Consider the following 72,089-nt stretch of genomic DNA (forward strand, 5'->3'; position numbering starts at 1 on the left):
GCTTTAACCATCAGCATATGGACCTACAGAATACTTTGTCCCATCCTGAGTGCAAATTTTCAATGGTTAATTAGCATAATCAACACGCAATCCCCTGTTCTGGAACTTAAAATCCCCTGACTTCTTCCTTTGAATGAAGTGCTCAGTGAATTTATTCACTGGTATGTGTTACATTGCCAGACATGCTAATAAATGTAGCTTTGTAATTTTTTAAATTGCAAAAGTAGTATCATTTATCTGCAGAAAGTATAACCATTTATCTCCTGGAATTAAACAATTTCTCTATTAAAATTCTAATATTTCTGGGTCCATGTATGGGGTACCCCATACCAGTTAGTATATGACTTGTAACTGTAGACTTCTGCTCATCCATCTTTTTTATTTTTGGATTATGGGAAGGGTAATTCACATATGTACATGTTTGGGAAGAGTTAGGATGGGAGAAGAGAGGAAGAGCAAGAGTTGAATGAGTGAGGAACATAATTTGAGGACTGTAACCATACATATTTTTTGAAAATACATAACAAATATAATTACATTCTTTTATATTTTATCTCTTGGTAGCAACATGTTGTTTCTATCCTAAGGTGTTTCCAAGTGGGTGAGTCTCTTATTTTAAGATCCTTTCTTTCTTTTATATATTAAAAAAGGGGCCAATGATTGTATGTGCTTATTTTATATCCCATATTGACATTAAATTTATAAGTTAATTAGAAGACATAATATTTAAATTATAATATCCAGTGTTTCAAGATTTAATTCATTTAAAAAATATCTTTTTATGAGTGATGATGAAAATACATATGTGACTAAAAGTAGAACACTGATAAGTTTTAGAAAAAAATCTTAAAGTTACTCAGAAAAGAGAAATTGAAGCAAGACATGGTTTTAATATGCATATAATTAACTGTTGAACTTTATATTGTGAAATTTAATTAAACATGTTGTAGCCATTTGGGTTTTGACATGCTAGGTAAAATACTAAGTGAAAGTTGTGAGGAATCAATATTATCCTTCTGGCATTATTGTTTCAGCTATATAATAGCTTTTTTAATAGGTGTGTAAGACAGCTACTGATATTTTTGCCTTGATCTACAGGAAAATGGACATTCTATAAAGGGTAAATCTATTAATTAGAGGCCCACACAGCTTTCTTTTTTGCTAGTGTAATCGTTAAATTGATTTTTCCAGTCCATCATGTAATTGCTCCAGCGATGAAATCCTGCTTTCCACTCTCGTTCTGCTTCATCAATATTTCCTGTAAAACATGGAATAAGTTGTATTAATCAAAATTTTAATCTGTTTACATTAATTGAAAAATAATTTTGATTATAGATGTCAGTTTCTCCAAGTATACTGCACAGCAAATTTTTCCTTTTTTATTTAGTCTTCATTATTCATTAACAATTTCCCCCTCTGCTTGAAAAGCTTTTAATAAATTTTTATATATTATATTTAAATGCAAATAATATACATGTGTAAAATGTATATGAAGTGTACAAACACATAAAATGAAAAATTAGTTTATATATTATAGTATGGAAAATTACATTACACATATTTTCTTTAGTTTCCAAGGAGATACATAGATATTACTCTCTTTTCTTGACCCCTTTTAACACAACAAAAACCTTATTAAATGTATCTCATTCATATATAGAATTATATAGCAGGGTATTATTTGTGATGAAAACTTTACGTGAATACCATGGAACCTTGGTACCCATGGGGAGTTGGTTCCAGAACCTCTCAGGAATACCAAAATCCATGGATGCTCAAGTTCCTAATACAAAATGACATAATATTTGCATATAATCTATGCACATCTTTCTCTATACTTTAAAACATCTCTAAATCATTGATATCTAATATGATGTAAATGCTATGTAAACAGTTGTTACATTGTGTAGGGAATGATGACAAGGGAAAAAAGTCTGCATATGTCCAGCATAGATGCAATTTTTAATCAAATATTTTCAGTCTGTGGTTGGTTGAATCTATGGATGTGGAACTCACAAATACAAAGGGCCCTCTGTATTTATTAATGCATAAGGATAACTTTATAATTGTCATTCCATATAGATTCTACCCTAATTACAATATATCTTAATTCCAAATAATGTTTAGTCTTTGTTTCAGTCACATACTGTGTGAAAGCAGTTTATTGATTGCTTTGTAAAATAGAAAGATGACTAAAACAATATCTGTTTCAAGTAGTTTGCAAAGTGTATGTATGTGTCTGGATGAAAGAGTGTTTAGCCAGAAATAATGTGAGGTAGTGAACCAAAAAAGGTGTACAAACTTTAAGAACCTTGAAAGGCTGATTTACTTAAAAGTGTATTATATTAGAGAATAAAGTTTGTGAGTAATAGAAACTATTAAATTACAAAGTTTTAAAACATATATTTCTGGTCCTGATATAAATATATATGATAAGGCTAGAAAATGATTTAAATCACTTAAATCTATAAGCATTTTATACATTTGTGGTTCTCTTATTTTTAAAACTTTTAGAATACTAAGCTATGGTCACTAAACTAAAATCAAAATTTTAAGTAATTTCAAGTATCCTGAAAATAGGGAATGGCAACTTTTTTTAAGATATATTTTCAGTTAGAAATCGTTGAAATTAATTATAACTTTGTAAGATATTAATTTGGAGGATCAGTGATTCATTTTAAGTTTATATGGAATAAAAATATTTAAAACATTTGTATAGCCATTAAAATATCCTTTATAATTTAGGATATATTTAGGTTTGAAATGTTCAGAAGGCTTGGACATTGAACAAATATTTGAATGTGCATAAAAGTCCTACTTTTATATAAAAATGTGTTTTACAAAGGTCAATGACTATAATATTTTTGGGAGTAATAGAACTTTTCTAAAGGGTCAAAAAACATTAGATGTGGAATAAAAATGTTAAATATCATGCCAAATTATTCACTTTTATACTCTTTTCAAATGATAATTAAATATTATCTTAAATGATATACAAAATAAGAACTCTAAAGTTCAGAAAAAGTATTTTTGAAATAACAAATAAATTATTGGTAATTTAGCACTTAGACCATGAATTTTAATACTTATAGAAAAGAGCTGATGTTCTTTTCTTGTTGGAAAATGAGATGCTATCAAATTCATTTATTCATATGAATGTAGACTCATTATCTATGTGTCATAATCAAATGCCTGTACAATTTAGTGTTTGAAATACTCTTTAGTACACAAATGCTCTTTAAATCTGAGTTCTTTTCTCCTTTACAAGTAATGGACAATGATTGAGACAATAAAATATAAAACATTTAATTGTTTTTAACAAAATCTGGAGGAAGCAAATACACCATGATAAGAAAATAAAAGTTTTGAATCCCATTAAATAAATCAAATCCAAAGCTAGAAGTTTTTTCCCTTTCCCCTCCTTCTCCTCTTCATCCTCTTCACTTTCTTTTTTACTCTCATTTTATATTGGCTTCTTTATTGTTAATAATACAAAAGTTAGTCACTAGTCCATGTTTGCATTACTATTAACATTAGCAATGGTAGTGAACAAAAATCATGTAACTTAAATGGCTGGTATATCATAAACAAAAACATTAGGGGTGGAACATTACAAACAAGTATTAAACTTGATTAAAAATTTTAATTTATTTAAAATTTGAGGAAGAAAAGACCATTATAGTAGACAATTCATCTACTCTATAGTTGAATAATTAAAACATAATTATATCTTAGAACAGAATCATAATGCTCAGAAAACGTGGGTTTCCTAGATTGTAATCTTAAACAAAACGCACAATTTTAACTAAATGTGTTCATTGTTGAGGGCATCAACATATGTTTTGTATAAATTTAGAGACACCAAGGAATGATAACCCTGCCATAAAATATCTGTCTTCATGCCCAGTGGTATCTCAAAATCCACAGATATGGTGATAATAAGAGTGATCATCATTCCCTAAGTGTAGATATTTCTTGTGGGAATGGAAAAAAAGAATAAAATGCTGAATGACTGAGAGAGAAAAAGAAAATGTGTAGAAATGAGAAAAAGAAAGTGGAGGGTTGACACTAAATTCAAACCTCAAATATGGATCAATCTCATCAAATATTGAGGCGACATTTTCTTCAAATAGGTTAACACTTGATACCTTGCAATTTGTTTTGGAAAGAACTTTAACTTGTAGAAAGAGTTTTATTATGATCATTTTATCTTCTTTCTAGTTGGTAATATCTTGTGTTTTGGACACTGTGAACATAATGGAATGATTAGCAAAATATACTATGATTTTAATTAATTTTTACGAAGAAAAATTGTGAATCAATTGACATTTCCTATGTAAAGAATATATAAAAGGTCCTCTTTATGCATATTCTATAATGGCCAGACTATATATGTGTGAAAAAGTTTCTTCTCTTTATTTATAATATTAACAATGGAGCACATGCTATGTATCCATTGTCCTCAGCTTATGGCTTTTAAATACTGTATGTAACGCACAGTAATACAGGAAAGTGAAAAGTAAAAGAACAAGTGCAAATATGTAGCACAAACATACATAAAAGTAACTCATCTCTATTATTTCTGGAAGGAAAATAGAGTAGAAATAAATAGGAATATTAAGAACCTTATTCACATAGCTATGTAGTAAGAACTTAGTTGATTTAAAAAATATTTAACCTTAGAGAGAGGTAATTTAACTTTTGCCAAAAAAATGTGTTTTAAAAAGTGCTGTATTATCTTCCACCCCCCCCAAAATTCATTATATTTGTATTTTTGTAATAGGAATCTGTATAATCTATTTTTATAACATATAATTTATGTCAAAATTGCAAATGATCACATAGATATATAAGCTAAAAGTTTCTCTAATAGTTAAGAAAGTGTGTGAATATTTATAACATATGTACATAAATATATAGGAATATTAAAAAACAACAAATTTCTCCAAAGCAAATCTCTGTGTATAAGGGAAAAGCAAACTTACAATCTCAGATATTTTAGAAGAAAATGTAAAAATTATATACACAGTTGGCCCTTGAACAATGAGGATTTGCACTGTGCAGGTACACTTTATGCAGATTATCTTCTGCATCTGCCACCCCCGAGACAGCAAGACCAACCCCTACTTTTCCTCCTCTTCCTCAGCCTATTCCCCATGAAAACAACAAGGATGAAGACCTTTATGATGATCCACTTCCATTTAATGAATAGTAAATATATTTTCTATTCCTTATGATTTCTTGATAACTTTTCTCTAACGTACTTTATTGTAAGAATAGAGTATATAATACATATAACATATCAAATATATGTTAATCACCTATTATATATCAGTAAGGCTTCTGGTCAAGAGTAAGCTATTAGTAGTTAAGTTTTGGGGGATTCAAATGTTATATGCAGGTTTTCAACTGTGTAGGGCCTGGTGTCTGTAACTTCTTTGTTGTTAAAGACTAACTGTATATGCAAACTTATGAGATATTTCCAAATTTACATTCAGAGGCAAATTTATTGTTAAATACTTTCATAGTGAAAAAAGATAAAGCAATCTTAGAATAATTTTAAAAGAAAAAATAAAATATAAAATATGAATAAAATAAGAGAAGCTAGCATATTCCTAATACAAACAAATCAGTAAACAAAAGCAGCTATTTGGATGAATGGTGCTACCTCAGAAATGAAATTATTATGTTCATGGCATGTACTACTCTTAAAAACTCTAAAGAGACTAGGTAGAAAAACTCTTGTTTCCAGTGAAAGCTAATGCGTTTATGAATCAATAACCAGAACATGTCAGTTTCCCATTTAAAATTACTAAGTGGCTTTGCTTAAGGTAGAAATTACAATCCTTAGCATGACACACAAGACACTCCATTTCTGATTCCTGCTTATCTGGCTTCTCTCCATTTTGTCTTCATATTAAGATTCAGTGCAAGTACTTCTCTTATAAGCTTTCCATTGTCCCGTGCCCTGACTCCACCACCTCTCTGTGTGTGAGCAGAGAGCAGACCCTGTCATTTTCATCTGAGTAGCTTTAGCTGCTAGTACAGTTTCTAGGCATAGTCACAGAGTATAGATTCTGTAAAGGTTTATCAAATTAATTGATGAAAAAAATTTCTAAAAAGATAAATTATATTTCTACTCGGTATCTTGCTTATTTGTGTAGCTTTAGCTGCTAGTACAGTTCCTACTGCACAATAGCAGAGTATAGGCTCTATAAAGGTTTATCAAATTAATTGATGAAAAAATCTTATAAAAAGATAAATTATATTTCTACTAGGTATCTTGCTGTACATCTGATAACATGTCCTAAAAATGTTGAGAAATTAGTTAACTGTTAATACTAGGAAAGATAATCCACTGAAAACCACCACAAATGCCTAGTTGTCTACAAATTATTTTCCTCTTCTCATTTCCTAATTGAAATTAGGAAAATTTTACTTTTATTTACATAAATAACATTTTTATGTTTTGTGTTATTTAATTTCTTTTAAAAATGACTAAATAAAATTGAAATAAAAATAAATAAAAAAAATATTAATAATTTCAAGACAATGACACCAGAACATTAAGCCAACAGTGGGACCCTTTTGAGCATAGGGCCCCATTTGACAACACAGGATTCCCATGAAGTAGGTTCTTGTGGAAGATACGGGTTTTTAAAGGAGAAGCCTCTGAACAGTCAATGTGTCAGCTCTGTATTTTTCCATACATAGATCATCTGTTCGCAATGAAATACAAAGGCTGAGAAAAGGAGCAAGCTATGAAGAAAATAAAACATTGAGTTGCTGTCAAAAAAATTTTAAATAAAAATTGAAAATGTGATTTCAAAAGCAATACCTTCCCCCAACCCAGCCATTCTCCTCCCAGAAAATACTTAATGTTAGCTTTAAGAAGAGTGTTAAGTGATATTTTGGAGAGAGGGTTATATCAGCATTCCTTATACTCAAGTAATTTTAACAGTATATTAATCTTATACTATAATACAAGTATATTTTGTACTCTGCAGAAAAAGAAACTGTTTAAAATTCTTTAAAGAATCAATAGCTAGGTATGCATAAATAAAGTTCAATTCTGGAAGATTATAAATCATATGTGACATGAAAAATTATAAATAATACAATTTTTATTTTCTAAAATAATTCCTAATGGTAGAGTGGCACATACACATAGAATATATGAATATTTATTATATAATATGCATAAATAAATTTAACTTAACTCATATTTTGACCTGAGTATTCCTTGGGAAAAGGATAGTCCTTTTACTTAGGCTAGCAATATCAGTATAAATTTTTAAGGCATATATATAGGACATAAATCTAATAAGAGGTTAGAGGTGCTATCTATAAATATGAATAAATTAAAATAGATATATATGTACCTTGATACATATATTACATATATTAATAACCTATTAATTTATTATTATTATTATTTAGTTTCTTATGCCTAGTATTAAATCAATGAGTTTAAACTTAATTTGTAACCATCTCAGTTATATGAGGGATTTAACTACTTTAAAATTAGTTAAAATGGTACAAAGCCTTTTTCTGAATTTAAGACTGAGACAACCTGTTTTGTGCATGTGGGTTTTGGGGAAATATAAAATAAGGGAATCGATTTTTTTTTAGATTTGATGATTCACAGGGTAAAGAGAAGGAAATAGTTATGGGAAGCAATAGATGAAATAGTAAGTTCATAAACATATTGACTTAAGCTTTTTACTTCACTTTTTTCTGATTTTTGTTTTGGCCACATTGTTGTCTCATGTGGAAAGAAAAAAGTAAGGTTTTCATCGCTATGAGAAAAAAAAAACTAAAATTATTTTTTTCTCTTGCCAATAAATAAGTAAGCAAATTTTCACAAGAAAGTTAGTCAAATCTGAGGAATTAGACATTTTAGTCTGTTCAGGCTACTATAACAAAATACCACACACTAGGTGGCTTTAAACCACAGAAATTTATTTTTCACAGTTGTAAAGGCAGGAAGTCCAAGATCAAGGCACTAGCATATTTGGTGTCTGGTGAGGGCCTGCTGTCTGGCTCATAGATGGCAGATTCATTGCCAAGTCCTCACATGGAGGAATGGGGGAGTTCTCTCAGTTCTTTCTAATAAGAGCATTAATCTCATTTGTGAGGACTCTGTCCTCATGCCTCATGACCTCACAAAGGCTCCACCTTCTAATATCATTACCTTGGGGGTTAGGATTTCAACATATGAATTTTGGTGAAATACAAATGTTCAGACCATAGCAGGAGAGAATACAAGAGGTGAATCAACCCAAATTTGCTAATGGAAGTGAAGTTAAAAAAGATTAAACTGATTCTTTACTGTGCTGAATATCATAATATAAAAAACACCATAATTTTTATATTTGAGAGTTCACTGAAAATCTCTTCTGTCTCTATAACGTGCTTATTCTGTTTTTAGACCAGCTATGAAAATTATCTGGAATGTATAATTCTTTATGCAATAAATACCAAATTTTTAATTGTCCTGTTATAATTTTGAGTAGGTGGTGAAATAGTAGAGTGGACTAGAATAAACTCAGGCTAGGTTTTCAGAAGAACTTCATGTAATTTTAAAATGAAGCAAATAATAATAAAATCATAATTACATTAGTAATAAATAATAAATTTAAAAGGAAAGTTACCCAAAGCTGCCTGTTTATTTGTTTTATTTTGCCTTTAACAAGGAATGGAGAATTCAGACATATGAAAACATCAAAACTAGTCTCATTATTTTCCCGTCTTTGGTTGCCAGTCTTGTTAACTGATTAGTAAATATTGGTAAATGATTCACTAAAGTGACCAATCCAAAGGGTGTCTGAGCTCTTAAATTTATATGTGATCTTGTTTAGTTTTGACAAACAGTAATGTTCCATAATTTGTTCCAAGGCCAGTGAAGGAACTACCAGATCTAATTTTTTTCTTTATTGGGGTGATATGAAGGTCAAGGACTTTTATCCTTTAAATAAATTTATTCTTTCACTTTTTGTGAAAATATATTGATATCTTTGACAATGAATAAGTCATTTCTTTAACTTCCTTTCTTTCTTTTTTCACATAAGTATGAGATACTGTACGGATATATTGTTAATGAAAATTTGAGTTAGATAACATTTGAAGCAGGTACATGCACTAACAGCATAAGCATGTGCTGTAGTCTGAAAGTAAAGTGCTAGAAATGTGTGTGTTTAAACAAGTCTTAAGAATCATTTTAGGCCGGGCGCGGTGGCTCACGCCTGTAATCCTAGCACTCTGGGAGGCCGAGGCAGGTGGATCGCTCGAGGTCAGGAGTTCGAGACCAGCCTGAGCGAGACCCCGTCTCTACTAAAAATAGAAATAAATTATCTGGACAACTAAACATAAATATAGAAAAAATTAGCCGGGCATGGTGGCGCATGCCTGCAGTCCCAGCTACTCGGGAGGCTGAGGTAGGAGGATTGCTTGAGCCCAGGAGTCTGAGGTTGCTGTGAGCTAGGCAGACGCCATGGCACTCACTCTAGCCCGGGCAACAAAGCGAGACTCTGTATCAAAAAAAAAAAAAAAAGAATCATTTTATTTGAGAACATTTATTGTTTAAATGTAAACTACTGAATAAGTGGTTCCTATAAAGCTTATTGGGCCTCCATCTTGAGTGAAGTAGACTTTTCTCTTTTTAAGAAAGTCAGCCAGTAGTTATTCTTCGAAATTTTCCTTTACTTTTGGAGCCACCATAAAATTAAAAAAAAAAAATTCAAATGATCTTGCTTAGTCCAAGTGATCTGAATAACCTCTATTTTTAAAACGCTAAAGATTGAAATATCTGAAGTTTTGGGACTTGAAAAATATAAGGTATGGTAAGAACATCTGTTCTTAATCTTTTTAATCCTCCAACATCTTTTACTTGTAAAGCCTAAAAACTGTATCTTTAAACTGATTTGGTTTGTTTAAATGTAACAATGTTTGGTTATTGATGAATACATTGTTGCTGTTATAATTATATCACACGTTTATTTTAAAATTAGAAAATATATCTAATATAAAGACTTTTGTGGGAGAATTATTCAAGAAATAATATGTTTTCAAGACACACTGGAACTAAGCCTAAGCATGGTAATATCCCAGAGCTAGGTATGCTATTTCCATAGAGCTCAGTGTTGCTCAAGCTAGAAAGTTGTTTAGCATTGTATAAGAAAGAGCAGAAGCTGGCCAAAAACTTTGGAGTTTATTTTTTAACTTGCTTTATGGCAGGTAAATAATTAGAAATGGAGATTTTTTTAAGTAGATTTTCAAAAAATGCTGGTATTCAAATTTTATTTTATCAACAAATAAATAGCAATATATCACATGTGCTTGAACCAGAAGGACTCAGTTTGGCTTATAATAAAAGAGTCATTTAAAAACACCTACTATTTTCCCTTCAATTATGACTCTCTCATTTAAAAATATTTTAAATAAAGATTAAGAGTATATAATGTGTAATATGTTAAATGGTACCTCTTTGGGTCTCTCAGCAGATTAAATGAGTTACTTCATTGTTATTCACATCTAGAGGACACACAAACTGCACTGTTGCTCTGCCAAAGGATGCAGAAGCCCATCTCTGGATATATTTCATGTCACAGAACATTTGGTAATACACCGAGCACAATATATCAGAAACATTTCCCAAACAGATGGAGTATATAATTATAATTTTGGTGAGTACTGTCTGATAATCAAAAGACATATTAAACAATCAAATACATCTCTGAGATGTCCATATTTACCTGAAACTAACTCCCAACTTCTCTGAACAAGAAATTAAAGCATTTACTATGTTGTATTATAAAATCTAACATATAAAATGAAAATTACAGACTGCCAGAGTGCCATGGTGAACAGAACGGGAAACTCTAGAGGAACTAGCCAGCAATATGTCTGATGGTTGAAAGTCAATTACTTTTATTTGAAAAATAAAAGTAGTAAACAGACTTGAGAAACCACATATGTTATAAAAAGCTGGACTTTTTAAAACTAGGCAGTCAGTTGGATACGTATGTCATTTTTGTCAGTTTAAGATAATATACGTTTGATCACTCAAGTTGATTACAATGTTTTTAATGAGTATAAAATATAATTTGCTTAGTATTTCCTTACATAATTATAAGCAGTCACTTCCTGAAAATCAGTCAACTAAATTACTATTTGTTTACGATGTCATGTAATTTATATATAAATATGTGTGTGTTTATGTGTTCTTAGATAAATATTTCCACGCTCAGAATATTTAGAAGTATCTCGATTGTATTTTTACATATTCAGTTTTGGAGATTTTTCCTGTCTAGAAATCAAGGGTTCTATTGTTTATCAATAAATTTGTTTTTACCTATTTTTCAGTATTTGTTTTAATTCTATATATTATGTTTATTTTGTACATTATTTATTTATCCTTTAATTCCACAAAGATTGTCTGAATAATAAGTAAGGCCTCCTTTTAATTCCCCTTCTATGTCTTATCCTCCTCCAGGGGGAAATTTATATTTTAGTTCTTTATTTAGTTTCTAAAGTGCTGCTCATAGAGTAAGCTCGAAGAACATTACTGTATTCATTGGAATCAAGTAACTGTAAAATCAAAGATACATATATCACCACTATCACAGGCCTTGGATAGTCTGCCTTTTTCCTCTTATACATAACCCACAATCTATTAAATAACCAAACACTAGAAAACACACACCTGTAATTTCCAAGACTTTGGGGAAAAAAAGTATCCAGAATCGGCATTGTTGAGCACGTAGTTTAGTGTATATTCTTGGTGACTCCGTATTCAAGGTTAGAAATTTTTCTTCAGGACTTTTGAAGACTGGCCATCTTGTGCTATTGCTCTGAGTCCCATTTGGATTTCTAAATAATTAAATAAGAGACATTATAGTTATATTGAAATTATTGTTAGATAAAAAAGAATATTATTCTCTAAAACTGTTAACAAGATCTTTTAAACAGTCAGGGGAAAAAAAGGAGATATATGTCGATGATGTAAAATATAAGTGAACTGGGTTCAGTGGTTTTAGTATCTTGAAGCACTATGTTAGTTAAAATTGTAGCAATCAAAATTTAAAGATGAATTTATTACACATGTTTCTATTTAACATTTAGAAAGGAAATATATTTTTATTTCAATAAAATGTTTCTTCATTCACACTTAAATAAGGGGAAGTGTTGCCTTTGTTTTCTTCTTTTCCCTTGTCCTAGGCCCAGTTTTTCATAATAAACAAAAATATCACCTACTCAATATCTCTTGCATATATTTTATTCTATATGTTCTTATCAATACTGCTTGTGTTTAGGAATGATTACACATCTCCATATCGTGTAATAACCTCATCCCTCTAGGAAACTGCTTTCAGTCTCACTTTTAAGTTCATCTTACATTCTTATAGCTCTGTATACTCATTAAAAATATTTTAATAATTCCCCAGTGAGTTCAGATTAAGGTTAATGAACATGACGTCACCCCATTTATAAGTTTATTTTCAGATATTCTCTTTTTTATTTGTTTATTTATTTTGAGACAGGATCATGCTCTGTTGTCCAGGCTGGAGTGCAGTGATGTCATCACAGCGCACTGCAACCTCAAACTCCTGAGCTCAAGCAGTCTTTTTGCCTGAGCCTCCCAAAGTGCTACTATTACAGGCCTGAGCCACCGGTCCTGGATTCAGATATTCTCTTTATTAGCCAGCCAATAGGAATGACCTCCTACTAATTACCTATTCTGTTTCATTTCCTTTCCTTTGCTCCAACTATTACTTCTGCTTGGAATTAATTCCTTTATTCTCCAATCTCATGGGTCTAAGACCAGTCAGAACCTTCATATTATTTTTGATGATATTTCCCATATTTATAATTGTGCTTTTAAAGCCAATAAGAATTGACTCTATTTTTTAGACATTATGGTTTTGGGTTCCTTTATATCTTTGTAGCACTCAATAATATATTATTACCAAAATCACAGAAACTTAGAGTTTTTTAAAGTTGTTCTAAGTAGTCAGTCACTGACAAGTCTATAGATTTTCCTATATCTTCATGTTATTATTATGAGTTAGACACTGATCTAGGTTCTTGAAATACAAAAAAATAAACAAATTAAATTAAATTTAAAAAAAGCATATGGGACACAGTCTCCCTCAGGGAATATATAACCAAGAACACTCACTCATGAAAACAAAGAACCAACAATATAAGATAGCCTAAACTAAGTTTAAACAAAGGACCACAAATTGTCAGAAAAGAGAGCAATCACTACATACTTGAAAGAAAATTACCTGAAGGGATGGGATTCTGGCTGAAGGAGAGTAAATAAGGAACTGAACCAGAAAGGAAAGTTGAGAAAACTAGGAAAAGAGGATAGAGTTAACACAGACATTAATAATGAGTCTGCTTCTTAGTTCAAATAATGATGAAGAATCTACTTTTCTTGGAGTCTAGGACAGAGGGAGATAGTATTAGAATTATAGGTTTAGGATATTAGTGTTATCACATTAAGATCTGACAGGCTAATAAATTGGTTTGGACTCGAACTTGTAGGACTTTACTATTCTTGAGGAACTTTTTAAAATGGTTATTAAGAACATCATATTTTAGAAATACTGATATGAAGGTTGTATTTAGAATAATCAAGAAACTATAAAGTATTCACAAGTACTTCTAACATAAATGACTAACGTGATAGGATAAGTTAATTCATTCCTTTTTCTTAGATTCATTCTACCTTAAGAAAACCATAGAAGAAAAACTCTAGCTGAACTTTTCTAAAAATTCAGCACATAAAATTCTTCATCATTCAAATAGTTTTTATAGAGTATTAATAACTAGAAATTTGGGATAGTGTTAGTAGACATAAGGGCTTTTTTTTTTTGTCAAAGTCTTTAAATTCAGTGGTACTTGGAAAGAGAAAAGAGAAGCAGATATTCATCCAGCATGATTATCTAGAGGCAGATTTTGTCATCAAGAACTTGTATTGAATAAGCACCATAAATTCATATTTTATCATAGATGCAGACATGCTCAATCATGAATTCAGAAGCTTTATAGATAAATAGCTTCCTGATGGACTAGTTGATTTTATGTAGGAATTGGATGGTTTAGTAACCAAAGCTATTCAAGCTAAACCAATATCTTAGCAGGCTTGAAACCTCCTGCTTTAGGTATTATTTGAGAGAGGTCAAGAAGAAAATTTCCTGAGATCACAGATGGCACACTTGTCTAGGCGAATTATGTTGCCTTTTTCCTTTCTTTTAAAGCTTTAGAAACTAACAAGTACAGCTGCTGGAGGCTGGATATTAAACCAGGAGAACCTTTGGTCTGATTCGGTACAGCAGTTCTTATGTTCCTAAATTGCCCACTTTTCTTCTAATTCTACTCTAATTTACTTATGACACCGCTTTATCTGCACATTCATTTCTGGCTTCTACAGATGGTGACTTAAACAGAGCTGACTTGTACTGGAATCCAAGAGCAAAGCACTAATGACACTGCCAGTGTTCATTTAACAAACTTTGTCCTATGAAATAACTTATGACATTCCAGATTATAATTTAGAGATAATAAAATTCCTTTGCCTATAGATGCAGATATAGTTTTCAAAAAATGATTGAAATAGCTATTGAAGTGAAGGAGCATTTTACTCTATAATTTGAAGAAATCTCCAAAGACTTTAAAATACAACACGAAATATAATTCTCTTCCTGTCTGTATCAATTAAAAACTTTGTGAAATACAACATATTTCCCAGATACACTATTCCAAAACACTATATGATTCTGGTCTCAAAATTATAAGATAAATACAAACATCGTGACTTTGCTATTTCTCAAAAACATTTTCTGTTCTTGTCACAAAATAAAGATTTTAAAGTGGTAATACCTAAAATTTTCTATGAAATATGTTAGGTAGATAGTGAGGGATTCGGCGTCTCCTAGGGATGAAAGTGGGTGCCGTTGCCCACATCTCGGTCCTGCCCCACCCTAATTCTCCATACCTGAGGGAGGAGGGAATACCCTATGAATCTGCCAGTCATAATTTGGCACGCCAGCTACAAAAGAATGCAGAGGACTCTCTAGCCCACAGGCCAAGCCAAGCCACATGGGCACCATACAGTCCAGAAAATGACCTAGAACCCACATGCGTAGTTAAGGCTCAGGTCATGTGACTCCCAACTGTCTAATCAAAGTGGTTCCATGGTGAAATCAAAGTGGCTCCATGGTGAAATCAAAGTGGCTCCATGGTGACCTTTGAACCACAAGGGAGGTCTCTATCTGGACACTATAAATTAAGATGCAGACCATAGACAAGCTCTCTCTCTTTGCCCTTCCTTTTGTCTGCCCTGCTGTGACAATGGGTCTGGTCATCCATGGCGTATGTACCATGCTCTGTAAACCTATTATCTTGCTCTTGCCCTTTGCTTCTATCTTTCTCTCCTCAATAAACCTCATTTTCGTACTTGCCTAACTTTGGTGTGTCTAGTCATTCTTCTACCATGGGTGCGCCAAGAACTGACAGTCTCAGACCAAAACCCTAACAAATAGAGAAGTCTATGCTTTATTTTTACGATCAGGTTCTTTTTCTACTTTTTGATATGCCAAAATGGCCTAAAAATCATTCACTAAAATTTTCCTCTTACATAGAGTAGAGAGGTTTTCAGACATGGCTTATTTAACCAAAAAAGTCATAGAGTATCTTTCTCTAACATCGGTGTTACAGAAAATAACTTGCTTATCATTGATATTTGAGCACATATTTGATAACTCATTTTATGAACATATTAAAGAAAAACATTAATTGATTCAGTATGCCTTTCTATGAAGAAAAATATGCATTAACTTCACAAATACATTTGAGCACATATTTGATAACTCATTTTATGAACATATTAAAGAAAAACATTAATTGATTCAGTATGCCTTTCTATGAAGAAAAATATGTATTAACTTCACAAATAAAGTTTTCTTGGGATCATAGGATCCCAGTCTTGCCTACCCAATCCTAACATAGGAATTAAGATTCTCTGATTAAGAATTCAAAGGCATTTTTTTCTAAAGTAAACTATCTAGTAATTTTAAAGTGAATATATTTCAATGTGCTTTAAAAGCTAGTAAAATTAAGCCATGGTTAGTAGTCATAAACTGAAAGTCCAGCAGAAATATTTCACTGGCATACGAGGGTTCAGGGGAAACAGTTTATATTGGGTAATTTTTAAAATATGCAAATATTCATAGATTCATATTCATGTTATGTCTCACTTAAATAAAATTCTATTTTAATTTAAGAAATAGAGAGGCTATAAAAGAACTTGAATTTAGAAAATAAATTCATTTATTTTTTCAACCAATACTATGACAGAGTGTACTTGAGTGACAGGAGATTCAACAAAGTAGAAATTTCTGTATCTTGCAATTTTTATATGATAAGAAAAATAGCCAATAGACAATATCAATAAAGATAATATGTAATATGTTAGAAAGTCACAGGTGTTAGAGATAACAAAGTGAGGAATGGGCATAAGGGGAAATGGCAAGCGAGTATTAGTGCATAGGGAGAGGTAGTGGCGAGGGAGCACATAATAAAGAATTCGATTGGCCTTTTGTTCCAGGTTTCTGCCAAGTAACGTCTAAACCTTTGGAGTCTCACACTGTACCTGATAATTTATGCTACAAGGTACCTTATGGTGAGCATCTGATAGTTTAGGTTAATAAGAAGACTCAGGATGGAGCTGGCCATGCCAATAATCTTAGAGTGGGAACTGGCACTGCCAGAAAGAACAACTATGTGACTAGAGGGTTGGGACTTTTAGCCATGTGATACCAACCTGATCTCTAGGCAGGGAGAGGTCTTCAGATTGAGTTCAACCCCATGAGCAATGATTCAATCAATCACGCCTATATAGAAAATCCCAAGAAAAATTTCAGACACAAAGATCAGGTGAGCCTCTTGGGTTGGCAAGAATGTGTACATTGCCACAATTGATACCATGAGGGTAATGGATCTCTGAGAACAGAGAAGTTTAGCATTTGGAAGCCTCTCAGTCTGAGATCCTGATCTATGTGTCTCTGTCCTTGGCTGGTTCTGATTTGTATCCTTTTGCTATAACATAACTATTATTGTAATTTTAGAGTTTTCCTGAGTTCTATGAGTGGTTCTAGTGAATTATCAAACCTACAGGAGTCCACTGGGACTCTGAATTTGTAGCCAATTTGTCTGAAGTGAGGGTAACCATGCAGACCCTAAACTTGTGACCGGTGTCAGAAATCTTGAACTGACTTGGCAGCCAGGAGGACCATGCTCTTAAACTCAGCTTTGGCTAACTCTCGGGAGGGGAGCTTTGCAATACTTAATATGAAAAGAAATTTTAAATGAGGACTTGAAGAAGAGGGGTGACCCATGCAGTTGTTTGGGGGAAAAGTATTTTTGCAGAAGGAATAGGTAAAAAAAAGGCCTTGCGACAACATGTGTCTGGAGTTTCCAAAAAACACAATTGGGGTTTTATGGCCAAAGTGAAACTATCAAGGGAGGGAGGAGTAGAAGACGAGGTTAGTGAGGGGAGAGTAAGGCCACGTTATTTAGTTCCCTGTAGGTATTTGAAAGCTTTTGTGTCTGCTCTGAGTAAGAAAGGAAGGAATTGGAGGTTTTGCATAGAGAAAGGATAAGATCTCAAATTATGTAAAAGATCATCTGGCTGCAGTGCTAGGAATAGACTACAGAGGGTTCAAGGCCAGAAGCATAGAGATCAATTAGGAGGCTACTGAAATAATTTAGGTGAGAAATGATGGTTGCTTGGACTAGGGGAGCAGTAGTAGAAATTGAGAGAAGTGGTAGATATTACATGTATGTTATAGGTAGAGCCCTTAATTGGACATTAGATATTAGATTTGGATACAAAGAGAGCAGTCAAGGATAACTCCAAGGATTTTGGCTTTGGAAACTGGATCAATGAAGTTGCCACTGTTAAATAGAAAAGACTGTAAGGAGCACATTTGGAGGGCAATATCAAATGTTCACATTTTAAATTCACATGTTAAATTTTAGATCCAAATGGAGATGGTAAGTAGGCAGTTGTAATTTAGCAGTTGATTTTTATTTTACTAAGGGAGTCTCTATTTCAATTAGTTTCACGAGCTCTTTTTAATTTTCTTAATGGATACATAATTTGTGTACATATTTATGGGGTATGTATGATATTTGGTTACATACATAAACTGTGTAATGATTGAGTCAGGGTGTTTGGGCATCTATCACCTTAAGTATTTATCATTTCTATGTGTTGGGAACATTTCAAGTCCTCTCTTCTATCTATTTTGAAATATACGATACAACTATAGTCACCCTACTTTGCTATTAAACATTAGAATTTATTCCTTCTTTCTTTATGTTTGTACCCATGAACCAACCTCTCTTTATCCCTGCAACTACTGACATATACTTCCCAGCCTCCTAATATTTGTCATTCTACTCACTATCTCCATGGGATCAACTTTTTTAACTCCCACATGTGAATGAGAACATGGGATATTTGTCTTTTTGTTCCTGGCTTATTTCATTTAGTATAATGCATTCTAGTTCCACCCAGGTTGCTACAAATGGCATGAGTTCATTCCTTGTTATGGCCAGATATTAATAGATTGTGTATATATACATATTTTCTTAATGTATTTGTCTGCTGATGGACATTTAAGTTGACTCCATGCCTTTGCTATTATGAATAGTGCTTTAATAAACATGACAGTGCAGGTATCCTTTTGATATAATTTTTTTTCCTTGGATAAATGCCTAGTGGTATTGCTAGATTATATGATAGTTGTATTTTTAATTTTTTGAGACATCTCCAACTATTTTCCATAGTGATTGTACTAATTTACATTCCCACCAAGAGTGTATAAGAGCTCCCTTTTCTCTTCATCCTTGCCAGCATCTCTTAGTTTTGTCTTTTTTAATAATAGCTATTAACTGGGGTAAGATGATATCTCACTGTGGATTTGATTCATATTTTCCTGATAATTAGTACTGTTGAGCAATTTTTTCATATACCTGTTAGTCTTTTGCATGTCTTCTTTTGAAAAATGTCTATTCATGTTCTTTGCCCACTTTTTAGATCTACTTTTTAGATGGAATTATTTGTTTTTTTACTGTTGAGTTGTTGGAGTTCCATTTATTTATTTATTTATTTATTTATTTATTTATTTATTTATTGAAACAGAGTCTTGTTCTGTTGCCCTGGCTAGAGTGAGTGCCGTGGTGTCAGCCTAGCTCACAGCAACCTCAAACTCCTGGGCTTAAGCGATTCTACTGCCTCAGCCTCCCGAGTAGCTGGGACTACAGGCATGCGCCACCATGCCCGGCTAATTTTTTCTATATATATTTTTAGTTGTCCAGATAATTTATTTCTATTTTTAGTAGAGACGGGGTCTCACTCTTGCTCAGGCTGGTCTCGAACTCCTGACCTCGAGCGATCCACCCGCCTCAGCCTCCCAGAGTGCTAGGATTACAGGCGTGAGCCACCGCACCCAGCCTGGAGTTCCTTTTATATTCTGGATATTAGTCCCTTGTAGGATACAGTTTGCAAATATTTTCTCCTATTCAACATATTGCTTCTTCACTCTGTTGATTGTTTCCTTTGTTGTGCAGAATTTATTTTAGTTTAATATAGTCCCATTTGTCTATTTTTGTTGTTGTTGTTGCCTGTGCTTTTGAGGTCTTAGCCATACATTTTTGCCTAGATTAATGTCCTAAAGTGTTTCCCTTGTGTTTTCTTATGGTAGTTTTATAGCTTTGGATCTTAAGCTCTTTAATGTAATGTTCTTCCAAGAGCACTAATAATGTGACTCAATTTACAAATTTCAATACAGATATAATATTTCATATATACATATTGCAATATATTAATTCATAGGATTAATACAGTGCCTATCTTTTCCCAGAGCATAGCTCCTTATCCTATTCTTACCCAACCATCTCTTCAGATAGCCCTTCTTGATAATCCAACTGAAGCAGCCAATCTTTATGTTTTCATATTGTTTTATGTACTTTAGCTGCTGTTTTCCTCTTTGCTAATTAGAGGGTAAGTTCTATGCAAATTATCATTTGGTTGCTTTGTTGACAACCTGAAACTGTGCCTGACACATAGTATGCAGGCAAGAAATATGACTAGAATAAGAAACATGACAACTTATATTTATTAAGCTTTTTTTGTCCTTTATAGTAAATATTCACATTTAAAACCACCACCACACAGAAAACATTAAATACTTCACAGACAATACTTTCTCTATTTTCAGGAAAATCAAAATTCTCAGCCAAATAATGTTAAATTTTGCTTCAAACAACTATTTACTGGGGCCATCAGACATCCTGGGACAACTTTAATGTGTGCCTCACATGTAAGCTAATTTTTACTATGAAAGTTTAACATTTAAATAAAAATAATAGATAACACAACATATAATCTGTGCCTAAAGGACCAACACTTTAAAAGTGAGATGTGAAGATTTATCATAGTACCATTAGAAAAAATTAGGAACCAACTGAGCAAAATTGAACAAAAAGAAAATAAAAAAGATATATTCAATTGTTACCATGATTAGTAGTGGTGGCAGGAAATGAAAATATTCACAAGTTACTTCTCTTATTTTGATTTATTTATTTAGTTAGTTTATTTTTGATACAGAATTTCACTCTATTGCACAGTCAAGAATGCAGTGGAGTTGTAATAACTCATTGCAACTTCAAACTCCTGGGCTCAAGAGATCCTCCTGCCTCAGACTCCTCAGTGGCTGGGACTACAGGCATGTGCCCTCATGCCTGACTAATTTTTTAATTTTTTATAGTGATGAGATTTTACTCAGCCTGGTCTCCAACTCCTGACTTCAAATGATCCTCCTGCCTCTGCCTCCCAAAGTGCTAGGATTATAGGTATAAATACCCACCTCACACAGCCCCATCTTGACATATTTATATAAAGACAGACAAAACAATTTTCACATGTAAATAAATTTAATCTTTATATTTAAGCATATGAAGAACATGGATTCATAGCAAAATATGTTTTAGAAAAAGTATTGTTTTATTTCTTCTAGAGGCATTTTTCTGTGATTGTAATATATTTTTAAATATGACCAAGTTCCATTATTGATTTTATTTAATTAAGTGTTCTAAAAATATTCTGTGATCTTTAAAACTTACCAAAGATAGCTTTTTTAGATTAAATAAATTAATTATAACATTTATTCTTAATCAGATAGCCAAATAAAATGAGTTTAATATCTACTGAATTCTATTAAAGCAACTTAGTATTAATTCATGAATACATTACCAATAATTTAATCATACTGGCTCCATTTTAATCTACAAGGCAATGATCTAAGTTGATTGAGTAGTTTTATGAAATGTCTCATATTGAAATTCATGGTTTTCTACAAGCTTCCATAATAAATTTTTAAAGATAAAGGAATAATTCAAATAATTTTTTACATATGTACATGCATACACACAGTTTTAGTGTGTTTGAGATGCTATTATATTCTGCTAATATGACAGAATACCATAAACTGGGTGGCTTATGAACAACACAAATTGATTTCTCACAATTCTGGAAGCTAGGAAGTTCCAGATCAAGGCACTGGCAGATTAGGTATCTGGTGAGGGTCCTCTTCTTGATTTATAGACAGCTATGTTCTAGCTGTGTCCTCACATAGTGGGAAAGGGAAGGGAGCTGTTTGAGATCTCTTATATAAGAACACTAATTCCATTCAGGAGGGCTCTGTCCTCATGACCTAATTACCTCCTAATGACCCTGCCTCCTAAAAGCATCACATTGAGAATTAGGATTTTGAGTTTTAGAAGAACACAGACCTTTTGTCTATAGAACACACAAACAAAAACAGAAACAGGTATATGTGTGTGTATATTCTGAAACTTGAAAATTAGCAATACCAAGAACAGTTAAATATTATTTATACAAAAATATATTTTACATCATGATATATTAATACAATTCAGTGTAAGTGCCAAATTATATACATAAAAATTATATTTTGAGCTTTAGAGCAAATCACATCTTATGTATTTTTTTAATGCTCAGACATAAAGCATATGCTCAAGAAATGCTTGTTGAAATGAGAACTAAGTGAATAACCTTCAGAACTTTGGATATATGTTGTTATCAATTCAGTATCAGTTATAAAACATAAATTTTCACAGTATTAGAAGAGAGAAATTAACTATATTCTCATGTGTTAAATTGAAAAACATTCTAGCAAATATTATTCTTCTAAGATTAAAAACCTGAAAAATCACATTGATTCTTTGAGTGCCCTGAAGTAGTAATGTATTTGATTTCAATCATCTACATCAACAGATGAGGAATCCTCATACGCATGAGTTTCTCTTAAAACTGTTCAAAAACCAAAACTTAGATTTTCCAAGACCTACTTATGTCCTCATTCTTGACTTACTACAGTTTGTGAGGAAGGTTTTTATAATTATATCTTTACTTTCTGAAAGATGTAATGAGGGCAAAAAAATTAGTTACTAAAGCAATATGGACTTTATAATAATGCAGTTGTGCACAGAGAATTTTTAGAGGTGGACTGTTTGCAATTTAGATTATGTTTAATGCATATATCTAAATCTAGTTCACTTTTACTAGCTGCTTCCTCCTACCTCCTGATATTTCTATGACAAACTGTGGAGATGAGAAAAATAATTATTGAAGAAGAATTACCTAGATTCATTAGTTTGTTAATTTTTTTTCTTAGTTAAATAATAATGTTTGTTTTACTAGGCAGGAACCTAAGTACTCAGAGGGACAGGATTGTAATAGCATACCTTAGAAATCTGTGAAAATTCAGAAATTCACTAATGATGATTACTTTGATCTAACTGCATTGCTTGATTAGAATCCATGGTCAAGTGGGTTATTAAATATTTACTGTTTCGTCATTCCTAGCTAGTGGACTAAAATACATTCTCAATGTATTTCATTGAGAATATAGGGATAAGGCTTTTATGAGAGAAACAGAGGAGAATCCCAAAGGAAATCTATCACCTGCATGATCCCATTAATAAATTTGTTCAAAAGGCAAAACACACCAATGTGCTAAACTTTCTAGGAAATTAAAAAAAAAGATTTATTTTCCCTAAGCACTAATAAAGAGGAACAAATTATATTTCAGTTAAATAACTACTAGATGACATATATTTAGTGCACATCATCTTCAAACATTAAGGATAATTAGCAGCTATAGTAAATGGAGGCATGCAAAATATGGGATGAGGTTTCACCACTAGCAATAAGCAAAGGCCAATTATGATATAACATAGCTAGATATGTGCTATGAAAGTAAATGCCTTGTAAGTAAGAAGAAGAACAACAACAAAAAAAACATAAAACTAAAACATGTAGGTGTATAGGATGAGACTTCTTGAGTGATTCTGGTGTTAAAGCTTATTTTACTCTAATCATTTTTTTAATTACTAGATCCCAACAAAGAGCCTTGTATATATTGTCAATCATTATTGTCAAACTCTATTCAAGAAATAAAAGGGTACAAAAGTGCCTTAAGCACACAAAAATGTGTTCTCTTTTTAATTTAGATTGAAATCTTCTAATACATTTTCACCATTGCTTAGATGTAGTGTTTTTTCTTTTAAATCCTAAATTTATAACTGGGAATTGAGTGCCCACTTTAAAGCACATTTTCTACATTTTGTGAAAACATTTAAATCTTAATAAGTATTTAAAAGAGGTTTGTATACTTAATCCACTCTCCTAAATACTTCACTAAAGTAGTTGGATAGAGTCATGAAAACAAATTGATTCCCAGTGCACAGTTCTCTTTTAGTAATTAGTTTGTATTGCACATTTTCAGTTGTTCATCAGCTGAAAGGGCAAAGTATTGCCAGACAAAAGGTCTCTAAGATCTTTAGTATACTGTTGGTATGATGGATGAACAAAGCCTTCACGGTCTGGAAGATTATTGTTTCTTCTTTCCTCTACATTGTTTGGACAGAAGGGTTTGCATAATTAGCTGGTGAGTTAGAGAGGAATACCAGGCAATGTTTGGCCTTCTGCAACTCTATAAAATGAACTGCACTGAATACTAGATCAATTTAAAGAAAATCAGAAGCTTTTCCTTCCATTGTCTTCCCTTCCTCACTTTCTCCTTCCCTCCTTGTCTTCCCTCCTTCCTTCTTTTCCTTCCATCATCTTCCCTTCCTTCCTCCCTCCCTCCCTCCCTTCCTTGCTTTCTTACATCCATCTCCCTTCTTCCCTTCCTCTTAGTCTCTCCCTCCCTCACTTACTTTGTTCCTTCTGTCTCTACTTCCTTTCTATTTTCTTTTCTTCTTTTCTATTAGCTTGGCAAGTGCATCCAGATGTCTTGCCTAATTTCTAAATCAAAAGATGTTTTATTTTGGACCCATTTTTGTTTTCTAGTGACAGAAATGCAACTGCTATCATTGGATGCAATCATATGAATCCCAGAGGATCTACAGTTCAATGATCTGGAGAAAGTTCAAATATCCTTTTACATGTCACTAGTGTACTTATTTTAATAAGGGGGTAGACTTGCATTAATTGTGCATAAGAAAATAATCCTAAACTTGAAACAAATTGGCTTCTCTTTTAAGTCTTCTAAATTCTATCAGTTTTGCTCTTATTCAAGTCTATTTGCTCTAGTCTGTGCCATAAGGTTGATGGCAGCAGGCCCACAGTTACAGAAATGAACCTAGAAAATGCCAAGAAAAAGTCCTAGAGACTTAATTTTGTAGTGACATATACAAATCTTAAAATAGATTGATTTTATGGGAATCCTTAAACATTAGAAAAGACTTGGGAAATCAAGTGCTTGAAGAAAATTATATAAAACCTTAATTATTATGATTTTTTTCTTTAATGTGTAATTTCAGAACATCAGATCATTCTTTATGAATTCAAAGTTATTTTTCTTATATCACTATTCACTGGAGGTCCCTAAAATTGACTAATCACTTCCATTACACTGTGAGGCTCCATGACAGCAGATAGCATGTCTGATTTGTTCATTCTTGTAGCCAAGCACAAAGTCAGTACTCAATAAAAGGCTGCTGGGTAAAGGTTTTACCTACGAGAGGACTTGTTTAAGTAAGTAGACTAATTGTATTAGAATGAACTTTTATAGTTATTGAAATTATACTGCATACAAATTACAGCCTGTCTTTTAAAATAAAACACAAAGCTTGTGGGTTTTTTTTCTCTCCTAAACAACTGGTGTGGATGCTGACTAACATATTTTGAGATTATTCAAGACCTGTTTCAGAGAGAATTCATTTATTCTGTGAATAAATAAGATTAATGGAACTAAGGGAGCCATGATGGCAGATTAGAAGCAGCTTGTACAAGCTGCTCTTGCAGAGATGATTGAAAGTGGTGAGTAAATATTTACCTTTGGATCAATCATCTAAGAGAGACCATTGGGAATCAACAGACAGGCAATGGAAGGCTCCCAAAGGGAAGAAGAGGGAAGTGGGGTGACCCCCTTGGCAGAATTAGAGGTACTCAGGGAAGGTACCTGCAAATGAGGAAGGGAAAGAGGAGAGAACTCAGGGCTCCCTGCTTACCCCATGGACATTGCAATTGGAACTGTGAAAGGACCCCTCCATACAAGCAGGCTGTTGGACTGACACAGGGAGGTGACTGGAGACTGCATAGTGGCACCGCTCCAGAGAGAAAGCACAGGAGGAGCCCACTGATTCACAAACCCTGGGCACTACAGCTGGTACCATTTTGAGGTCCCAGCCCCAGAGTTCTGCATACACCCAGGGGTCAGATACCTTGCTGCCAACTCTGCATCAGCCTTGCTGGAATGGAGAGCGGTGGAGAGGCCGGGTGCTTTTATGAGCTTCATGGTTAGGTGACATGCCTCTCCACTGCCACCAGGGGATCCAGGCAGAACAGGTGCCCATGCGCTCAGCACTGTCCAGCCGCAGCTATTATGGCACTGGGACAGAGAGATCACCCATAGCCCTTGGTGCCTGCTGCTACTGTATGAGTGGTGCAGTTGCCACCACTGTCTCCTGAGTAACACCACCACTGACAGATCTGGGTGGGAAAACCCTCAGGCTTCCATGTGCTAAAGAATGCTGCCACCACTGGACCTGGCCAGGGCAAACGCTCAAACCACTGGTGTTCCAATCCCCCCATTGCCTATGGACCTAGACAGGGCAGGCACTCATGCTGTGTGTGCTGACCACTGTGACACCCAGAGGGGAAAGGGGAAATACAGGAGAGCAATAGGGTTAAAGGCTGACAGTGCCTCCACCCCTCTCCTGCATGGTCCATCTTCTGGAGTAGGACTCAAGCACTCCATCCAGGGACCTCTCCCTCTCTTCACTAAGCAACAGAGTTCCCAGCAGAGGAGATCAGCTGTACCACAAAGCTATCTATCTTGAGCTGAGAGAAGAGGTTCCAGATGAGAAGGAGCCAGCATAAGAACTCTGGCAACATGAAAAAACAGGCTGTACTGCCACTCCTAAAGGATCACAAGAGTTCTCCAACAATGGACTCCAACCAAAAGGAAATTGTTGAAATGTCAGCTATGGAATTCAGAATACAGAATGACAAGTACTGTCAATGGAATTGACTAGAAAGTTGAAAATCAACACAAAGAAATGGGAAGAAAACTAATTTGGGACAGGAATGAAATATTCATTAAAGAGACAGATAATATAACAGAACTTAAGGGAATGAAAGAGTCATTTAAGGAATTTCAAAATGCAGTAGAAGGTTTTAAAAACAGACTAGCCTTGTAGTATAATTTTACCCAGAGATTCTCTACTTTGACCCCACACAGAATGTAATTAAATTATCTCTCATGGCATAATCTTAGTTGTATTTGTAACCAGATATATTCACCACCATTCCTCTCCCTCCTCACTACACATACACTAGTTTTTGTCCTCAGACTAAAGATTATCCCTACATTTGTGAAAAAAATGAGATTACTCACACCTGAAGATATACCATAAAATGCTCAGTATTCCCTTGATTTTTTAAAAATCCACAATAAAAAACTGAATTAATTTTTTTCAGGAAGCTGTTTGTTATTCATTAATTTTATTTTATTTCCTACCGTGTGCCAGGAACTGGTCTGTGAGCAATGGATACAACAGTGAACAGAATTTATAAAGTCATTTATCTTAGAAATCCGTCAATTTAATGAGTGGACAAAAACAGTAAATAAACAAATTAATAGATACTATAAATTCAGGTAGTAGTATCATCTATAAAAAACTAGACAAGCAGGATAGCCAATTATCTTTAAAGAGCATTTGGTAATTTGGAACTGCCTATTGAGTCACAGGAGAGAGTTGTGAGCTGAACTGAAGATGGGTATTGAAAGCAAATCTTCCTTCCGGCCCTTCTTGGCTACAGCTTTCTGGCTTTTACTTACAAACAGAAACGTGAGAAAGATGAACAGAATGGACTTTGCAGTTCTCATAGATGCTAAATATAGCTTATGCAATTCCTTCCAGACTCTTCTTTAGTGACAGTGATGAATGTGATTTCTGAATGACTTGCTAATTGCAGCTAAGTCAGTCACGGGATTTTACTTCTTATATCCTAGGCAGATATGCCATAATGAAAACTGCAAGGATAATTATTTTACACTGAAAAGTATTACTTAATAACTTGTGAATTTAAAGGCTGTATATCCTGGAAACTATCTCATGAATTTTGTGTAAAAATATCTATCTGAGGGAATACTGAAGAATCAGAAACATCTTGTCTTATTAAATTTTATACTGTTTGATGACTAGGGCTACAGAAATGTTATGTTTTAACATTTTACATGAATACATAATTATGAAATATGGAATAAATTATAAAATATAAAATAAATAAATATAAAAATGTTTGAAATTAGAAATCTTAAAACGTCTTTAATCTGAGGAGTGGGATAAAAGTAATTTACCACATTCAGTACAGCAACTCTATAAATAGGCAGAGAAGTATTCCTGCTGACAATATATTCGTCTTATGTTTTAAAGTTTTTTTTCCTGATCAGAGGAGTTTTAAAGTGTTATTTTAGGTACTATAATTTTATAACAATTTTAAAATCAAGAAACTGCAGTGGAAAGTATTTATTAAAAATGTTATTAATTATGTGACCATGGGCAATTTACCTAAACTTTCCAATAGTCAGTGGCTTTATTTTTAAAATAGGAATATTAATGAATTTTACATGGAGTGGTTATAAAGAATATATTCAAAATCTATGTTAAATGCTTAGAACCCTGCTTGAATACTAATGAAACATTTAATCAATGGAAACTATAATAATGAAGAGGAAGAAGATGAAGAAGGAGAAAATGACATTAGTGAAGACAGTAATAACACTATCCTATAACCACCATAGCCAGTATAGTTGTTGCTTGCATACTTTTCCATAGGTACATCCATATCTATGTATTTATCTATCTATATATGTGTGTGTGTGTATGTATATATATATATATATATATATATATATATATATATATATATATACACAATAGGACACATACTACCCACTGGGCAAGTTTTCACAATAAACATGTAAGGTAGGTTTTATTAGAAAAATAGAGACAGAGAGGGAATAACTAACCTAGCAAGTATGTGGTAAATATGGCCTTCAAAATCAAACTTATTTTCTTCTAATGCCATGCTCTTTGTGATGCATCATGATATGTTGGGAATTCAATAAAAAAAGCAAGGTTTGAAATAAAAAAAAAAAAACAAAAACTCAGGAAATCCATAGTGAAGTATATGTTTAAATTTTCAACTTCCAACCTGAATAATTTCAATATATTAGGATTAAATGTATTAATAATTAAAATACAATAGTATTGCATCTCTTCAAAATGTTTATAATTTTAAAAAAATCATCAGCCGGGCACAGTGGCTTAGACCTATAATCCTAGGACTCTGGGAGGCCAAGGCGGGAGGATTTCTTGAGGTTAGGAGTTTGAGACCAGCCTGAGCAAAAGTGAGACCCTGTCTCTACTTGAAATAGAAAAAATAAGCTGGGTGTGGTGGCATGCACATGTGGTCCCAGCTACTGGGGAGGCTGAGGCAGGAGGATCACTTGAGCCCAGGAGTCTGGGGCTGCTGTGAGGCAGGTTGAGGCCACAGCACTCTAGCCCAGGCAAAAGAGAGACTCTGTCTCACAAAAAAAAAAAAAAAAAAATCTGGTAGATTTTGCTAATGGGGAATGAGAAAGATTTCAAAAATAGCAAAACTTGGGTTTTCAGCAACTTATAAATGGAGACATTTACAGAGTTATAAATTCATGAGCATATACATATTGTTTAATGTAATGGAAATAGATGACATTACTTATGGAAGGGTATAGGGAAAAAGAAGAAAGGAGATCTAAGAACTGAGCTCTAGGGATATTTAGAGGTTAGGAAGGTAAAAACAAATCTATTCAATTATTTGATTACTCATTTATTCAACAATTATTCACTGACTATCTATCATGTACCCAACAATGTTGTAGGTAATGGGAATATAGTTGTGAGCAACATAAACAAAAAAATCCTGTTTTTCTGGAGCTTATATATTAGTGGGAGAGAGACGATAAGGATTAATCAGTTAAATAATACATGCTAAGCAGTCAAAAAAGCAGAGAAAGGAGATGTTAAAGTGTGTATGAAGTTGTAGTGACTTGCTAATTCATTCTTATTCATTTTTTTATGCTGTAGTATAGACACCAGGACATTGTACAGGCAAGCAATTCAGTATACATTTCTCAAAAAAGGACATATTCCTACTTAGCTAAAAAAAAGTGCTGTTACACCTAATAAATTTAATAATAATCTCTTAATATCATATAATACCCAGACTATATTTATGACTATTCTAGATTACAAAATATGTAATGGTCATAACAATTATAAACAATGTGAACTCTTGAAGAGAATTCTGGCTTGGTTACTTTTTTTAAAGGTTAAGTTGACAGGATTTACTGATAAACTAGCTGTGGGGAATGATAAAAAGGGAGGCAGCAATGTGGATCCTGAGTTTTTTGGCATAACCAAGTGAAGGAATGATGTTTTTAACTAAAATGGGGAAGGTTGTGAGGAGAATATTAAAAGTAAATTATGGATAGATAAAGTTTGAGATACTTATTTAAGTGGATATGTACACAAGGCCCAGGGATTCAGGGAGAGATCTGGGCTACAGATAGAACTTTTGAAGTCGTCAGTTTGTAGATGGTAGTTAAAGAAGTGAAACTAAATGATACCACCTACGGAACAAGTATGTACAGAGATGTTCAAGGCTGAGCTTTGAAACACTACAATATTTAGAGAGGAGGAGAAGAAAATCTGCAAAGGAGACAAAAATGGTAAATTCAAGTTTGTTGGATAGCTTGCAGTACAGCTTGAGGAAAAGAATCCCTATTCAATAAATGGTGCTGGGAAAATTGGATAGCCACATGTAGAAGACTGAAACACGATCCGCGCCTCTCACCACTCTCAAATTAATACACAATGGATAAGAGGCTTAAAACTAAGGCATGAAACTATAAGAATTCTAGAAGAAAGTGTTGGAAAACTCTTATAGATAATGGCCTAGCCAAAGAATTTATGAAGAAGACCCCAAAAGCAATCACAGCAACAACAAAAATAAATAAATGGGACCTGATCAAATTAAAAAGCTGCACAGCCATGGAAACAATCAATAGAGCAAATAGACAACCTACAGAATAGGAGAAAATATTTTCATGCTATACGTGCAATAAATGGCTGAAAACCAGAATCTATAAAGAACTCAGCAAATCAACAATAAAAAAATCAAACAACCCCATTAAAGAGTGTTCTGATTGTTTTAATGACCAAATTTAGAACTTTTCACGTAGTGTTGACTGATTATGGAAAACTTAGCTGTTAAATTAGAGAAAATCACATGACTAGAACTCTGTAATCTTGGAAATGACTATTAATATAAATAATGATGGCATGTTTTTAGGAAGATATGTTAAATAAATTGAATCAAAACACGTACTTTTAAAACTATTATGATCCATCATATTTTCGTTAAGAAATTATCACCTTTTTTTGGTGGCTTGGAGAAAGAAATAAATAATACATAATTTTTGTTACTTTTTATTTTTTGAGCTAAAGGATTATAGAACCAAAGGAAAATACTTTATTAGGTTTCTCATATTAATTTATTAAACTTTTCCAGCATCTGATATTTTTTATAAGTTTAGAACAAAACCCCTGCAGATTGAGGCAAATTATAGTTGAATTATAATGTTTGTCTACCTTTCTGACATCACACAAAAATCATATTTTTCTTCAAAAAAGGCCATTTTTTAAACAAAATAATATTTTCCAGAACCTTATTTGTCCAATAATTTTCCTTAGGAAATATAGTTGAAGTTCTTCCTATCTAGAACACAATAATATTTTAATATACTTAAAACAGTGATAGCTGTTTTTAAAAACCAGTTATCATCAGCTGGATAGCACACCTTAGCAATAGTTGAGATCAAAATAGAGAAATTTTGTCATTAGATATTTTATTAATGATATAAAAAGTATTTACTCATAGTAAAATTTTTATGCTTAATATTTTACTTAGTTGAATTTCTTTGAGACAAACTGACAACCTTGTGTATTCTTGCCTATTTTAAATAATGTTCAGTATTCTAACTACAGTTATAGAAAAAGGAGTTAGAGATATGACAGATGGTGTTTATGAGTTTATACATGCCAATGAAAAACAGATTTCAGGATTTCTTTTAACTTGTCAAATACATACATAATCTTTGTATGCCAATGACATATACCATAAAGAAACAATGAGAAAAGCTTATACATTACTTTTAGAAATTTTGATGTTTAATGTGTAATAAATACTCAAGTGATATTTTATGAACACTATGTAATCCACAATGTTATAAGAATGCCTATAGAAAATATCTTCTATTTTAATTCAATAGCAATTTTGTCTTCTTCAATAAATAAATAAAATTTTCATTTTAAAGGCTATTTTTATATTGTGGCTACTTTATTTCTGCTACATATCAACAAGGCTAATTTTGAATAGCATTTAGACTGCCATAAATATACTTCTGAAGTGCCATTCCCATCAACAAAACACAGGCATATCCTATAGAAAAATACTGAATGTAATTTTACCTCTGGATAAGAAAGTCATGTAAGAAAAAAAGAGAAGTATCATCAATTATGGAATGATATACTCATAGCTATTTATTCCTTTTCACTTCTGTATAATATTAAGTTTAAACACTAAGAAATCTAAAGACCATTTTACTTAATTTATTTAAAAAATAAATGATCTGCACATATTTCTCAATATATTATAAAATTCATTCCTTTTATTTTAAATGGGTGTTCATAATGGTATTTAGTATTTAGCTCATGGAAGACAAAACTTTTATGAATTTTCATGTTTCTACATTGCAAAATGTTTAATCTTTATTTTAGGTGGGGTTTTTTGAGTATTGGATAGACAGCATTAGGCCAATACAAGCAAAAATCATAAAATCCCAGTAAAAGACCATAGTTAAACCCAATATCCATGTGGTTTTAATTTTAAAAATTTATTAGAGTTTTTCAACTTTTATGTCAAGATATCACATTATTGCCAAATTTGAGATTCATGGGTTTCTTGTATTACATACTAAATATAACTTAAAAATGTATAGGATACTTTTCATTTTTTATTGTTATGCAATAAAAATTTAGAGTGCATGAATAGATTTTAAAGATTTATTTTGCATCCAATATGTTTTAAAATATTTTATTTCCAATTATGTATATACATCTATATAATCCCACGTGCATAACTGTTTAGAACCATTGCTCATATTTAGCACAAATTTATCAGAGATATATTAAGGCAAATGTTACATATATCTTATTTATATTATAATAACAAATTGTTTTAATAATTCACCTACATTACTATGCATTTTTATAATAAAAAGGTTGTATCCTTTCGTATTATAGTATCTCTCAAAGAAAAGTGCATAATATGATAATGTTATAAGGTCTCCAACAGAAGTGACATTGGTTTTATGATTAAACTTACAGCAGTAGCAGTAGCTGACTTTAAGCATATCTAGTATAGCATTGTCCTTAAATTTCTTTAACTGTCAGACTTTTTAAAAAAGTATTATTAAAAAAGAATTATTTTATCATAATTTATTGGAAAATTTATTTAGTATTTTATAGTAGTCAGAGTTTTACATATTCCTAGGAGGTTTTTATATTAATGTGTTTATGATTATTAGTGACATAAGTTATTTAAAATTACCATTTTTAGTCATGCTTACTATGTGATAGAAGTTGAATTAGGTAATTTAAATAATTTTCTATTTTCACACCAATTACAAAGTTGAGATTTATTTTGGAGACAAAAAAGAAATTTCAGGTAGGCTATATTTTTACTTACTGAATTTTTAAAAATAGATACCTAATGGTAAGAATTGACTGTGTTATCTATAGTTGTACTCAATGCGAGCTAAGGATAATATTTTTCTATTCAAGTTGTGATTTTCTAGCAGATATTATTAATAATTCAGAGAAAATGTCTGTGAGAGTTAGCCATATTATTCCTACTGGGGAGATTATTCCCATTCAAAATATCTCAATAGATGCCATATACAGTGTCCAAGCAGAGCGCAAATACCTAGCACATGCATTTTCTTCCTGTGTGTGCTGGTAGTTATATTTAAGAGTTTCACTGAACACTTTGCCTAACTTTATCACTTTATAATATTTGTTCCAATTTTGTCCTTCAGTGTGCTGTTTTGTTGCCAGTTTTCTATGTTGAAGCTAGGCTAGGATGGTGGGCTATTCAAATCATATACTAAAGACATGACAAATAAGATAGGAAATAGGAAAAACAGCAAAAAAACCACCACTAGTCAAATTGCTGGTAGGAATGAGAACACATTGTGTTCATCAGCTCTGTTTTTGTGGCCATCTGGAGAATCAAATTCTTTCATTTGAAATTAATAGTTAACTTATTAACATTGGTTTCCTTAGCAGTATTGAGACAAATTGTTATTCTTTTCTTATCTTTTTAAAATTTTGTTATTGAGTATATCATTAAGTGAAGAACCGGTGTGGTGCTTTTATCTCAAAGGACACACTGTGACAAGACTAGCAGATAGGACTGAGGGGGAACTTCTGGAAGAACAGAAGCATCTGGCTCAAAACTAATATATTAAAACTCTGATTAAAATATGCTGCTGAGTGAAGTATCCTGTTTTTCCTTTTTGCATTTTCTTGAGTTATAAATTAAATTGACTAAAATTTATTGCATAGTGATGATAAAAATGAAGCTGCATTACCTAATTGATATTTAAGATACAATAAATCTTTGTGTTTTAAAAATCAGCCATGAAAACAGTAGTATCAAATTTTAATTAGCAAGATATAACAACCTGAGATTTGCAGCTACCTTCCTGAAAAGTAGAAGAGTCAAATTGCCAATTAATCTAAAGTTGATGGATTTAGATCTCTCCACTTAGTAAGCAGTTATACCCCAACAGAAGGTTGAAATTAGAAATGATTTTGCACATGCAGGTGCAGTCTAAGGCTTCTTTCTTCTATTTAAATTTCCATTTAATACTAAAGGGCACCAGTCTGAAATAAAAGTGAAAACATACCTACTTATATAGTCATGAACAGATATTTCATCTGTATGCAAATGTGCCTAATAGAGGGGTGTAAATGTGTGTGTGTGGTATGTAAGAATGTGGGATAAATGGGGAAATAATATAACAATATTAAACATGAGGGAGGTCTGGCATGAACATACAAGGGTAATGTTCCAGGAATTACTGAATTCTCTGCATCTACCAGAAAACATTAAAATAACAGCAAAATTAATTTGGTTTCCTCTTTGTAAATTTTATTTTGGATTTATGTTCTCAACACTAAATTTTTAATTTGTATACTTGAAATAAAAAAAATTTAACCTGATAATTTAGATTTAGTATTTCCTCAGCAAGATGGTGGGGTACACGAATAATCATTGTTTTACCTCCCTAATGTATAGAGTTACAGCCTAATCACAGAAATGTGAATAAGTACTGAACACAGTGGGGATTAAAAAATAATTGGAAGAACAGTAAAATCTAGAGTGACAAGGTGGCTAGATGATCTAGTGAAAAGAAATGGGCTTGGGTGTAAGAAAGACTTGAGTTCAGAAGCCCATTTCAAAGTATGTCTAGCTGTGTAACTTTTGTTTTTATTTGTTTATTTATTTATTTTTATTTCAGCATATTATGAGAGTACAAATGCTTAGGTTACATATATTGCCTTTGCCCCACCCGAGTCAGAGCTTCAAGCATGTCCATCCCCCAGACGGTGCACACTGCATCTATTAGGTGTGAATATACCCATCTCCTCCTGCCCCGTCCCACCTGCCTGACACCCAATGAATGTTACTACTATATGTGCACATAGGTGTTGATCAGTTAATACCAATTTGATGGTACATGTGGTGCTTGTTTTTCCATTCTTGTGATACTTCACTTAGTGGAATGGACTCCAGCTCTATCCAGGATAATACAAGAGGTACTAGATCACCATCATTTTCTGAGTAGAACTCCATGGTATACACATACCACATTCTATAAAAGGCTGATAACTAGAATCTATATAGAACTCAGGAAAATCAGCAAGAAAAAAATCAAACCACCCTCTCAAAAACTAGGCAAAGTAGATGAACAGAAACTTTTCAAAAGAAGATAGGCTAGTGGCCAATAAACATATGAAAAAATGCTCAATATCTCTAATCATTAGGGAAATGCAAATCAAAACCACAATGAGATATCACTTGACTCCAGTGAGAATGGCCTTTATCAAAAAGTCCCAAAACAATAAATGTTGGCGTGGATGCAGTGTACCACTCATACACTGCTGGTGGTACTGCAAACCAGTACAACCACTACGGAAAGTAATATGGAGATACCTCAGAAAGCTACAAGTAGAACTACCATTTGATCCAGCAATCCCATTACTGGGCATCTACCCAAAGGGAAAAAAAGACATTCTATAAAAAAGACATCTGTACTCGAATGTGTATAGCAGCACAACTCACAATTGCAAGGATCTAGCCATTTAACTTTGCCCAAATTAACTTGACCTATATTTTTATCTAACTAATAAAAATAATACCTTTTGAGCAATTTCATTATGAAAATTAAAAGGGGTAATATATGTAATTGCACTTATTCTAACACTAAAAACTTAGCAAATTTAAGTTTTCTCCTTTTTTTCGCTTTTTTCTTTCATTTCTTTCGTTTTCATTCTTCGATCTCCAGAGATTCCTTCTAGTGTAGATCGATTCAAGAGTTCAGAATATCTGCAGGCTGGATCCAAAAAACTGTGAATACTGAGTTTCAAGAACAGATAAAGACTACTTGAATTATATCAAGAACAAACAGCAGTTTATATAAATAAATAGTTTTGGTCTTTTTCCATTCTTAACACTCTAGTACCAAGTCTGAGATATACAATTTTATCAAGAGTTGGAAAGATTAAACAAATACTATAATATTCTTATTCAAAGATTTCTTAGATATGAATCCACAGCTACAGAAAAACTGGATCTCATAAGTTTTTTTTAGTTTTCTTTTTACTGTCCCATTGCAAGACTTAAAAAAAGTATTTATTACCATCTATACTTCATGTTTGAGTATAAGGCTTTATCTTGTTCTTGTTGGCATGGTAATCTAATCATTTATTTCACATGTTAGACATAAAGAAATTATAAAACTATCATAGGATACTTTCAAATAAATAGTTCAATTTTTAAACTGAGTTTAGATTAGCATTTTCAATTTTCTTTATTATCTTTATTTCATTTGAAATTCCATCTTTTCCTTGTATTTAGAACTCAACTATTCTAGCACTCCAGAGAAATAAAAAGAAAATTAAATATATTACATAAAAATGTCCATTTTTGCCAATTACCAGAGTATAATTGTTATTTATTTGGGCAGCTTTTGAATATGGTAGTTTCCCATAATGAAAAATGTTTGACCAATATTCTATAGAAAGAAGCATTATGCTATGAGTAGTTGTATATCCTAATAGTGTGGGAGAGGTATTTTCTTAAATATGTCTTTGTAAATATAGAAGTATCATCTAGTCATTTAGAGACTGCACTCCAGAGCATTTTACATAGGCATTAGTTCTTCCAAATTTTTTTTCTAGACCATTATCCTTATTTATCACTGCAAGCTACTAGAAATGTTCAGATGACTTTCATAATGTAATAGGATTGCCACAATTCTCTAATTGCTCCATCATCTTTTCTGTAAAGATTATAGTGCAAAATTTTTTGCCAGAAAAAAATGTGGTAGAGAGACTACTTAAGGGAAAAAAAAAAATGAGAGAGACTACTGTGGATCAAACAACATAAGTTGTAAAATTTTAATAAATCATTGCTCTGTGGCACCACCACTTTTCAATAAAATGTAAACAACACTTTATTATGTAGGTAGAATCATTCTGATGTTGAACTTATTTATATATTCTTTTTTAGTTATTAAATAATTAAATAATTATGTTCATTATTTTACCACAATCATAACTTTTATTCTCTATTCTCTTTTTCTTCCCTATTCAATGAATAGTTTAAATCACTAAAGATTGAAGATGAGTTTTGATCTTTCATCATCTTATTATTTTCCATTTGTAGATATAACATGTTTCTATCTAGAATAGGCTCACAAAAATGGGAAAACTTATCTATGGTATACCACTACTTTGTAATGTCAATACTACTTTGGAAAATAATAGTTATTGATTCTTCTTTTAACCACATCAAAAAGTAAGTTTAAACCATAATCGGTCCTACCAAAATCTTATACCTAAATATTTCTATGGTCTAAAACATGAAGAAGAAGAAAGTTAAAACAATAAAAATAAATGTATGAGTTTAAAGCAATTTTTCTGTAAAAGTTTCAAGCATAAGAAAGGGCAATTGCAAAGATAAAATTTAATTTTATATTAAAAGTTAATCACATTTCTCCTTTTAATATTATTAATATATTCATTACATATAAGTGATCTTCATTGTACTAAAGGAAGAACAAGAATGTAATTCAAATAAAGATAGAAAACAACTGATCTAAGGTAGAGATTTAAAAAATCTTAAATTTACACATAGTCTAATATAAGCCTCACTAAATAATAGAAAGTCTGAACCCAAAATTCATGGAGAAGATAAGACTGGGATTTATACAACCTTGAAACTTTGTTTTTTATAATTGTTAGGTTTCTTTGTATTAACACAATGACTGCCACACTAGAAAAAAAAAACTTTTTTTCCCTGGGGTCATGGCGTTTTATTATGAAAATACAATAAAAACGTCAAAACAAAGTGATCCTTTCTAATTTAATCAAAAATTTGTTATATTTTATTGTTTTCTGTGTTTTTTAAATAAAAAAGTCATGTAAGAAGTTGAAAATTAGTAATGTAAAAAGTAATATGAAAACTTGAAAAATAGTTCATAAGGGTAAAATGTTTGTCTTGACTTGTCAGGCTTACGTGTAACTTAAAGGTAAACATAAACAGAAAAACAAAATTTATTAACTTCTATTCATTTAACTCACATTTTTAGAATTAAATTGTCAATATTAATTGTAACAATATGAACATCAACAAGATTTTCATGAACCAACTGCAGGGTTTTGCCTACGTTTTGCTTCACGAGGCCCCAGGATCAAAACTAGTGTGAGTTAAATACATCTTGCATGGCAGTTAATGTGTTAAATATAGGTAGTCCCCCTTATATTACAAGATCTGAATAAATTGTTTTCTAAGTAATTAAGAGCATTGTAAATAGTTATTTATAGTAAAAGATCATTTAAAAATGAAATCTGAGATTGCAAAGTGTAGTGGTATAAATAGAATTAGTTTGAAGATGCTGCAAATAACCTATTTTCTGGTTTATGTTATTCTTCCCTCATTTTTTATTCCACAGTTCATTAATATGAGTCAAAGTCTTTACGAATACATTTTATGAAACATTTATTTCTCAGAGGTTATTTTTTTAAGTAGAAAAGAAAATAGTAAAATCCAAATATAAACAATAAAATAAATCCAAATACATATTCAGAACTTTAGACTTTTAAGCTAAGGGAGAAGGAAATCTAATTTTTATCATGTTAATACTTTAGATTAGTTTTTGCCCTTATGATGTTAATCCTTACTTTTCTCATCTCACTAATCCTTAGCGAAACCTGAAATGGGTATGCTGAGCCCTGCCTAGCCCCACAGCCAATTTTCAGGAATGTAGCCAATACCTTACAAATGCAGCCTGTTCCTTTAGACTGCCCATTGTCCAATCCCTGCTGGCCTGGTCCAGTTGTCAAAACTAGCATTCACTTCAGTGTCCTGATTTTTACTTCTGTTATGCCTACCAACCCGTGGGACCTTTCCTGAACTTCCCTTAATTTCCCTCTGACATATTTCTCAGCTATTACCAAACCCCTGCTCCTTGGGGATACTTCCTGTTCTCTGTAGGCTGTTAAACTGCAGTAAGGGTTAGTAGGTTTAGCAAAACCAAAGCAAAACAGAACACCTAGTTTAATGTGAATTTCAGCTAAACAACAAATATATTTTAGTGTAAGTATGCCCCATGCAGACTTATGGGACATAGTTATACTAAGAAAAAAACATATTCCCTATTTAGCTGAAATTCACATTTAACTGAGTGTCCTGTATTTTATCTGGCAACCCTACTTATAGTACATATCTGGAATAATGTCAGGTATTTTACATATAGTTTCTCAAATTTCCATAACGACCTGGGAAATAGGTATTAGCACTTTAATTTTAGAGATAAAGAAACTAAATACAAAGGAAATATAATTCTTATTCTTTTCTTTCCCGAGTGATATGCAAAAATTCTAATAGAGACGGAGCAAAGTTTAGGGAAGATATTCCTGGGTTTCTCCATCAGACCACAAAAGTCAATGTAGAACTCTGGTTTTTACTAACAGCTGTGGAATTTCGAACAGTTTCAGTCTTTAAGCCTCAATATCTTTATCATCACCTGTTGATGATGATAATACATCCTTAGAGTGTTGCTGTGATAATGCAAGTGAAGTCCTGAGCAGGGAGCTAGCACATGTTAGCAGTTAATAAATTTAATTGATGCTATTATTAATACTAACAACATTATAGGTTTAAAATTATGAGTCCAAAAATGACTTGTTCAGTACTTTCTTAATAATATTCTGATCTCATGAGAGATTAAATTATTATTGTTTATATTTATTTATATTTATATTGTTTACATGAGAAGTGTATATTCCTTAAGGGTTCAATTATATTTATTATAATAATATTCATTTTATTTTAACAAATTAGTTTTCTATTAGACATTACAGAATACTTCCCTGAATATTCAAGGATACATAGAGGGCAGTACATGACATATTTTGTCACTATGTGAACCAGCTTGCATATGAAAAGTTATTTCGCCAGCCCCACCCCAGCTTCTTGTCTTGCTGTTAGTCTGTGACCTGTCAGTTCTATTGTAAAGTTGCTTGCCTCCTGCCTATGCCTCCTTAGAAAACTGGTGTTTCTGATTTGTCTCTCATCTTAAAAAATAAAGAAGTAATTCTCTTAGAATTTAGAGCACACTGTAAGTCAATAGGTTCCAATATGATCTTTTCTGTGAAATAAATATCAAAGAAATATTTCTGTGATAGCTATTTTTGATGTTCAGAATATCTAGGGTGTTGTCATGTTTATTTTGCCTTTGCTTCTTGTCTCCTGAATCCCCTTATTTGAGCTCCACACAGTCCAAGTTATTAATGGCCTAAGTTCTAGCCAAGTGGCTTGTATTATATTTATGAGCATTGTTCTCTAAAAAGAAAATAAATAAACAAAATTAGGTAGATAGTTATGATGCTTACACAAAACCAAATTAATCACATTAATCACTATACCATTCCCATAAGCACACAAATATATTGCAATATTTCTCACAAAAAAGCAAAATGATCAAAAACCTCCAACCTCTCTTGTTCCAACATCCCCTGACTTGAGTTCCCTGTTTCACTTCAGAGTAAAACACTTTGGAAGAATTCCCTCAAATTGCAATTTCTAATTGCTCTACTTCCATTCTCATTTGAATGTCCATTAAGTTTTAGTTCCCACCATCCCATAAAAATATCACTTCTTTGCTACCAATAATACCCACATTTTCAAACCCACAATTGTACACAGTTTCATATAGTTTTCACTCTATATTTGATGCAAATATTCACTCCTTCCTTGAAATGTTTTCTTTATTTGGTCTTGAGTGGATACTATGTTCTTCCAACTCATTTGGCTACTCCATTCTTTATGCTGGTTCCTGTTTCTCCTCTTGCCCACTAAACTTGGAGTGCTCAGACATCTACTCTATCTACAACCTCCATGAGTGATACAATCCTGTCTCATGGCATTACCATCTTCATGCTCTTAGATACAATTTATATTTCTCTAACCCCTACTTCTCCCTTGAATTCCAGATGTCTATGTCAGAATAGCAATTTAAATTCTCCATCTGTCTCCAAAATAGGCCCCTTAAACTTGAAATGTCTAAAATAGCACTTTTGATCAACTATCCCAAGCACATCCTCCCATAATTATCACTGTCGCTGAAAATGTGACCTCTAACTCTTCTGGTGGCTCAAGTCAAAAACTTTGGAGCATCTTTGTCACCATTTATTCTCTCAAATTGCACATCCAATATATCAGCAAATCTTGTCAGATCTTTCAAAGTATATCCTGAATCTGACCATTTTTTTCCACTTTTACCTAATGCAACACACCATCATTTCTCACCTGGATTGCTGCAATAGCCTACTCACTCTTCTGCTTCATCCTTGGACACCTATCAGTCAGAGATTTCTTTATGAAGTTTGAGTCAAATTATGCCACTTGATTGCCCTGAATTATTCATGGCTTAACATCTCAGTCAGGTTAGATTCCAAAGACTTACCCAAGCATCATATCTTAATATCTTGGCCTTGGCCATCTGTACTTCTCCGACCTTACCTCCTTCACATACCTAACCCAGGCACACTAGCTTTTTTGCTATTTTGCAACATCCTTAATACTTTAGTGGAAACTTTTCTCCCAGATATTCACGATTTACTTTCTCACTCTGCTCTAATATAACTTGGTCCGAGGCTTTTTATGACCACCCTACAAATAATATCACATTCCATCTACATCATGCTCTAGGCTCTTATGTTTAATATTTTTTCAGAGTTCTCATCACTATAAGACACATTATTTATGTATTCGTTTATCGTCTTTTTTCTTCTATTAGATTGTAAGGCCCTTGAAGATGGAGAATTCTCTGTTCCCTAACCCCCAGTGTTTTTCATTTGCTTTTTCCTCTTTCCCATGTTTTGTTTACTGCTAAATCTCTATTACCTCAGTAATGCTTGATGCACATGGGCTTTCAAAAATATTTGTTGAATGAATAAATGAAAGAATGAATAAACAAATCACCACAATATTTGACCCAATCATACAAAAAAATTTTAACTTGAAATTAGGAAGCACTCTATAAAAACTACAGAGCTTTATTTTGAGGAATTTGAGAAAATATATAATTTTCATGCTTCTAGAAACCATATCAAACCACCATATCAAAAAAGCACGTTTGGTGTTATGGCTTTTAAGCATAACCTGAAATTTGAACACTTAATGACATCACTGAAGTATTTTTATATTTAATGATTTATTGGAAAAACTACATTTTCCCAATTAATATTTTAACTCTAGTAATAGAAAACTATTTTGATATCAATTCTTAGAGACTGATATGTCAAAAATAATTCAGTTTAGTTTGCATAAGATAAAAATTCAATTGTTTTTACATAACAGAGTTCTATGGATAAGTTAATATTCATATTTAATTTACAGTGTCTATAGACCACCCCATCAGTTTAACAGTACTTATTATGATAATATAAATGAGTCAGGCAAAATATTAAAATATAGAAAATACAGGGGGTGGAGTTATACTTTTTAGTACTCTGATCTTGAGTATTATTGACTGGGAAGAAAAATTAGAGCAAGAATAATTTCCTGGAACTCATGAATCTGGCCAAACATATTTTAGTCATATCTAATTGAGCAACAGTCAGAAAAGTTTTATGTAGGAAAATATTTAAATTCACATTTTGGTTACTGTATTTTGTTACTTTGTCATATTTAAGATATTACTTTATACATGGAAGGTCTTTTGAAGTATTATATAAGTGTGTATTCCTGAAATTATAACATTGATTTCTAAAATATAATTGCTTTATTAATTCTTATATTAGACTAAACTTAATATGTACAAGTGGACTGAATTCTATAATTTTTCCAAATAAAGAAAACATTTGGCTGGACATGGTGGCTCACGCCTATAATCCTAGCACTCTGGGAGGCCGAGGTGAGAGGATTGCTTGAGGTCAGGAGTTGGAGACTAGCCTGAGCAAGAGCGAGACCCCATCTCTACTAAAAATAGAAAAAAATAGCTGGTCAACTAAAAATAGAAACAAACAAAAAAAATTAGCCAAGCATAGTGGCTCGCGCCTGTAGTCCCAGCTACTCCAGAAGCTAAGGTAGGAGGATCGCTTGAGCCCAGGAGTTTGAGGTTGCTGTGAGCTAGGCTGATGCAATGGCACTCACTCTATCCTGGGCAACAAAGCAACACTCTGTTTCAAAAAAAATCACATTAAATTTTTGCAAGAAAATGAATCCTATAAAGATGATTTTGCATGTTTTAATGAGCCCTCTTATACTAAATATGCATTAGTTTTGTTTTTCTGCACTGTGATAGAGTATGCTGAAATATTTGGTCAAATATACCTTACTTTTATAGCTCTCTTTATGGATTTGGCCCTTTTGGGGACATCTGGTTTCTCCATCTTATTCCACTGTCATTGATGGTAAAATACTGCTACACTCTGAAATTGTTCTTTAAGTGATCTTATGTACACTTTAAATTGTCCCATAATGTAATTTTTCCTTTTCAAATGCATTACACTAATGCATATCAGTTTTTTTTTAACCAACATTTATATTCTATCTGTTAAATTTAAGGTAAGTTACAGGAATGCTACAGTTAGCATTTCTTGCTTTATTCATTGTTGAGTAATTCCTCACTTAACCCCTAAGGAGGAAAAATGATTTGAATTGATGGAGCATTGATGCTGTTATGATAGCAATAAAATAAGTCCAAGGGGATTTGAGTCCTGACCCTTCTGCAAAGTCATCAAAACGTTCCAGTTGGGTTAATTATGATAATATAAACCAAATAATTATAGAATCAGGGGGTAAGCATTTTTTTCTTCACTTTGGAAACTACATGAACTGTTATCTGTCAGAAAAATCTAATTATAAATCTGAGAATAATTTGACTAGATGGCCAGATGACAGTCTTTCACAAACTTAAACTTGTCTCTAAATCTCATGATATTTAATTTTAGTCTTCTCACTGCCCTTACCTCTGTAACATTCCAGGCAGGTATATGCATGCTAACATGTTACAATTACAAGTTTGCAACAAAATGAATTTTACAAGCATACTTAATGACTGTGTTTAATAATTCATAATGAAGGCAATCTAGCAAATGTATAATACAAAGAAATAAAAGTTAATAGTCTTGAGTCACAGTTAATCTTTGTTCTGTCACCTATTAGCTGCAATTCACTTTTCGTCTATGGCCACAATTTTCTTGTCTAAAAATATTAGATAGTCTCATCATTTCAGCATTTTCGCATTCTAATAATAGAAACCATCTACCTCATACCTTGTCATTTTGATGGTACTGTTCATATTAAGAGTATCTTTATCTGGCATTTTTTTGGTATATAAAGGAGACCTCTGATTAAGAAATATATTGCAGTGAGGTTCTAGAATATTTATTTTGTTAATTTGTAAAATGCATTAATAATAAAAAAGTAAATTCAAATGTAATTCGAAAATTAATTTCTTGGTGAAGGAATTTGCACATACGCTATATAATGAGTACAGATAGGGGCTAAATGCCTATACAGAAATTTAGAATGAATTAGCACAGCTTCTCCATCTATAATTTATTTAACTTTTTCAGTTTTTCTGTTGCCATTTGAAAACAAAGAATGATTCCAAGAGAGAGAAAAAAAGAGCACATCAAGATAACAAACCCATTTGGGAAATAAGTGAAGTTGAAATATTATTATTTCAATCACTTTGTTTCTTGTGTAATATATAAGTAAGACAGAAATATTACAATTAAATGTACATATTATTAAATTAACTTCACCTTAAAAGTATTAGAAATACATTATTGAATGTATTTCTAGTACTATAATGAAGTCATGGCTATCTCCCTGAACCACCCTTCCTTTGGGGGTGTGTGTGTGTGTGTGTGTGTGTGTGTGTGTGTGTGTGTGTCAAATCAGAGCAAATTTTCACCTTTAGAAATCTGTCACATACGCACTTTCAGATGATTACAATTACAATTTGGGATAGAGAAGCTTGCCTATTTTCAAATTGTCCAAAATTATTTTTAAAAATCACGTGCATTAACACAATATGGCTTAACATTTAATTTAATCTCATCTACTCCCCATTATGAAAGTTAAGAACTGCTTTTATTTATGTTTTCCAGATCAGTTAACCATGGCACTGAAAAGTTTAATAATACATTTTTGTTCCCATTTAATAAATTGTTCCTTTTGTGATAAATTTCTTTAAAGTGTAACATCCTTAAAACTAACATCCTTCTGTGATGTTATTTTTAAATTACTTTGTTAGTAACCTTTTGGTTTTATGATACCAAAATAGAACAAAATAAAAGCGATGTGTCATAATATTTATATCTGGCAAAAGGCATTAGGAAACATTAACCATTTCAGAGAAGCTCTGAATAAATGAATTATCACTAAAAATATAGAAGTTAATTGCCTCAATTTTGAAGTTTATCTTTATTTGTTGAAAACTTAATTGATTAATTAATTAGCTTGAGCCAGGAAATTAAACAATTGTACACTTTTGGGAGGAAGTCAAGTTTAATCTAGATGAGATTAAATGATGAGAATAGACTGAAGTAGTCTGTGCCTGACATGGGGAAGAATTGAATTATTATTATTATTTTTTTTACTGGCGAGGAGTCCCTGTTGATAAGGTATATTTTAATATGTCAACAAGGTAGGTATATTTTTATTCCCATTTTACAGGTAAGAAAAAAATCAGGGGATTTTTAGTAATTTGCCTAAATTACATATGCAAAGGATCTGTAGAAAGATTAACACTGGGCACATCAGGGTGGCTTTTGAGAAGGATCTGGAAGACTGTGTAACTGCTCTGTGAATGGCTCACTCGGAGACTGTACACTGAAAAGTTCTGAACAGAGCACCCAGTGAGGAAATCATAAAGAGGAGGCTGTCTGCAAGAGTAGGAAGCAATCTGAGGAGGCTTGAAATAATGATCTCTATTTTACGTTATGCTACTAATTGTATTCTGACTTATTTTCCTTTTTTAGTATTTTGGTCTCTCTAGTAAACCAAGTTTGATTTTATCAATTTCTTCTACCATTGGAATAGTGCTGATAATATGCCACTAAGTGCTGTTTAATTTAATTTTTTGGCCATCAAGTTATTGCTTAGATGAATGACTGGTGGCTAACATTTATGTTGTATTGATAGTTCAATATATTATGATAGGATATTGGATATAATGCACATAGACCTGTGTGCTATTTGGGTAAGCTTTTAAGTTCATTTTTATAGATGGGATTAAAGAAAGAGCAGGAGCAAATAAAGTATATATAGGGAGCAAGTCCAGTTTAAAAAGGCCTAAATTGTACTGTGGCTTCTATTTTGTAAACAATCTTAAACACTGTAGCTAAAGATACCAAATTTGAATATCATTTAATGTCATCAAAGAATAACTTTTAATTTTTGCTAAGAAATCAAATTAAAACAATTTTCACACATTTTTAATAAAATCTTCTAAAGTAAATGAAAAATGAGTTTTGTATAACTGAATGAGATATATAAAGGTTAAGATGCCCTTAAGATACAAATAAGAGGGTGTGTTAGGCTTTCACCTTCATCAATGATGGTGTGATTAAAACTGGATCACCATTTTCTTCAGAAACAATTATAATACTTGACAAAATAAGCAAGACAGTGAATTTCAGGAACTGTATAATAGGCAGCCCAAAGCTATGATATTGAGAGAAGAAGAACTACAAGGTGAGTCCATGCTTACTGTGTTTTTGTTTTGTTTTGTTTTGTTTTTACTTTGTTTAGCTTTTTACTTGAGGATAATTTCTTGGCTAAGTTGTGAGGAGCTTGAGCTTAGGCAGAGTAAGGTAGCTCCACTGAGGTAAAGTGCCAGCAATCAGAGTTCTGGGCTACTAAAGAAACTGCAAACTAGACTCCAGAAAGGAGCTGAGGTTTCCTGGAGATCTTTGGTCGGTGCCTGGGCTGAATATATACCTATATACAAAGTGAGAGTATAAGAGGCTGACCAGAGAGAGACGATGTTGCAAGATTGAAAGCAGAAAGGAGATGACAAGCAATATTGGAAAAAGTTGGAGGGTGAAAAAATTTCATTCTTTTGTGAGTGTTTTTTTAACATGACAATAATACTCAGCATTCAATTGAGTCGAAAACATATTTTAGAAGTAAATAATGCAAATGGATTAATCATATCAACTATAAGAAAGGATTTATTAAAAATATAGATGGATTAAAAATAAAAAGATGAAACAAAATATATTATTCAAGCATTATTCAAGAAACTTGGTGTGTCTATCTTACTATTAGACAAAGCTAACTTCAGGGCAAAGGGAGATATTTTATAATGATAAAACAGTAAATTAATCAGGAATAAATAAATGTTAGTGTACACAGAATATATAGCATAAACAAAATACTAAAAGAAAAATTACAGGGCTAGATGAAGAAAATAATTATAATTAGGGATGTTAACACTTTTCTCTCAGTATTTTAAACAAGTAACAAAAATATTAGAAAGAATATTAGAAGACCTGATAACTATGAACTAATTAATTTGCAGAACTCATCATATCAAATAACTGAAGAACACATATTTTTAAAAAGTATATTAACAATTTTTCTTTTTCTTTTTTTATTTTATTTCAGCATATTACCAGGGTGCAAATGTTTAGATTACATATATTGCCTTTGCCCCACCTGAGTCAGAGTTTCAAGTGTGTCCATCCCCCAGATGATGTGCACTGCACCCATTAGTGTGAACATACCCTTCCCTTCCTCCCCCCCATCTGCCTGACACCTGATGAATGTTACTACTATATTACACTTAAGTGTTGATCAGTTAATACCAATTTGATGGTGAGTACATGTGGTGCTTGTTTTTCCTAATGGTACTAATTGGGCAATTGGAAGCGGGAGAAGGGGATGGGTAAATTCACACCTAACAGATGCAATGTGCACTGTCTGGGGGTTGGGCATGCTTGTAGCTCTGACTTGGGAGGTGCAAAGGCAATATATGTAACCAAAGGATTTGTATCCCCCGTAATATTCTGAAATAAAAAATTAAAAATACAAAATAAAAATCAATAAAAGACCTCTATATTTATTTATACATATACTTTGAAAGTAGATAATGAGCATCAAGAGCTATCATTATGTTTGCCATTGCGTCAGCTCTTAATACATATGATGTATTATTATTTCTATTCAACTGTGCAAATAGGGACTGTAAAGAAAACCATTTACTAAAATAATATGCTGTTATGGCTACACTGCTTTATAAAGTTTACTTTAACCCTTTAAGATTTATAATCTCTATTATATGAATTTATTATTGTAATTAAAATGCTAAACTTTATTTATTTTCCATTAAAATTTTAATCATAGAAGAAGTACTAGATTAGAATTAAATAATTTATTCTATTAAGTGTCAAAGATTCTCTTTTTTGATCTGTTGTTGCGTGTGTGCCATAAACAAACATATCTTATTCTCGGTGTTCCCTACTGTGACATGAGAAAATATAAATTCCTTTATGATTTCAATATGCAAAATATGAACTCCATTGACAATTTTAGGCATTAACAACTTTAAGAAACATTTCTACTTAATTATTTATAATCTCTAGAATTTTAAGAAAGAATTAAAACCATTCAAATGATTCAATATGGACATAGTCTCTAGGGAGAGAACAGAATGATAAAAATAATTTTAATGCATCTATAAAATTGTGATGATCCTTCTTTCTTGAGTAGAAATTTAGACTGATGGTGAGAAGGTATAAAATATTTCATAGCTATGTGTAATATAATAACCCACATATCTTAAAGAAATAATAAAATTTTATTTTTTACTCATACTAGCTTTTACCAGATCTCATTCAATCACTAGTCAAATATTTGTTAAGTATGATAAATACTCATCTCAGTACTTAAGCGAATATCCAAAATAATCACAGTTTCTCTTTTAAGAGCTTGTTTAGTATAGTTGAGGAAGTTCGGCTTACAATGAAAGATAGAATATAGACAAGTTATCGTAAATAACTCCTGTGAGAATGAAAAAGGTTTGAAGTAATTGCAACTCTAGGAATTAAATATATGTTACATTGACGTGTAGTTGGTCAAGACCTTAAAAAAAATAGGACTATGTCATTAAAGAAGAGAGGGTTAGGTGTTGAAGCCTAACTCTAAGGTTCAGTTAGGCTTCAAATCTTTGGCATTAGTGAAATAAGTGGCTTACCCTGCAGTCAGGTGTTGTTGGGCAACGTGGACTGCAGCAAGATTGCAGGGGACCCTTAATGCTAGGTGGAAGAATTTTAACTTTATATACAGTGGATAAGTATCAAACAATATTGAGAAGAATTATATCCTACAATTGATATTGTAAAAATATACATAAAGTAACATGGAGTATAAGGAATTCCAATAGGAGGGTAGAAAAGAAAACCAGAAAGCAATAAAATCACTAGCAGCATTCTGTTTAATTATAAAAAGCAGCATGACAGATTGAATTACTACATCAATCAATTTATGATTGATATAAGCAATCTTTTAAAAATAAATTTTTGAATTTCTATTTTTTATTATTCCATTGGTACAAATTACTCTCATGCATAAAATTTGTTTTGAGGTTACAAATGTAGCGAAAAAAAGATCTTATTATGTGTAGATATATACATATATTTAGAAAATATATTCCAAATGGTTATTTTCTTCTGACTCTTGAGGATATATTATCACAATATTTATGACATATGTTGGAAAATATGTTTTTGTAATGTCTCTGATTACTGTCAGCCATAAGACTGCTCAAGTGGACAATAGCTTAACTAAACATGAGGACCCTCATATTTCCAGTCAAACACAGGTTATCTGACAGCTCTGCACAAACCCATTAGGGGAAAAAAAAGATAAAATGGCAAGTGTTGTGTATATGGGTAATCTGAGGGAAAACCCCATCATCATCATGCCTCTTCATTTTCCTGAGCAGAGCTGTGTTTCTTGATGTATCAGCTACCACTTTACCAAGCTTAAAAGCATGAAGAAGATATATTTTTACGCTTTCCTAAGTCTGTGAACATTATAAACTTGCATGTTAAACAGCACCATCACAATACTTTCAGTTCTCAAGATCAGCATCTATTTCCATACAAACTTTGACTAAAATTGTTAAGTACTTTGAAATATTTTGGAGATCAAATAAGAAAATATCTGTCATCAAGTTTTATGATAATGATTTCTTTTAAGCACTCTGACACAAGGTATTGAAATTCACTTAATAATAAAAAACAAAGCCAGCTTAGGTACACAGAGATTAAACAATTAGATCTTTTCTGTGCCTTTAATAAAGTCTACACTAGAGACCAAGTAAAGCTAAGCAAAACAAAACAAACAAAAGCAGAGAAGAACAATTACAAAAATCAGCACTCACCCATATTTTGCAAAATTTGCCCAGCGTTTCATTATAGATCTACTCAAAATTTCCTCTGCTTTTGTGTAATTAACTCTTCTTTCCAGAGGTAAACCAAAGACAAATTCAATTTCATAGCCATGCATCACTCCCATCCATTCTGGCCACGGAAGTTTGGAAGAGCGATGTTCAAAATAGTAGAAAAAGGCATTATTTCCCAATTCTGAGTACTTCTTGGTGAACTCCAAAGCAGGGCATATGATATTGTAATCCCCAACAACATCATCTAAGGCCTCACGGTAGTTTTCAGGTCTCTGATCATCTAACCAGTCTGTGTAATGAAAAAGGATTGATTCCTTTCCAAATTCACTTACTCCTGGAAAAAATATTTTTAAACCTTCTTGAAATTCTTTTTGAGTTATGATACTGTTGTTATCTTTGCTGAAACCAGGAGCACCATATACTAGAAAAGCTGTCCCTTCATCTTTATTAACACCCACCAAGATCTGGGTTTTTTTGTATTGTCCAAGTTGGAGTAGTATGTCTGGCATGTCTGTGAGAAAATCACCATCCACGATCGGACCAAAGTTTACTGACAAGAGAGTACCATAGGGGACAACAAATACTTCATTCAGAAGAATTTCTTGGGGATCTTTATTTCGAAGGCATTTTATTATCTCAGTCTCATTCTCTCTAGAGCAACCAAGAAATTTAGCTAAGGTTAACGTTCTGTTCCTAGCTTCATAAAGAGATGTTACTGCCCAAGGGGCATTAGACGATCCACTTTGCAGAATGGCTCTGGTGAACAATGGGTGGCTTCTTGGAGAAAGCAGATGAAGGCTAACTGAAACTGCTCCTGCACTTTCTCCAAAGAGAGTTACACTTTTAGGATTTCCACCAAAGGCTGCTATATTTTTTTGGACCCACTGAAGTGCCAACTGTTGATCAAATAAACCCATGTTCCCTGGTGCCTCAGGATTTCCTGGTAAAGATAAGAATCCTAGGGCACCAACTCTATAGTTCATTGAAACTACAATAACTCTTTCAACACGAGCCAAAAATTTGCCATCATAAACATGTAAAGATGATGTTCCAGTTTGAAAACCACCACCATAAATCCATATCATTACAGTGGCATTTTTGGGTTTAGGTGCTGGAATCCATACATTCAGATATAAACAGTCTTCACTGAGGTCAGTGTTTGGGTTCCACATTTCTGATCCATGAAAGCCTGGAAAACTCTGATCGATGTTCTGAAAGCAAGAATTTGCATATTTTGTGGCATTCCAAATATCAGACCACTTGATCAGGGATTGTGGCTTTTTGAATCGAAGTCTACCAAGAGGTGGCTGTGCATAGGGAATTCCAAGAAAGGCTGTTACTGTACCACCAAGAACTGGCAAGTTTATACCTCGGACTTTTCCATTTTTGGTTGTAATTATGATGTCATCTTCATTTTGTGACTTCCCAATAAGCATGCAGAGCAGAAGAAACCACAAGAGAAATCTGATGTATATGATTGTGTCCTTGCTGTGCATATTGATTTCTGAAAGACAGGTAAGTAGGAAGTTTTATCAGCCCCATGCATATAGTATTATACTTTATTGATGGTAATTAACTAAAATATAATAGTTATTAATAATAAAAATTATGAAAACAAATGCACCACCACTATAAATGTCTATGTAGAAAGAAAATAGAAAACAGTGGAAGAAATTTCAGTTTTCAATTTAGAAAAGAAATGAGTGACAAAGAAACTAAAAAATATTTGATTTTGGAGATATTTACTATCAAATCTCTGTGAGGAAGAACTAGTAGTTTAAATAAAATTTTGTTCTAGGCTTGTATAATATTACTTCTGACTATATACACATCTCTACCAAAAGAACAAATAAGTGACAGTCTACTTATGTCATATACAATTTCTATCTTTGTTGGAAGAGAAAATATAAACTCATTTATTATCAGAAATATGGTTGGCTGGTTTTTGACAGAATTGTGAAGTAGGTTAAGAACTTTTAAGGATCTATAGACTTCAATTATTGCCCTTGTCTGTTTTCATTGTCTTCTCTATGATCCTTTTGGCCTAGTGATATTTTCCTCTATCTAATCTTAGTCTATAATCAGAAGAGAATTTAGTCAATGTATTCATAGAATGTTAGGTAAAAAAAAAAAAAAAATATATATATATATAGTAGCTATTATTCATCCTACAAATTGTGAAAACTAACAAGCATGCTACCACTAAAAAGGCCTATGGAGAAATATAAAAAGCAAAACTTGGTATATATATATATATATATATATATATATATATGAGGAAATTTCTCTAAAATTTAATAACCACGAGAGGTTTCTCTACCTGAATTACAATGTCAATGGTGAGAACCAGTGGCTGGTATTATAATGCATAGGAGAAGATAGTGGCTTAAAATTTTTTTACGCTCTGGGTTTACTCAATGTACATCTGTTACACTAATGTGTTAATTGATTAAAGTACATGGAACTAATGAAATTAAATAGCATAGCCAGAGTTACTTGTATTTTTACAGTCGACAAAATAACTTAAATTTAAGGATATGGGGACAAGTGGAGGAAGCAAAAGTAATATTTGTGAGCTACAACATCTTAAGTGTTTGGTATTTTATTAAACAACATTTATTTAATAACAAAGAGACTATTGGCGAGATCAAAGTTTTATCAAAAACCTATAAGGCAGACCTGAATTTCTTTTAAATAACAAAAAAATTTAAAAACATTCTGAAACTGTATGAGAAAAAGAGGGACAAAAAATGTAATGCAAATATTATTTAAAGGAGCTGACATCTTTATATAACTGGAAGAAACTTCAATTAAAATGGTCAAGTACTAATGCTGATTCTCATCCACATAATTATAGCAAAGGTCCATAAATGTACAAAATCTTTATTATTTTTTCAGATGCTGTAATTGTAAATCCAACCTACGCAACCAAGAAACTAATCCTATGAGCATCAAACATTTGTATTACTTGTTTGTTTAATTTAGATTGTCTTACAAGGCAGAGAATAAGGAATTATAATGATACCTATGTCCTACACCTAGGATATTCAGATTTTAGATCAGCTTCATTCACCAGTGCTCATAGGATAGCTAGTGATCAAGAAGTATTTTTGGATTCCAACAAATATCTGAATCAATTAATCCATGGTGTATAGCATTTTGTTCAGGGCTGGATATTTAATGGATATATCTATATCTGTGTCTATATTTAATTTTATCAGTATTCATATATATGCAAATCTATCTATCCATAAAATGCTATAATATTTTATCAAGCCACAGATTATTTTTTATTCTCAGTTTTGGTACAATTGGGTGTGTAAGATCAATAAAACATATTATTAAAGTATATAATATTTTAACATTATTTCTATACTCATAATATTTAAGTATTATTCTAATAAATGTTAATTGTAATGTCACGCATTGCTTAATGACAGCAATACGTTCTAAGAAATGCACTGTTAGGTGATTCCTCATTGTGCAAACATCACAGAGTGTATTTATTATACACTTATACAAGTGTAGATGGTATAGCCCACTATACCCTTACGCTATATGGTGCAGCCTATTGCTTCTAGGCTACAAACCTGTACAGCATGTTACTGTACTGAATACTGTAGGCAGTTGTAACACAATGGTATGTTGTTTCTGTATCTAAACCTATCTAAACATAGAAAAGGTACAGTGAAAATAGGGTGGATTGTTGACCAAAATGTCATTATGCAGTACATGACTAGGAATAATAATAAATAAATAAAATGCAATAATGCTTTAATGTTTCCTGAAACCTGATATGTACTAATGAATTTTTTTTTTTTTTTTTTGAGACAAGGTCTCATTCTGTTGCTTGGGATAGAGTGCAGTGGCATGATAATAGCTCACTACAACCTCACACTCCTGGCTTCAAGCAATCCTCCTGCCTCAGCCTCCCTAGTAGCTGGAACTATAGATTTATGCCATTGCGCTCAGGTAATTTTTCTACTTTTTTTTTTGTAGAGACAAGGTCTCACTCTTGCTCAGGCTAGTTTCCAATTCCTGACCTCAAGCAATCCTCCTTTCTCCTGCCTCAGCCTCCCGAAGTGCTAGGATTACAGGTGTGATCCACCATGCTTGGCCAAATGAAATTTTCATTCCTGACAGAATAAAAGTTTCAGAGGCACTGTTGCTACTACAATCTTTTTTTTCTTGATAATTAATAAGTCTTTTCTCTTAAATAAATGGAAGTGGGCATTTGGAGAAGAAAGTGTTATGATAGATTTTTTTTTTCTTTTTTGAAAACCTGCTTTGGAAGGGAAAAAGAAATAAGGTGCAAAGCTGGTTTGCTTTCAACTGCATTTTAATAAATTAATTGCAGCATCCCAGGTTGTACTCAGCCCTCTCCCTTGACTAGCTCAGTCAGTTTTCTTCTGAGTCTAAAGCAAAGATCATCTATTCTCTCCCCCTTGGTTTTATTTAAATATTATTTTTCTTTAAAAATCAAACATCAAATATTTGGTCTCTGAACCTTTTGTTATATAGATAGTTGTTATTGTTATTGCAAAGTAAGTACTATAACTATTACCAAAATTTATTTGTTTTGTGTGTAATCAATAAATGTAATTGTCATTGTATATGTTTTAAAACAACTGCTATGACATCTAAAAGGTTGTAATATCATTGTCATGTCACTTAGTTTGATTTAATAAGCATTTCTTACATGTTTTATTTATATTTTGTGCTACATAGATCTTAACGTTATATAATACTAATTATATGAATTAAAATCTTACTTTTTCAGTAGTGATATCTGAGTTATCACCTTGTAAATAATGTAATTAGTAACATTCAAAATAATCCTTGTAAGAATGCATTCATTGCAAAAGTGATAATATAATTCCAACTCATCTGTACCTGTTGCAGTGTTATAAACCATGTTATTAAATCTGTACTTCAACATGAAAATATGCAGATGTTCACATACTCGTTAGTGTAGGCTAATATATTAATATTGAGCTGCAATACTTTATTTAAAGAAGCATCATATTGCCCTTTTCATAATCTAGTATTCTCTATTCTAACATGTTACTTGTAGTTTTTCCATTAAAAAAACTTGAAAAGTTTCAATATGTTTATCATATAATTAAATAATCAAAAGATAAAAAAGAAGACTAAGAATCTTGTTAGTCTATACCTCAAAATTTTTATCAATTATTAAAATATTTAATAAGACTTCATTGTTTTTCCTTCCATAAATTCTGACACAATTGGCTACTCACATATTAAATAAGCAATTAAACTCTGAAAGTATATAACATGTTTATCATAAATAATGGGAGAAATTTTCACCTCCAAGTACAACTGAGTATCTGAATTTAGATCAATTAGCTTATTAAAATACTATTTAATATTTGAAAGAAAGATGGGAGTTTTGTTTGGAATTACAAAAGAAAATGAATGATGGGAGTAGGAGGGGAAATATCTGAAGGATAAATGAGTACTATTGTGTTCCAAGTTTATCAAATGCTCCAGGATATCAAAATTTATTGACATTTTGTGGAAAACTCTAAACTTAAAAAATATAACATTTAAAATTAAAAAAAACATAAAATTATTTCCTTTCTTTTTTGCATTTTTAATTCAATTGTGAAAGAAGTATCAAAATTCCCCAGCCAATTTAAAAAAGAAATGTACAATGGTATGCCATAAAATATGGGTGTGCTAAAATAGTTGATATAAAAAGCTATTTATTTGCCATCTGTTTGCCATACTTGGATAGTAATCAAATGTTCCAAATAATGGGCCAGCCAGGAATTTCTTAAAGGATGGTCAAGCAAGTATTCATAACAATTTTCTTTGGGTGTAGAATAATTTTCCTGTCTTTTAAAAAGTTATAATAAAATGCATAAATCTACTTACAAACAAAGCCTCTTAAAATGATAGATAAAGCACTATCTAGAAAATATTAATATAGTCTAGAACAAGCACCACTAAATGTATTTGGGTAAATTAAAAAAAAAACTGAGTCTTTATACCAAACCTAAAATGTTTTTTATTTGTGGCAAGCTAAGTAGGAAATTGAGGAAGTCTGTTTATAAATAGACTATACCACTGTTTTTCAGGGATCCATCAGATACCCATGAGTCACTAAAAGGACATGTACAGATAGAAGACATTACATTAGGTATGAGAAGCATAAGATCTGTATCTGTCTAATCAGGAAGAACATTCACAAACTTTTCATTGTGTAAATGATTTGAGCATAAATTGTTAGAGTCTTGGGTCTTCTTTGAAAGATGAATCTGCTCTTAGGTTGATATTTATTCAAGTACAGTTTTCTAATATCTGGGACAGTCTAGTGTTGGTAAGAATAAGCAGATTTTGGCAAGAAAGCATCAAAATGAAGACAACACATAATTTAAATATGTATTATTGTTACAGAAATGAATCAAAGCAGGAACAAAATTTGTAGATAAGATGTGACTTGTAAAGATATTATTAGCTTCTACTTTATAAAAATGAAATATAGAGTAGATCCCAAACATATTTTTATAATTAAAGAAGGAGAATATTGCAAACAAACAAAATCTAAAAGGCTAAATAGAACTTTGAAAATCCAGTAAGAAAATTTAAGTGGCATCCAAAAGGCTCTGCTATTTCATATCCAGAGAGAATTCTAAAAATTTTCATTTGAGTTACACAGTCACACTTTAAAAGTTCATTCTTTTCCTTAAACAAAGTAGCTATTTAAATAAATTAACTTTGTATTTATCATAACTATGAGATAGTTTATATTAAAGAAGGCATTAGACAAACTAATGATAGTAACTCCTAATCGAGTTTATTATCATGAAACATGGTAATACGATATAGTCATAAAATAAAAACATAGAAATCATAAACAATGAAATTATTTTGCTCATATTCCAGTTTACTCTTAATCACTCATATATTTTATACTCTTTAATGCTTAATTCCCTGGTTAAATTGGAACCAATGTCATCAAAATAATACATAATGAGTAGAAAGTCTATATTTGCTTATTCCTATAATAAAACTAATAGCAAATGTAAGATATTTTGTTACAATTTAAACACACATATAAAAGGAAGAGAACAAACAGGGCAAAGAGGACAAGTTTGTAAACCATTAGGATATAGATTTTCCTTTACATAAAAGAAACTTTTATTTGTCAATGGATTTTGTTAAAGTTCCAGCTGACAAAATGTTGATTAAGAAACTTACTCTGCTTAGCAAAACAACAAGAAAATTATTAATTTCATGCCATTTAAAAAAAAGGAAAGAAAAATAGAGCAAGACTGGTGGAAGACTACTTTTGATATTCATAGGGAGAGATTAACTAAACAATGCATTTAAGATTAAACCAGTATAAAACGTTTTCCCTTAGAAAGCTCACTAAGAATGTATATCACAGTGATTCCACAAGTGCTACAGTTCTTTTTACAAAGTTAAATAAATTCATCATTTCCTCAGCAGTTAAATGAACTGAGTCTGCTTTCCCTGAATAATAGGAAGATCTGATGCATCTGCCTGTTCGCTTGCTTCCTCTGTCCCACATGCAAGCTTCAGTGACTGTTTCCCACAGAGCACCCAAGGGGCACAGCAAACACGTGAAGAGATAATCTCACACTCCTTCCACAGAAGGAGCTTCACAGTAATTTGGATCTTTACACGAAAGTGTAAATTCAGAGCAACTTACCCAACTCTGCAACAAAGATGATAAAGTTTGCAAGGAGTGAAAATCATGTAATACTTCAGAGAAATACAGGATGCAGCTGCTGCTCCAGCCTGTAAATTGGACCGCACTGACATTACAATCAACTGTTACTGACAAAGCTCGCGAGAGTTGGCAGCAGCAACTTGATCTAGAGGCAGCCAATCTTTACTTTCTGACATCTGTTCAGAGGCTAATGGGATGAATGCAATAGTGATTCATTTACAGAAGTATTACCGGATTCATGTTTTACAACTGCAGGTGCTCTTCTAAGAGTGAAGAAAAAAAGTATAGAAGCTTGCTTAATTGAAAGAAGTTGAAATTTAGCAGAAAATTCACAAGGTTTTTTTTGGTAACACTGTCAGAACTTATAAGATTTTTTTCTTTTTTATATAATATACATTTTTCTTACGGTTGTCTTAAGATTTGAAGATGTACATATTTTTTATAAAAAATGTTGTTATTAAATTCCAGTGTACTGTGAAAATGGTGCAGTTAGAAAAGATAGTAAAAGAGAAAATAGGAAACAAAATGATTACCCTGTTGAGGTAAGCTATGCAAATCAAAAGAGTAATTCTATTAACTGAGTGAGTGTTTCTGATATGTATCCCCCTACCAACTCCCACACCCAAACACTTATTTAAGTCATACAAGTCTCAGCCAGCACTGGTAATTTCATATTCTGGGGGCCCTGCCGGAAGTCATACATAATAAGCCACAATTTTCTAGTCAAGCCAGGAAAAATACAGTGAACGATATTTACCAAACTCTATAGAAAAGACACATTTGTCAACCAGCAGTGCATGTGTTATGAAAGACATATTTGTCTTCCAGACTTATTTTCTTTCAAATAGATACTTGGGGAAAAATAAAACCTTTAAATAACTCATTAATGTTTGACTGCTCAATGCAGTACATTATTAACATTTTGTAAATGATAGCTTTCACTTTTAAATCTTTCGTTTTTGGGCTCACTATGGACTAATAAGATGGCAGATATTTATAGGTAAGCCCATTTTTGGTTCTTAATAGTGTGTTAAAATTTCAAACAAGGAAATATAAGAACTGGCATTTGTTGTAATTCTACCTTGTGACAATCATTATAACTGACAATTTACATGAGCTATTTTATATTGTTTCAACAAATATATTAGTTAAATATTATTAGCCACATTTTCAGATGAGAAAGCCAAAGTTTATAAAAATCAGAAGCTTGTAGGTTTTGGAAACAGAATTTTAACCAAGATTAGTCTGATATCATTTCATGTTCACTGCTTCCAAGATAATAGCCATTTTGGTCTTTTAAAATTTCTTTTCTGTGAAAATTGCTACTTATGCAGTATTGACTTGATAATAAACCTCACAATCACAATAATTTATAATGTATTTAGATTATAGTTTATTTAATAACCTAGTGATGTAAAAGTACAAAATACATATATAAAAGGAGGAAAGGCTTTTTAAAAGGAAGTACTGAAAATTTTGTGATGGTTTGTAAAGTGATGGATTTCTGCTTAAAATATAATCATTCTGATGGCCCACATGAGAGTCTATGTGTTGAATTCATATGATTTTTTAAATCCAAATGTCAAAATTCTTCTCTCCAATGTAAGTCCACTGTATTGTTTTCTGTGATAGCATGTAGTTGGTTTTATTGTCAAACCCTACAATTGTTGAGAGATGCTTTTTGATATCAATGAATTCAGCAGAACATTTTACGTGCTCCCAATATTCACTCACAACTATAAAAAAAAGTATCACATATATACACATTTAATTTTCATCATTAAGCAGGAAGATAAACAATGAAATAATCAGTTAAGGTAGATTTTTATCTTTAATACATGTTGTTTAAACTTACTGATTGTAAAAACTGGTAATTTTTCCTCTGCTCAATGGTTTTAGGTCAGTGAACCACTTTTAGTTCTTTTTCTCACAAGATTTCTCAGCTATGCCACATTATTAGATGCATTATTTCAGTATATCCTTAAGGCATTTCTTCTTCCTGTCTTACTTGAGAGTTTCTTCCTCTGTGGCTCAACATACAGCAGCTGCTTTGCTTCTGTGGTGTCATCATTTTCTCATACACATCCAGCGGGAGGATGTAGGTCACACACAGTGAGCTTGTTTCCGGGTTAGTAGGCAAGTGCTGTTCCATTACCTCACAGCCTGGATGGTTAATGATCCTGCTGTTAACTGTTGAGTATGCCTTGTAAGTGACACTGATGAAATACCACAAGACACTTGACACGGCATTAACACTGCTCAGGTTTTGCAACCATATATGCTGAAGCTTGTGGAGGACACCCATCCTAGTCTTGGCTCTAGGATCGCTCTCAGTTAGCCAGTCACAGTGGCTTTTTGCTTTTAAGGTTTCATTGCAACTCATTTACCCCTGGGCTGGCTTTTCTCTTGTTAGCAGCACTCAAGGAGATATGAAATGATGTGGGAAACATTAGTCCTATATTATACATGAATCTTCCTTAGGCATACTATTGCCACAACAGTGCTCTGAACTTTTCTTTGATTAATTCTTTCTTTCCTATTTTTACAAGAGCAATGCATTCTCTGAAAAAAATATGGATTAGAAAAAGAAGTATATTTCTACATTTTACATATCACAGAGGGAAAGGATCATTTGGTATATTGCATTCAATTTTTAAAAATGTATGTATATGGTTATAGTAATATAGTATATGTAGCAATACTCAAATCACCTCTCTGAGAATTTGGGAGACAGGGTTTTAAGGATAGTTTGGTGGGCAAAGGATTAGGCAATTAGGTTTGCTAATTGGCTAGGTTTGGGGCAAAATTATAGGGGTGTAGAAATCATGCTTCATTTCCTGGGGTCACAATTCTAGTTGAGTCAGTTGCTTGGAATGGGCCACCGGTCTGGATGGGTCAGCCACTCCATTAGAATGTGGGACCTGGAAGATATCTCAGAAATTACCTCTAGGGTTTGAAAAGGTGATGTTATCTATGGAAAAAGTTAAGAATCTTTATAACCATCAGGTATGTGACTCCTGAGTAGCAATTACAGAGAAGAAAACAGAGGGACAGTGACAAATTTTCAAGCAAATGAGGGGTTAGTGGCTGATTATTATTATTATTTTTAGCTATTATATTTTAGTCTGTGCCTTCACAGAGTTTTGGGCCCTTACCCCAGTTCTTGCCTTGCATCCCTTTATTGATTTGTAAGGGTGGTTTCAGAGTGAGTATATAAAATAATTTACTTCTAAATGATTTTTTCTCTTTTGCAATTTTCTGTAATGCAAACATACTGCTCCTGTAATCATTATTTATACAGACCTGAATAGAATGTCACATTTAAATGAATAATGGTCAAAAATTCCATCTTGCATTTCATGCTGAGATGATCTAGAAGGAAATTTTTACACAAAATTATGGAAAAGATTAATTTTTATCTTGCATTATGTTTTTTACAATCAGAAAGAGGCAAAGCTGCCAAATTCACATTACTGAAATGATATAAACATGTCAAAACAAGTTAAGGATAATAAAAAGAAAAGGAAGTTAAGCTGGAGTTTGAAGAAGCTGGGGCAAAGAGATTTTAAGGTAGGCTGGAGTAAATGAAGTGAGAGGCAGATTGAAAAAATAAGTTAAAGAAAAAGAAGCAATTGGGGAGCCTCTCTAAAGGGTAGAAATGTTGGGGAGGTAGATGACATCATAAAGAATCGTAGAAAAATATTTATGGTGAGATGTATATTCCTCCTGTATCCCTCTTGAGAATCCTCAAATTTGTTAGTAGAGACTAACACTATTTTTCAATAGTCCTGGAGCCAATGTGTATGTGTGCCTGTGTGTGCCTGTCTGTACCTGTGTGTGTGTGTGTGTGTGTGTGTGTGTATACACATGCTAGCGATACACTGGCTGCAAAAATATTCAGAGCTGGGCTCAAGACAGAGGAAAAAGGGCAGAGTTTTATTCAGTTAAAATAAAATGTCAAGCATGTTTAAAAAATAAATTAAATAAATAAAATGGTTATGCTACTATATTTTTGAGATGGGAAATTGTAACATTTTGCATTCTTTCTGTAATTTGAAAAGTTTCCTAATTTGCATACTTTTTTAAAAATAAGCTTCTTATAAAATAAATTTGATCATTGTAAGATCACACTTTGGAGTCATACAGTGATTTCTGAGACAAAAATTAAAGAAGGGCAACCAGTGGCTCCCGCTAGAGCAGGTTGTACCTTCAAAACCAGGATAATCTGGCCCTGTCTCCTAAGATTTTTTTTTCCTCTGACAATCTTTCTGTCTTCTATGTTTTCTGCTTCTTTTTCCTTTTTGCTGTATTTCCAGATACTTGTCTTTTTGTTGTTTCCTTGAAACTTCAGTTTATTTTCACAGAATGACTTGGCAAGTACCTAAATTTAAGTCTTGTTTCTTGGGGCAGTAGTGAGAAATAAAGTCAAAAGCCACAGCGTAGAAATTGTGAACAGCTGAGATTTACCTCTGTTTTGGAACTGGACTACCAATGTAATGCCAAATAGTCTGACATTTAGCTAAGCACTGGATTTCTGGTATATTACTGCAGTTACTAAATATAATCAGGCGAATAATAATTAATCTTGCCACGTCTTAGTACAATCTGTATCTTAACATTGTTTTTCAGTCTGTTCATATTTGGTGATTACATTCACAGTATGATTTTATCATGGAAAAGAGATTTACTCACAGTGAATTCCGAAATACATAGAAGCCTATTTTGCTGGCCATGAGAAAGCATCACTGTAACTTGCTGCCTCCCAGTAATGGTTTTACCTTTGACTTCCTCCTTGAACCCAACAGATGGTACTTTAGCCCTTTTCTGTATCATTATTTTTCTGAGGTCAGAGTTTTGGTTCTGTTTAAGTGATCAACATGACATAAACCAATAGATTAGTGTTAAAAATCCCGAGTAACATGGCTAGAAGGGGCAATCTATTTGTAGGTTTTACAAAGTATTCTTTACAAATACATGCATATCTAACTTATGTTTACATGCAGGTTGTTAAAACTATAGCTATATTAACTTCTGTAAATGTCTCATTAGTGGACATAGAAATGACATGAAGAGTGATAATTAATTTTATGTTTCAAATTGACTGGGTTAAGGGATGACCCAATAGCTGATAGAACATTATTTCTGTGTATGTCTGTGGGAGTGTTTCCAGAAAGTACTTACACTTGAATCAGGAGACTGACTACAGAAGATCTGCCTTCACAAATACAGGCAGGCACATCTAATCCCTTCAGACTCACCCAAATAGAACAAAAAGGAAGAGGAAGAGCAAATTTACTCTCTCTTCTTTAGCTGGGACGTTACTCCTCTACCCTTGAACGCGGGAGCTTCTGGTTCTTGACTGTGGGACTTACATCACCCCCTACCCAATTCTTAGCCCTTTGACCTTGGACTGGATATTACATCATTGTTCAACTCCCCGTGGATCTCAGACTTTCAGACACAGACAGAATTACAGTACCAGCTTTCCTGATTCCCCGTTTGCATATAGCATATTGTGAGACTTCTTAACCTTCATAATCTTGTAAGCCAATTCTGTAACAGAGATAAAGTTTGGGAAAAAGGGCAAGGAAATGTTTTACAAGTTTTCCCTCTAAAACCCCCACCCTTTTGGGAATTAAAACCTTTATTCCTGCCCACGGCCAGTAATCAAAGGGGCAGAAAAATGGTCTTTGCTGTTTGTTTTCTAGTACTTTAAACCACAGGAGTTGGCTCAACAGAATTGTCTGGACAAGGATCAGAAGATCATCATCACCAAAGATAAGGTCAAACGACCAATTATACAACCACAGAAACACCCCCTTTCATTTATTTATTTTTTTTTCATTTTTTTTTAATTTCAGCATATTATGGGGGTACAAATGTTTAGATTATGTATATTGCCCTTGCCCAACACGAGTCAGAGCTTCAAGCACCCCAGATGGTGTGCACTGCACCCATTAAGTGTGAATATACCCATCCCTTCCTCCACTTTCCCATCTGCCTGACACCCAATGAATGTTATTACTATATGTGCACTTAAGTGTTGATCAGTTAAAACCAATTTGATGGTGAGTACATGTGATGCTTGTTTCCCATTTTTGGGATACTTCACTTAGTAGAATGGGCTCCAGCTCTATCCAGGATTATACAAGAGGTGCTATATCACCATTGTTTTTTGTGGCTGAATAGTACTCCATGGTAAACATATACCACATTTTATTAATCCACTCATGTATTGACAGGCACTTGGGTTGTTTCCACATCTTTGCAATTGTGAATTGTGCTGCTATAACATTCTAGTGCAGATGTCTTTTTTATAGAATGCCTTTTGTTCTTTGGGTAGATGCCCAGTAATGGGATTTCTGGATCAAATGGCAGTTCTACTTGTATCTCTTTGAGGTATCTCCACATTGCTTTCCACAGAGGTTGTACTAGTTTGCAGTCCCACCAAAAGTGTATGAGTGTTCCTATCTCTCTGAAACTACACCAACATTTATTGTTTTGGGATTTTTTGATAAAGGCCATTCTCACTGGAGATAAGTGATATCTCATTGTGGTTTTGATTTGCATTTCCCTGATGATTAGAGATGTTGAGCATTCTTTCATATGTTTGTTAGCCATTAGTCTATCTTCTTTTGAAAAGTTTCTGTTCATGTCCTTTGCCCACTTTTTGATAGGGTTGTTTGATTTTTTCTTGCTGATTTTCCTGGGTTCTATATAGATTCTAGCTATCAGCCCTTTATCGGATGTGTAGCTTGTGAATATTTTCTCCCATTCTATAGGTTGTCTGTTTTCTCTCGTGATAGTTTCCTTGACTGTGCAGGAGTTTTTAATCTCCGTTTTTCTGCTTAAAGCCAGGATGGAAGTCTTTGAGATGCTAGTCCACTGCCCTCCTCATCTGCAAGCAAATTAATAAACTTCTCTTTCCTTTTCCTGAAACCACTTGTCCTCATTCTTAGTTTTCCCTGACTCAACCTTGGGGACAAGTACCGAACTTTTGTTAACAATTCCCACAATAAATTTCCCCTTATATAGCTATCTATCTATAGCCTATTGGTTCTGTTTCTCTGGAGAACCCTCACTAATACAAGATCTCAAGAAAGAATATGCATTTTGGCCTTGGGTATTTCATTAAATTTTGGGAAAAATCACACAAATTAATGCATAAAAAGGGTTTTTATAAATTATAAAATTAACAAAAGTAGCATTTATCATCTATCCCTATCTCTTATATTGGAGGTATTTTGTGATATCCATAATTTTCTAAAACATATTTCATTACCAGAGAAGTTTATATTTCTGATTCATAAAGATAAACTCAAGAGGCAAACAATTCAATATCAAGAGACAAGAAATCACAAAAGAGAAATCCAACACTTGTTGGAGCACATCATAGGTAAACTCAATTATCATAGGCAAAACAGCATGCACTTTAAAGAATTGTTGGAGGATTAAAAAGTTATAATATATAAAATTTCTGGGGTCATCAACTTTTTTTTGCTATTATCTCCATTTACAGATTGTGATGTTGAGGTACAATAAAGTTAATTTTTTTCAAGGTCACACAGTCAGTAAAGGAAAAAGGTGGGATTTGAACCCAACAGCCTGGATCAAAAGTCCACAAGTCCACATTCTTTTTTTTTTTTTTTAACTTATATACATATAATCACTATATAAAAATTACACACATTTAATGTATATAACTTGATAAATTTGGAGGTATGCATACCAAGGTACTAAACATATGCATCATCTCCAAAAATTTCCTGGTGTTCTTTTGTGTGTTGTTTGTTTAATAACACTAAAAGTAGTATCTATCCTTTTAACATATTTTCAATTACACAATGTTGTATTATGAAGTACAGCTACTACATTGTACAGCAGATTAATAGAATTCATTCATCTTGCATAAGAGAAACATTATTCACATTGGGAAATAATTACCCATGTATTCCTCCCCCAATGCCTGACAACCACCATTCAATTACCTGCTTTTATGAGTTTGACAATTTTAGATACATCATGTGCTATGGTCTCACTGTGCCCACCAAAATTCATGTGTTGCAAACTTAATCTCCAGTGCAAAAGTTTTGGGAGGTGGGGCCTTTTGGGAGGTGTTTAGGTCATGAGAGCTCCACCCTCATGATTGGATTAATTCTGTTTTAAAAGGGCTTGATGGAGGGAGTTTGTCCCTTTTTGCCCTTTTGCTTACTGCTATATAAGGACACAGCATTCCTCCCTTCCAGAAGATACAGTGTTCAAGATACCATCTGGAAACAGAGAGCAGCTCTCACCAGATGCCAGGGAATTGATCTTGGACTTTCCAGCCTCCAGACTGTGGTTATTTCACTTAGCATATCATACAGTCATGCTGTCACAAATGACATGATTTTCTTTTTTAAACCAAATAATAATTAATTGTGTGTATATATCACATATTCTATAGTCATTCAACTCAATGGACATTTGAGTTGCCCTTGGCTACTGTGCATAATGCTGTAATGAATACAGGGATGCAAATATCTCTTTGAAATCCTGCTTTTAATTTCTTTGGATATATACCCAGAAGTGGAATTCCTGTATCATATGGTAAACTATTTTTAAATTTTTTTAGTGCGTCCTACTGTTTTCCATAGTGGCTGTGTCATTCCTCATTCATACTGACAGTCTATAGGTTTCTAATTCTTCCACATCATTTCCAACAATTGTTATTTATTGTTTTTGATAACAGCCATCCTGATAGATATGAGGTGATATGTCATTGTGGTTTTGATTTGCATTTCCTTGATAATTAATGATGTTGTGCACTTATTTATATATCTGGTGGCCATTTGCACATCTTCTACGGAGGGATGTGTATTTGAATCCTTTGCTTGTGATTTTTGTTCTTGTATTGTGGTTTTTCATCTGAGGTGTCTCCTCTTTAAGAGGGAAGCAAATTCCCTAAAGGTACGCTAATGTTGCTGATACACTTAGTTTCCTTTGTCAAGAAGCAGCTTATATAATTTTAGTACCATAAAGTGATATAAGGCCCTTTTAAGAAGGAAACTATTTTATATCTCACAGATTCTTATTGAAAGATTTATTAAAAGATATATTTTTAATAAAGGAAATTGAGTTCAAAACAAATAATAAAATAAAATTTTGAGTGTGTGAAGAGAAAGCATTACAGAATCTAATGCAATAGGCATGTTAGAATAAAAACTAAAAAGCATGATGAATTAATATTAACATGGAATAATTTCATAAAAATATATCATTTAACTGTTGGACAGCAATAAAAGGAATTTGGGAGGTCGATCAGAGATAAATTATTGTAAGTATTATAAGAGCATTGTAGTACTCTGGAAGGTAATAGGGATATTAATCAATTTTAGAGTTTTTCAGGTTTAAAAAGATAAAAATGTAAAGGTGATTATTATTATAAGTGAGCAGAATGTGTTACCTCCAAACATGTAGGTAAAAATAAACAGAAAGAAAGAAACTCAATAAATCAAAGAAATAAGAAAAGGAAAGAAAAAGAAAACGCAATAAAAAGAAAACACAAAATTAGTTTACATAAATAAAACCAAATGTAATTGAAACCTAAAAAAGAAAAAGATCAAATTGGCATCTATATGAATTAAATGGATTATACAACATTAAAATTAATGATTCATAAATTGAATTTTTAAAAAAAAGTTCCTTGCTATTTAAAAAACACTTCTAAAAAAGAATAATATAAAAATTTTGAAAATACAGAATGGGAAAATTTATACCAGACAAACTCTAATTAAAATAGAGCTATGTAACAATAGATGTAAAAACACAAAATAGAATTAGGGATAAAGAGGATAATTTCATAATGATATAAGTATCAATTTTATCAGAATATATAATCATGTGGAATCCATAGGCACCAGAAATATGTTTAAAAATATGAATCACACACTGATAATAGCTGGATTATTTTACTAAGGTTCTGTTTTGTTTTTGATTTTTTTTTAAGAGATGGGATCTCCTATATTGCCCAGACTGGAGTGCAGTGGCTCTTCACAGGCACCATCATGGTGCACTGGAGCCTGGAACTCCTGGCCTCAAGCCATTTTCCCGTGTCAGCCTCCCAAGCAGCTGAGACTATAGACTCACGTCATCATGTCTAGCTTTAGCTGGGATATGGTAAAAAAACAGATTTTTGTGCATTTTTCTGAGAAATTTACCCATTACACAGATTTAAAATTAGAAATCTAGATGATGTGAAAAAGTGTAATAAAAAAGTTTACCTAATATATATATATATATATATATATATATATATATATATATATATAAATAAATTCTGAGTTCCCCAAGTAGAAAGACACAAGAACATCTTATACAATTTAGTTCCTACTAGATTATAAAGCAACCACAGCAAATATCAAGTAATTGCTAGTACAGGCCAGTTTCTCTGATGGTAATTTAATATAATTAGAAATAAAAACCAAAATAATTGCCTCATAAGGCTGGAGATTTAAAAACCACTTACAGACTATTCCTGGATCAAAAAAGGAATTAAATTGATATTACAAAATGCTTAGTGTGTAACAATAAGACCACATATTAAACCTTGGTAACTTGAAATTGAATGAATATTAAAAAGAAATTCATAAATATAAATGGTTGTTGGAAAAAATACAAAATTCTAAAAGCCAAGAATCTCATGCAAGAACTGAGAAAAAGACACTAGTACATTAGAAATTGTAGTAATAAGAATAGAAATTAATAAAATAGAAGACAGTTGGAACAACAATGGAAGCAAGAAAACCAGAACAAAGTTCTTTAAAATCTCTCTATAAGGTATCTGGGAATAATTATAACAAAATGTAAAACTATATGACAAATATTTTAAAATTGTATTAAAAATACATAGATTTCCCCTCCCCCAATTGGAGAAATATATCTTGTTCATACATGGAAAAACAATATTGTAAAGATGTCCATTCTCCCCCTAATTGTCATACAATTCCAAATAAATTCCAACCAGAAATTTTCAAAAACTTGAAAATTCACTTGAAAAGTTATGAAAAGTAAAGATCTCAAAATAGTCAATACATTTAAGAATAAAAATAAAGAGAAACAAGTTGCTTCACTAGATATAAATATTTAATATAGAGTTTCAATGATTAAAATAATATTGTGTTTGCATAGTGATAAATAACCTTATATGATAGAAGAGAATAAAGATTCTACATACCCAGTTTTATATAAGATTAAATTATATGAGAGAGGTGTGTTAGAACATGACCTATTCAATAAATATTGATGAAACAACTGCTGATCATATAAAAAATATTTTGATTCAATGTCTACTTTAACCACAAACCATACGCAGAATATTTCTATATGAATTAAAGACCTGCATATGAAGCACAAAACTTAAAAAATTATTAGATGATTTCAATGATATTGAGATAGAGACTTTTTTAAAAATAAGATACCATAGTACAAACATTATAGGAAAAGATTAATTAATTTAATAATTAAATTTTTAAAATTACTTACAAAATCCCATAAAAGGTTTAAAAAATAGACACAGACAGAAATATGCATATAACCAACAAAGAAATATATGCAGAATATATGAAGAACCAGAAATTTAAAACAGGAAGAAAATGCAAAAGAAAAAAGAAAAAATGATCAAAAGATCTGAACAAGCAATTCACTGAAAAGGAAAGTCTAGGGGCTAATGAATATGAGAAATCTAAATTTTTCTAATAATCAAGATATGAAAATAAAAAAAAAAACAATGTAATACTAATTCACACAAATGAAAGTTGTTCAAATTGTAAAAATCTGGCATTGCTCAGTATTAGCCCAGAAGGGAACTAGGAACTTGAAAACATGCTGCTGGATTTTATGTTGGTATAACCATTTTTTAGTTTTATTGAATATTATGGACTGTAAATCAAAATTCTAGGCACTTACACTAATGAAACTTATGCACATGTGCACAAACATCACATAAAAAAATTTCATTTTTTCAATAGTGTACAGATACTGGAAAGAACCAAGTTGAATAGACAAATTTTCATGATCATAGAGTGGAATAGCATATAATATTTAAGAATAAAGAGAACACCAAAAGTTGAGCGCAAAAAACAGTATGTGAAATGACATGATATAAATACTAATTGTATTTTTTGTTTAATAATACAATTGCTTTTGAGTGGATATATATAATGTTTCCATAGTTGGTATCTCTGGAGAGAGGGGTAATCTATAGTATTTATTGGAATTGCCTATTCTTGATTCCTCACCATTGCCCTTAAGAAATTTGAAATTATAAACTCTGTTGTATATTTACTTATTATTTTTACTGTCTCTTTTTCCTAGTTACAGACTTAAACAGAACGAGGACAAGAACCATGTCTGTTCATCAATCACTTGTGCTCAGCCCTAACAGTGCAGCAGCTCTGGTGTTCATTAAATATTTATGGAATGAATAAAGGGCTACATCTCACACTCTCAACTACATTTGATATTATATTTTTCTAATAATTGTCTACTTGATTATTATAAAATTCTGTTCTTTTTAAAATGTACATTTAACTATTATTTTATTTATTTATTTAGCTATATGTTTAGGTATTCTAAAAAGCTCTTCCATACCCCATTTCAGTTAAATCTTAACCTGTATTTTCTTCTATTATAGCTTTTTTAAAATTTAAAATATCTGTATATTATTTTAAATTTGAAATATCTGTATATTATTACTTTACTCCTCTGGTGTAAAGTGGAAAACTAATAGTTATAAATTACTAAAATTACTAAACATTACAGATAATATTCTACGCTTAACTTAGTCATCATTCTCCTTTTTTGATATGACACATTCATCCTACGAAATATAAATTTATCTTTTTACTCCCTTCTGTGTTTTATTGCTCTACTTTTTGCATATATCACACTATTTTAATATCTGGATATGCAATTTTTTTCTTGTGATTTTTTTAATTGAAAGAATATGGGTCTCTTTATTTTTTACATGAAATATCAAATTAGTTTTCAAGCTAAAAAAAATCTAATGGTATATCATTCCATTAGGATTGTGATTATATAAGGAGCAACAGAAAACCCAACTCATATTAGCTTAAGCCAGTGAGGGTTTTATTTTTCTTACATAATTAGAAAGCTGAAGGTATATGACCACGGAAGCAGACTAAACAGTGAAGTGTTTTTAGCCTGCTATACTGTAGCCCTGAACAAAAATAGAGTTCCATTAGTAAAGAACAGGCCAAATTTATATAAAGTAGGAAGTATTTTCCACAATGCAGTGTAATATTTTTTAAGAAGTCCATCAATTAACTCCATTAATTAAGGAAAATATTATTTTTTATAATATAACTCTTCTTATA

The 72,089-nt window shown here is 32.2% G+C and overlaps 1 protein-coding gene across 1 annotated transcript; it reads right to left on the reverse strand.

Moving 5' to 3' along the window:
* Window positions 1-657: 657 nt before the first annotated feature.
* Window positions 658-58,832, reverse strand: BCHE (butyrylcholinesterase). The gene is made up of 4 exons (XM_045539585.1): window positions 58,693-58,832; window positions 50,973-52,497; window positions 11,705-11,871; window positions 658-1,258 (listed from the first exon to the last, which is right to left on the reverse strand). Exons 2-4 carry the CDS (start codon window positions 52,487-52,489, stop codon window positions 1,134-1,136), a joined length of 1,809 nt encoding a protein of 602 aa, XP_045395541.1. The 5' UTR covers window positions 52,490-52,497; window positions 58,693-58,832; the 3' UTR covers window positions 658-1,133.
* Between the last annotated feature and the right edge of the window lie 13,257 nt (window positions 58,833-72,089).

This window comes from Lemur catta, chromosome 1, assembly GCF_020740605.2.
Source record: "Lemur catta isolate mLemCat1 chromosome 1, mLemCat1.pri, whole genome shotgun sequence".
In the NCBI taxonomy this organism is placed as follows: Eukaryota; Metazoa; Chordata; class Mammalia; order Primates; family Lemuridae; genus Lemur; species Lemur catta.

What these genes read in the sequence shown, in the direction of transcription:
- BCHE (XM_045539585.1), bottom strand. Translation starts at nt 52,489, where the DNA reads ATGCACAGCAAGGACACAATCATATACATCAGATTTCTCTTGTGGTTT. An exon ending in GCAAATTTTGCAAAATATGG is followed by an intron (nt 11,872 to 50,972) that starts GTGAGTGCTGAT and finishes TTAATTATTTAG; the next exon opens with AAATCCAAATGGGACTCAGA. An exon ending in CAAAGTCTTGGAAATTACAG is followed by an intron (nt 1,259 to 11,704) that starts GTGTGTGTTTTC and finishes CATGTTTTACAG; the next exon opens with GAAATATTGATGAAGCAGAA.